General features: G+C 45.7%; 1 protein-coding gene and 1 non-coding gene across 2 annotated transcripts; one reads left to right on the top strand and one right to left on the bottom strand.

The window, feature by feature from the left end:
- Positions 1–20,598: 20,598 nt before the first annotated feature.
- LOC133252991 (aryl hydrocarbon receptor-like) lies at positions 20,599–70,596 on the top strand. Its single transcript, XM_061426093.1, is given in 14 exon segments — positions 20,599–20,799; positions 30,062–30,249; positions 30,375–30,394; positions 31,742–31,749; positions 34,712–34,733; positions 38,818–38,844; positions 40,342–40,383; positions 52,148–52,237; positions 57,200–57,326; positions 61,540–61,679; positions 62,590–62,792; positions 63,636–63,745; positions 63,916–64,057; positions 69,420–70,596. Coding segments are annotated over 14 exon segments (2,355 nt in total). The 5' UTR covers positions 20,599–20,740.
- On the bottom strand, positions 26,669–26,775 carry LOC133255515 (U6 spliceosomal RNA). The gene has a single exon (XR_009738954.1). It is a non-coding gene; the product is annotated as a U6 spliceosomal RNA (small nuclear RNA).
- Positions 70,597–72,089: the final 1,493 nt, after the last annotated feature.

Here is a 72,089-nt window from a genome sequence, read left to right as displayed (position 1 = left end):
CTCAAGTCTCTGGTCCCAACCAGAGCACAGCGGACTGTATAGGCTTAAAAAGGGCTCAACGAACACCCTGCCAGGCTGTCTCAGAAACATAGCAGTCTAGCCTTGAGACCCAAGCCTGCACAGACTCCAGGATGGATCACATCCCAAGTCAGGGAGATCGGAGGGAATAAAGCAGGCATTGCTTTTCTTTTTCTTTGACATATTACCGTGCTATGTTGGAGAAGAGTGGATTTGCAGTATTGTGCTTGTCCTCAGTGTACAGCTGCCTGATTCAGGTATAACATATCCATGGTGTATCTCTTTTGCGTTTTTGAATTTTTTTTACCATAGAAGGTCAAGAAGAGTGCCAAGCATCAGGTCTTTGTGAATTATAGATCTCAGATACACTTTTCTGTGTACATAAATAAGGAAGTTAAGAGAGAATTTTTATGGATTATCTCTTAGAGATACAGATTTCTGTCTTTAGAGATACAGATTGCTGTCTATATACGGAAGGTAGAAAGGAAGGAAGGGGATAATCACTGTAGATTATCTATTATGTTACAGATTTCTTGTGTATGTAGGCAGGGACGTCCTAATTCATACCTGGGCCATCACTTACATTTCTCTGGAACCCTTCATTTGACTTTGAATTCTCAGAGTCTCTCTTTGGGTTGTAAGCTTGTTGCCTTGTATGTCTACTTTTATTTTGCCTGGAAGGTACCTCATATACCATGGCCTTCCTTTCCCTGACAGACTTATTTTAGTGTATGATCCGTCAAGGACCATCCCTGTGGCTACTACTGTCATAATTACCTAACTTCAGGGATGGTGTTTTATGAGTGAGAAATAGTCTACTGTGTATATGTACCACACCTTGTTTCAGCTTTAACCCCTCATTGGAGATTTTGGGGTAGTGTGTCTCGGCTAATGGAAGCAGTGCTGAAGCTTTGTTGGGGTGTCAGTGCCTTTTGAACAATGGTTTCCTCACAATATAGGCTAAGGTGTGGGAATGTCAGATCCTAGCTTTAATCTCTCCCAGAGTTTTTTTTTTTCAGGCATTCAGAAACTGACCATTATACTGACTGTTGCCAATGTATATTCCCAGAGACAGCTTAAGGGGATTCTTTTTCCTCCAGGCTCTCTCCCACGTTTATTGGTTGTAGATTGGTGATGATGTTATGACCAAGCTAGATAGCATATTAAAAAGCAGAGACATCACTTTGCCAACAAAGGTCCGTCTAGTCAAGGCTATGGTTTTTCCATTGGTCATGTGTGGATGTGAGAGTTGAACTATAAAGAAAGCTGAGTGCCAAAGAATTGATGCTTTTGAATTGTGGTGTTGGAGAAGACTCTTGAGAGCCCCTTGGACTGCAAGGAGATCCAACCAGTCATCCTAAAGGAGATCAGTCCTGGGTGTTCACTGGAAGGACTGATGTTGAAGCTGAAACTCCAGTACTTTGGCCACCTGCTGCGAAGAGCTGACTCATTTGAAAAGACCCTGATGCTGGGGAAGACTGAGGGCAGGAGGAGAAGGGGACGACAGAGGATGAGATGGTTGGATGGCATCATCGACTTGATGGACATGGGTTTGGGTGGACTCCAGGAGTTGGTGATGGACAGGGAGGCCTGGTGTGCTGCGGTTCATGGGGTCAAAAAGAGTCGGACGCGACTGAGTGAACTGAACTGACTGGTAATGATGACCACTGTGACCGGTGGCATTTGATTTGCCGTTGTAGTTTTGAATGGCACTCCTCCAGAAATTAGGGATCCTTAACTGTCCTGTTGTGGAGGTTTGATTTTGTTTTGACTTTTTTTTTCCTCCCTAAAAAGTGGTCAGGAGAATTTGCCTCTGACAACTACATTACTGTTTGGAATTTATTTCTCCATTACCCGCCCCAAGACATTTCCTGAGTTGGTGATGTTAATTTCTGTCATTAACAGAAATCCAGCCCTGGTGATCTGAGTTGCCAGTGAACACTGGAGAAAATGTAGTTACAGAAAATGTCCAAAAGGCAGCAGTATTATTCAGCCTACCTTTGGTTCCTGGGGTAACCAAAACCTTAGGGAAAGTTTGCTTCTTGGGCAGTGAAATAGGGAGGAGTGTGCCTGAACTAACCCGAAAGGGCTTGAGTCTCAGTAATCTTTCCCCCTAAAGCTCACACAAACGGCCCACCCTGGCGAATCTTTCCAGGGCCACAGGACACTGCTGAGGATGCTTCGGTGTTAGTGCCAGGAGGCTGCACCCTCAGGAACGAGGCTTGAGCTGGGACCCCCAGCCCAGGAGAGGTCGAGGCTGCACCCTCAGGAATGAGGCTTGAGCTGGGACCCCCAGCCCCAGGAGAGGTCGAGGCTGCACCCTCAGGAACGAGGCTTGAGCTGGGACCCCCAGCCCCAGGAGAGGTCGAGGCTAGCTGAACCCTGCCTTCAAATCCCTCGAGGCCTTGATGCCACGCGGGACTCTGGTCCCAGCCAGAACATAGGAGAAAGGAGACCTTTAAAAGGGTCAACCAAGGGCTCCCTACTAGGCTCTGTCAACCACCCCCAGTGCAGCAGTGAGACCCAAGCCTGTCCAGGCTCCAGGGACATGATAGCGTCCCGAGTCAGGGAGGTCGGAGATAAAAGAGTAGACACTGCTCGTCTCTCCTTTTATCACCATCTTGTTGATGCTGCAGTGCAGTACACTCAATTTGCAATCTTGTGGTTGTTGTCAGAGTTACAGCCTCCTAACTCAGGCATAGTATTTATGGGATGGAGTATCTCTATCTTTTTTTTTTTTTTTTGTCATAGAAGGATAAGAAGAGTGCTGAACATCAGGTCCTTCTGAATTATCTATCTCAGTTATACTTTTCTGTGTATACATAGAAAAAACTTAGGAGATAATTATTGTGGATTATCTCTTAGAGTTACAGATTTCTGTGTATCTGTGCAAGGAAGGAAGGATAGAAGGAAAGAAAAGAATATTCCTTGTGGATTATCTATTACAGATTCACATGGGGGTAAGGACTTCCTAATTCATTCAAGGCCATTCACATATTTTTTTTTCTGGAACCCTTTGTCTGTCTTTGAATTCTCTGAGTCTCTTTTTGGATTGTAAATTTTTTGCCTTGTATGTCTATTTTATTCTGCTGGGAAGGTACATCCTACACCATAGTCCTCCTCTGCCTGACTGACTTCCCTTTGCCTATGATCCTTCAAGGTCTGTCCCTGCAGCTAATTCCTGTCTTAATTCCCTAATTTCAGTAGCCGTTTTTAATGAGTAAGAAATAGCCTTCTGTATACATGTACCACATCTTGTTCCAGCTTTAACCTCTTGTTGGAGATTTTTCTGGCTGTGTGTCTTTGCTGTTGGAAGTATAACCTGGAAGGGTTAATTTTAAATTTACACTGAATCTACTGCTGTGAGTTTAACCCTTTTTGTAACAATAAACACACATAATGGCCTGCGACCTGAGCCGCCTACCTGTGAAAGACCTTAGGAAATGAAACTAACACATTCCCCTCCTGAGGCTTGCCATTCTAGGGGACACTTTCAAGGACTGAATAGTCTTTTTTCTTTATTACCTCATGTCCCCGCCATCTCTGATCCATAAAGGACCTGGCAACCAGGCCCTGACAAGATGGTTATTTTGGGGCACTAGCCTGACTTCTCAGTCAGCTGGCTGCCCAATTAAAGTCTCTTCCGTGGCTCAACACCTCATCTCTCAAGGAATCCATTGGCCTGCCGTGCGATGATCAGAGCGAACTTAGACTCGGTAAAAATTTGGCTTAGCCTGCCAAAAGCCTTGCTGCTCGTGGCTCACTGGCCCCAATCAGGGAATATAGGGACAAGACCCTAGAAGCTGCTGGGGCCATTTGTTGTCCTGAGATTCTTTCCTTCAAGATTCCCTGAAGCAGAGCCAGCTGCCCCCAGGGCTTGGCAGTTGAGACAAGGAATGGACAAACTTCCAGATTCAGACTCGGTTTGTAAGTTAAGTTTTGTATTCCCATCTCTTTCAGAATTTTTCACAGTTTATTGGGATCCACACAGTCTAAGGCTTTGGCATAGTCAATAAAGCATAAATAGATGTTTTTCTGGAACTCTCTTGCTTTTTCGATGATCCAGCAGATGTTGACAATTTGATCTCTGGTTCCTCTGCCTGAAACCAGCTTGAACATCAATTAAGACACTTACTCCTTGGAAAGGAAGTTATGACCAACCTAGACAGCATATTAAAAAGCAGAGACATTACTTTGCCAACAAAGGTGCGTCTGGTCAAGGCTATGGTTTTTCCAGTGGTCATGTATGGATGTGAGAGTTGGACTGTGAAGAAAGCTGAGCACTGAAGAATTGATGCTTTTGAACTGTGGTGTTGGAGAAGACTCTTGAGAGTCCCTTGGACTGCAAGGAGATCCAACCAGTCCATCCTAAAGGAGATCAGTCCTGGGTGTTCATTGGAAGGACTGATGTTGAAGCTGAAACTCCAGTACTTTGGCCACTTGATGCGAAGAGCTGACTCATTGGAAAAGATCTTGATGCTGGGAAAGATTGAGGGCAGGAGGAGAAGGGGATGACAGAGGATGAGATGGTTGGATGGCATCACTGACTCAATGGACATGAGTTTGAGTAAACTCCAGGAGTTGGTGATCGACAGCGAGGCCTGGCATCGTAAAGAGTTGGGCACCACTGAGTAACTGAACTGAACTGAACTTTCACCTCCATCAAGAGGCTCTTTAGTTCCTCCTCACTTTCTGCCATAAGGGTGGTGTCATCTGCATATCTGAGGTTATAGATATTTCTCCCAACAATCTTGATTCCACTTTGTGCTTCATCCAGTCTTGCATTTCACATGATGTACTCTGCATATAAGTTAAATAAGCAGGGTGACAATATACAACTTTGACGTACTCTTTGACGTACTCCTTTCCCAGTTTGGAACCAGTCCATTTTTTCATGTCCAGTTATAACTGTTGCTTCTTGACCTGCATACTGGTTTCTCAGGAGGCAGGTAGTATGGCATTTTGGACTCTTGTTGATTATGAGGGCTACTCCAGTTCTTCTAAGGGATTCTTGCCCAAAGTAGTAGATATAATTTTCTTCTGAATTAAATTCACCCATTCTGGCCATTTTAGTTCACTGATTCCTAAAATGTCTATGTTCACTCTTGCCATCTCCTGTTTGACAACTTCCAGTTGTCGACTAAAAAAGATGTACAGCTTGAGAGTTGCAAGTTAAGTTTTATTTGGGGCAAAATGAGGACTGCAGCCCAGGAAGCAGCATCTCCTATAGCTCTGAGAAACTGCTCCAAAGCAGCAGTGGGGGAAGGTCAATATATGTTTTGGTGAAGGGGGAGTACAATACCATGAAGCATTCATTTTACAAAAGGTTTTTTGTTAGTCGTGAGGATCTGATGTCACCATGAAGGGATTTAGTGCTTCTCTAGTTATGAGGAGATGCAAGGATGGAGATCATAAAATCTGTTCCTAAAAACATCCAACTATCTAAAGACTGTCCCACCAGATTCCCTGGAGCACAGAGTGCCTCACTCCACCCTGAACTCCCTCAGGGGGTGTTGAGGTCAACAGTTGTAGCTGCACAGGGTTCAGTCTCCATAGAGGCAGATGGAAAATGCCTTTGCTGTTCACTCACTGGCAGTGCTCTTGGGAAGTACCTACTTGTAGTTGACAGTTTAACTTGATTCACGGACCTAACATCCCAGGTTCCTACGCAATATTGTTCTTTACAGTTTGGTACTTTACTTCTATGACCAGGCACGTGGAATATCACCAAATGGCCAATACTAAAATCAAATTGATTACATTCTCTGTAGGCAAAGCTGGAGAAGTTATACACAGTCAGGAAAAACAAGACCTGGAGCTGACTGTGACTCAAATCATCAGGTTCTCATAGCAGAATTCAGGCTTAAACTAAAGAAAGTGGGGAAAACCATGAGGCCAGCCAGGTATGACTTAAACTGGATCCCCTATGAACATACAGTTCAGTTCAGTTCAGTTCAGTCACTAAGTCGTGTCTGATTCTTTGCAACCCCATGCATCGCAGCAACCAGGCCTCCCTGTCCATCACCAACTCCCAGAGTCTACTCAAACTCATGTCCATCGAGTCGATGATGCCATCCAGCCATCTCATCCTCTGTCGTCCCCTTCTCATCCTGCCCCCAATCCTTCCCAGTATCAGGGTCTTTTCCAGTGAGTCAACTCTTCACATGAGGTGGCCAAAGTATTGGAGTTTCAGCTTCAACATCAGTCCTTCCAATGAACACCCAGGACTGATCTCCTTTAGGATAGACTGGTTGGATCTCCTTGCACTCCAAGGGACTCTCAAGAGTCTTCTCCAACACCACAGTTCAAAAGCATCAATTCTTTGGCCATCAGCTTTCTTCACAGTCCAACTCTCACATCCATACGTGACCACTGGAAAAAACATAGCCTTGAATAGACGGAACTTTGTGGGCAAAGTAATGCCTCAGCTCTTCAATATGCTATCTAGGTTGGTCATAACTTTCCTTCCAAGGAGTAAGCGTCTTTTAATTTCATGGCTCCAGTCACCAACTGCAGTGATTTTGGAGCCCCCCAAAATAAAGTCTGCCACTGTTTCCACTGTTTCCCCATCTATCTCACATGAAGTGATGGGACCAGATGCCATGATCTTCGTTTTCTGAATGTTGAGCTTTAAGCCAACTTTTTCACTCTCCTCTTTCACTTTCATCAAGAGGCTTTTGAGTTCCTCTTCACTTTCTGCCATAAGGGTGGTGTCATCTGCATATCTGAGGTTATTGATATTTCTCCCGGCAATCTTGATTCCAGCTTGTGCTTCTTCCAGCCCAGCATTTCTCACGATGTACTCCTCAAAGAAGTAAAATAAGCAGGGTGACAATATACAGCCTTGATGTACTCCTTTTCCTATTTGGAACCAGTCTGTTGTTCCATGTCTAGTTCTAACTGTTGCTTCCTGACCTGCATATAGGTTTCTCAAGAGGCACATCAGGTGGTCTGGCATTCCCGTCTCTTTCAGAATTTTTCATAGTTTATTGTGATCCACACAGTCAAAGGCTTTGGAATAGTCAATAAAGCAGAAACAGATGTTTTTCTGGAACTCTCCTGTTTTTTGATGATCCAGCAAATGTTGGCAATTTGATCTCTGGTTCCTCTGCCTTTTATAAAACCAGTTTGAACATCTGGAAGTTTATGGTTCACGTATTGCTGAAGCCTGGCTTGGAGAATTTTGAGCATCACTTTACTAGTGTGTGCTGCTGCTGCTCCTGCTGCGAAGTCGCTTCAGTCATGTCCGGCTCTGTGCGACCCCATAGACGGCAGCCCACCAGGCTCCACCGTCCCTGGGATTCTCCAGGCAAGAACACTGGAGTGGGTTGCCATTTCCTTCTCCAATGCATGAAAGTGAAAAGTGAAAGTGAAGTCACTCAGTTGTGTCCAACTCTTCATGACCCCATGGACTGCAGCCTACCAGGCTCCTCCATCCATGGGATTTTCCAGGCAAGAGTACTGGAGTGGGCTGCCATGGCAACAGTTTAAAAAGAAAGTTAAGAAATGAAAGAATTAGCTCTAGGTAGACATAGACTCTACACATGGACATCACCAGATGGTCAACATCGAAATCAGATTGATTATATTCTTTGCAGCCAAAGATGGAGAAGCTCTATACAGTCAACAAAAACAAGACCAGGAGCTGACTGTGGCTCAGACCATGAACTCCTTATGCCAAATTTAGACTTAAATTGAAGAAAGTAGGGAAAACCACTAGACCATTCAGGTATGACCTAAATCAAATCCCTTATGATTATACAGTGGAAGTGAGAAATAGATTTAAGGGCCTAGATCTGACAGATAGAGTGCCTGATGAACTATGGACGGAGGTTCATGACATTGTACAGGAGACAGGGATCAAGATGATCCCCACTGAAAAGAAATGCAAAAAAGCAAAATGGTTGTCTGAGGAGGCCTTACAAATAGCTGTGAAAAGAAGAGAAGCAAAAAGCAAAGGAGAAAAGGAAAGATATAAGCATCTGAATGCAGAGTTCCAAAGAATAGCAAGAAGAGATAAGAAAGCCTTCCTCAGCAACCAATGCAAAGAAATAGAGGAATACAACAGAATGGGAAAAACTAGAGATCTCTTCAAGAAAATGAGAGATACCAAGGGAACATTTCATGCAAAGAAGGGCTTGATAAAGGACAGAAATGGTATGGACCTAACAGAAGCAGTAGATATTAACAGGAGGTGGCAGGAATACACAGAAGAACTGTACAAAAAGACCTTCATGACCAAGATTCCCGGGGTCCAGCCCCGGTTGGATCCAGGGATTCCCTCGGGAGGACAGCGTTGGCAATTAGAATAGCAATAGCTTCAGATCAGATCAGTCGCTCGGTCGTGTCTGACTCTTTGCGACCCCATGAATCGCAGCACACCAGGCCTCCCTGTCCATCACCAACTCCCGGAGTTCACTCAGATTCATGTCCATTGAGTCAATGATGCCATCCAGCCATCTCATCCTCCGTCGTCCCCTTCTCCTCCTGCCCCCAATCCCTCCCAGCATCAGAATCTTTTCCAATGAGTCAACTCTTCACATGAGGTGGCTAAAGTACTGGAGTTTCAGCTTTAGCATCATTCCTTCCAAGAAATCCCAGGGCTGATCTCCTTTAGAATGGACTGGTTGGATCTCCTTGCACTCCAAGGGACTCTCAAGAGTCTCTCCAACACCACAGTTCAAAAACATCAATTCTTTGGCGTTCAGCCTTCTTCACAGTCCAACTCTCACATCCATACATGACCACTGGAAAAACCATAGCCTTGACTAGATGAATCTTTGTTGGCAAAGTAATGTCTCTGCTTTTCAATATGCTATCTAGGTTGGTCATAACTTTCCTTCCAAGGAGCAAGCGTCTTTTAATTTCATGGCTGCAGTCACCATCTGCAGTGATTTTGGAATCCAAGCAAATAAAGTCTGACACTGTTTCCACTGTTTCCCCATCTATTTCCCATGAAGTGATGGGACCGGATGCCATGATCTTCGTTTTCTGAATGTTGAGCTTTAAGCCAACTTTTTCACTCTCCTCTTTCACTTTCATCAAGAGGCTTTTGAGTTCCTCTTCACTTTCTGCCATAAGGGTGGTGTCATCTGCATATCTGAGGTTATTGATATTTCTCCCAGCAATCTTGATTCCAGCTTGTGCTTCTTCCAGCCCAGCGTTTCTCATGATGTACTCTGCAAAGAAGTTAAATAAGCAGGGTGACAATATACAGCCTTGATGAACTCCTTTTCCTATTTGGAACCAGTCTGTTGTTCTATGTCCAGTTCTAACTGTTGCTTCCTGACCTGCACACAGGTTTCTCAAGTGGAAGGTCAGGTGGTCTGGTATTCCCATCTCTTTCAGAATTTTCCACAGTTTATTGTGATCCACACAGTCAAAGGCTTTGGCATAGTCAATAAAGCAGAAATAGATGTTTTTCTGGAATGCTCTTGCTTTTTTGATGATCCAGTGAATGTTGGCAATTTGATCTCTGGTTCCTCTGCCTTTTATAAAACCAGCTTGAATATCTGGAAGTTCATGGTTCACATATTGCTGAAGCCTGGCTTGGAGAATTTTGAGCATTACTTTACTAGCGTGTGAGATGAGTGCTTAGTTAAGTATTAATTAGAGATATAAAGAGTGGTTAAATAGGATAGCTCAGTGAGAAAATTCAGTGGAGAAAAGAGGCTGAATAACTTGGTTTATGTGGAAAACCAATAAAATTCCAAGACAAGGAATTCGCACCACCTACATAGGCCGCAGGCATCCTTCCGTTCTCCTGAAGGAGAGGAGACACTGAGGCCTCTCCGGTCAGATCTTAGAAGCCCAGGCAAAATTAGTAGGCTTGGTGAGCCTCCACGCTCCAGATGGGAATCCAACCAGAAAGTGAGAGAAAGAACGACATGGGGAGACCAAGCTTCGGTGAGCAAGGCCCGTAGCTTTAGTTTCAACAGGGGCTTTTATACCCTAAGTTGCACATAGAGGCTAATAGGGGGTGTGAAATCATGCAAAGTCAGCAGTCTTTGATCCTTATCAAAACCAGGGTTTCTTTTCTGCAAACTTATTGTATGCAAATGGTTTAGGTGATTTACATCATCTTCTGGCCAGAAGGAGTGTTAACATTTTATGACTCTGACACAGGTTTGTCAAACATAAGACTTATTTTCTCTAAGAGTAATTATTTTAAAGTTTGGCGCCATCCTCCGAAGGTGTTAGATAAAGTTGCATTCCTATAGGGCAAAGGTGCAATGGGTTTACAACAAAGGAAAGAATTTATTACCTTAAGGTCTAAGTTGTTAACACCAAGGCCACTACTTATTCTTTCTACACACCAACTATGTTAATTAATACACTTCCAAGGATACAATACAGGGGATGTGGAAACTTGGCAGCAAGCACTGGCTCAACAATGAAATCTTCTACTAGTTCTATTCTGACAATTTCTAACTCTTCCAGAGGCTCTATACTATTTGAATATCTTAAGCTTCCGGTGCCTCTCTCGGTTGGGAGACTGTAAACAATCGTATGCATAGCTGTAGGAGTCCGGGTAAACCTGTCAGGCAAGTTAGAGAGCCATCTGAGGGGTTTGGATTTAAACACTCCTATTATGCCCACTTTCACTTTCACTTTCACTTTTCACTTTCATGCATTGGAGAAGGAAATGGAAACCCACTCCAGTGTTCTTGCCTGGAGAATCCCAGGGACGGGGAGCCTGGTGGGCTGCCACCTATGGGGTCACACAGAGTCGGACACAATGAAGCGACCTGGCAGTAGTACTAGCAGTATTATGCCCAAGAGGCAAATTAGCCAGAGCTCTAAGTTGATTTCCTTCAGAGAAAAGGTGGTCGGAGATAGCCCCCCATTAATGTCAGAGGAGTTGGTGAAAGTCATGAAGCAGTAAAATAGACAGACTCTGGTTTTGGGGTAGATGTTCAGGCAGGCCCAGACGGGCACCCCTCGAGTTCTGGCTCACTTTGCCCACCAGAACTCTCCCACATAACCTTGTTATGGGTGGGGACTCCCGTGCTAGCTCCCGGCACAAGATAATCACGATGGTGTGATCACTCACCTAGAGCCAGACATCCTGGAATGTGAAGTCAAGTGGGCCTTAGAAAGCATCACTATGAACAAAGCTAGTGGACGTGATGGAATTCCAGTTGAGCTATTTCAAATCCTGAAAGATGATGCTGTGAAACTGCTGCACTCAATATGCCAACAAATTTGGAAAACTCAGCAGTGGCCACAGGACTGGAAAAGGTCAGATTTCATTCCAATCCCAAAGAAAGGCAATGCCAAAGAATCCTCAAACTACCGCACAATTGTGCTCATCTCACACACTAGTAAGGTAATGCTCAAAATTCTCCAAGCCAGGCTTCAGCAATACATGAACTGTGAATTTCCTGATGTTCAAGCTGGTTTTAGAAAAGGCAGAGGAACCAGAGATCAAATTGCCAACATCTGCTGGATCATTGAAAGAGCAAGAAAGTTCCAGAAAAACATCTATTTCTGCTTTATTGACTATGCCAAGCCTTTGACTGTGTGGATCACAATAAACTGTGGAAAATTCTGAAAGAGATGGGAATACCAGACCACCTGACCTTCCTCTTGAGAAACCTGTGTGCAGGTCAGGAAGCAACAGTTAGAACTGGACATGGAACAACAGACTGGTTCCAAATAGGAAAAGGAGTACTTCAAGGCTGTATATTGTCACCCTGCTTGTTTAACTTCTTTGCAGAGTACATCATGAGAAACGCTGGGCTGGAAGAAGCACAAGCTGGAATCAAGATTGCTGGGAGAAATATCAATAACCTCAGATATGCAGATGACACCACCCTTATGGCAGAAAGTGAAGAGGAACTCAAAAGCCTCTTGATGAAAGTGAAAGAGGAGAGTGAAAAAGTTGGCTTAAAGCTCAACATTCAGAAAACGAAGATCATGGCATCCGGTCCCATCACTTCATGGGAAATAGATGGGAAAACAGTGGAAACAGTGTCAGACTTCATTTTGGGGGGCTCCAAAATCACTGAAGATGGTGACTGCAGCCATGAAATTAAAAAATGCTTGCTCCTTGGAAGGAAAGTTATGACCAACCTAGATAGAATATTGAAAAGCAGAGACATTACTTTGCCAACAAAGGTTCGTCTAGTCAAGGCTATGGTTTTTCCTGTGGTCATGTATGGATGTGAGAGTTGGACTGTGAAGAAGGCTGAGCACCAAAGAATTGATGCTTTTGAACTGTGGTGTTGGAGAAGACTCTTGAGAGTCCCTTGGACTGCAAGGAGATCCAACCAGTCCATTCTGAAGGAGATCAGCCCTGGGATTTCTTGGAAGGAATGATGCTAAAGCTGAAACTCCAGTACTTTGGCCACCTCATGCGAAGAGTTGACTCATTGGAAAAGACTCTGATTCTGGGAGGGATTGGGGGCAGGAGGAGAAGGGGATGACAGAGGATGAGATGGCTGGATGGCATCACTGACTCGATGGACGTGAGTCTGAGTGAACTCCGGGAGTTGGTGATGGACAGGGAGGCCTGGTGTGCTTCGATTCATGGGATCGCAAAGAGTCGGACACAACTAAGCGACTGAACTGAACTGAACTCTAAATAGCATAGAAATATCAAGCAACTATAAATACAAAGACAAAAGACGTGAGAGCACTAAGAGAAAAAGTATATGACTCTGTTTGAAATATTAAAGCTCTAAATAAATGTTAAGATCCCTTATATTCAAAGACTCAAAGATCCCTTATATTCAAAGCTATAATATGTTAGTGATGACAAGTTTTCAGAAATAATATACGAATATTACAGAATCCAAACTATTTTTGAAAAATGATTATTCCAACTATAGAATGACATGCACAATGTCAAGAATAGTCAAAGAAATTTTTAAGAAGAAGAATGTTTAAATAGTTGTTCTAGGAGATATCAAGGAGAAGGCAATGGCACCCCATTCCAGTACTCTTGCCTGGAAAATCCCATGGACAGAGGAGCCTGGTAGGCTGCAGTCCATGGGGTCGCGAAGAGCTGGACACGACTGAGCGACTTCACTTTCACTTTTCACTTTCATGCATTGGAGAAGGAAATGGCAACCTGCTCCAGTGTTCTTGCCTGGAAAATCCCAGGGACGGTGGAGCCTGATGGGCTGCCATCTATGGGGTCACACAGAGTCGGACACGACTGAAGCGACTTAGCAGCAGCAGCAACAGCAGGAGATATAAAAATAAATCATTATAAAGCTAAATCATTAAATAAAATGATTGTGGTCCAGGAGGTCCCTATGAAACATATTAGAATTCCTGGAAATCAATCTACACATTCTCCTCATCCTGATATATGATGGAAGAAGTAAAGTGGAAAAAGAGTCTTTCACAAAAACAATGTTCTTTTCTACAAATGATCTTAGATATTTCTGATACAATGCCATTATTTTATCAGAAAATGCACTGAACATCTATTTTATACAAACAAAGTGTTAAATATTTTGGAATTAATATAGAGAATATCTTCAAGAGTTTAGGCCAGATACATTTTTCTCAAATGTTTAAAAAAGAAATACAAATAAAAATATTTTTAAAATTTGACCATGTTACAATTAATATAAAGTGAATGTAGTAACCAGTCCTATGGAGGAGGAAAGCCTGGTGTGCAGCAGTCCATGGGGTCGCAGAGAGTCAGGCATGACTTAGCAACTGAACAACAACAGCTATGGAGGAGGAAGATATCTGCCACAACATAAGTGCAAATCCTGGTATACAGATGTATTAGGATGAGCAAAATTTATTGGATAAAGATAATAGAATTAAGTATAAACCAAAGGACAAAGGAAAGAGAAACAAAAGGACAACAAATACTCTTCTGAAAATAGATGATGGTGGAGAAGATCATGGAAACAGCAGAAATACTATAATTAGTAGCAGAAAGAAAAAAGAGTGATATACATTGCAGAAGTAGATAAAAGGAAGAATGAAGAAAATGACTTGAAATATTAATTGGTAGGAAAACTCATTGGATATATACTTAAAAACTCTAAAACACGAATGCATGAAAGTTGAAGAGAAAATGCCACCAAGAAAAGAGACAAGGAATAAAAATAGAATAGGGGTTAAGACACATTCTTAAAGTGTAAAGGACAAGAAAAAAATAACAAAAGAAAAAGGGCAAAAAGGTTACCCAATCAATACATGATATTTTGATCTATAATCAAGTATACATGATTATCTTAATTACATAGAAGAGGTTTTTTTTTTTTTTTTTGGGGGGAGGGGGAATGAAGAAAAATTAAAGAAGAGAAATTGAAATGACCAAAGAAGCCCAGGAAGAAATTTTAAGAGAAAAGACGAATTCAGTAAAAGGGGAATTACTAATAGAATAGAAAACGAAGATAAACTAAAGAAATTTTTAAAGTTGATGTAGTAAAACCACAATGTAATCATAAGAATTTTTTATAAAACCAATACAAAGAAGAAACTGAAATGGGGGATGTAAGAGATGGGAGCATGAGTTTAGATTTGGAAAGAGGAGAATAGAATGAGTAGGAGAGGTTCTAGAGAAGTCTGAGTATCTCCTTGCAGCCCTGAGACCCCAATCACACCAGCATCCTTACCAAAGCCGATCTCAGTGGCCCGGTGCAGGCAGCTTAACTCGCATGCTCTGCGCTGAAAAGCAATGACAGGCAGCCAGAGTTATGGGGAAGGGGCTGTGTGATTTCATCTCCCACTGGGCACTAACCTATTTGTTATCCAAAGTGGAAATGGCCTCATGTACAGGGACTCAGTTTGGCATGCCCAGGGGAGCCTATATTGCCCTCTCTGATGCCATGTGTCTCCTGTTAGTTATTAGATTCATCATTTTCAAGTGTGCAATTACCTTCTGAGGTAATAGATTCTTCCTGAGTTGGTAATTGTCCCTCAGGGTTCTAGAACAATGCCAGGAAGATAATCATAAGTTTAATTCTCTAAGGCTGACAAAAATTATGTCAATATTCAGTGTTACACTGGTCACATGTGTCATCCTTGAGGCTGGAGTGGTGACTGTTCAGAGCTGAATTTCAGGTTTCTAAAAATTCCATATAAGGTGAATGTATTGCTTTATCTGATTCATTGACCAAACTAATTTTTATTTGAATTTGCAGTATAAAACAGTGATATAATTTATGCAGTTTCAAACACATGAAAAATTTACATTTTAAAATGTAAACCTTTTATTTTTAAACAAATGCATTCACAGGAAGTTGTAGAAATAGTCCAGAGAAGTCCCATTAACCCTTCCCAATGTTGCATCTTTCATAATTATAATATAATATAAAATTTTTATATTGATGTGTATGTATAGTCATATCATTTTGTTGCCTGTGTAGATTCGTGTAACCATCATCTCTATCAAGATGCAAAGCTGGGGGTCTGATGGTGAAGACGGGCTTTCAACGCCATGGACCTGTATTCTCTACCTGCTCAGGAAACTAATATCCCACAAGCTGCAGTGTAGCCAAAAAAGAAAATACGAAATTGTTCCATCCATACAAAGTTTTCCTTCATGCTACCTCTTATTCACTACAATTTAGTTTTTTCAAGAACATTATCTAAATGTAATCATATAATTTTGCCACGTATGATCTTAGGGGATTTGCTTTTATCACATAGCATTATTCTCTGGATCCATCCAAGCTGTTGCATGTCTCAAGAGCTCAATCCTTCTGCTTCCTAGGGTGAAGTTTGCTCTTCTTTTTCTACACCTTTAAGAAGTAAAGTTGTTTATTGGATTGAGAGAGTTCTTAAAAAAAAAAACTCACATTTACCCTTATAAATTTATCTCTGAGCACTGCTTCGCTGTTTTGCAAAGTTTTGGTGTTCTCTTTTTCATTCTTCTTTAAGTATTTTTTTTTTCCTTTTGGTAAAACATACCTTGTACAAAATTTCCCACCTTGCTCACTTTATAGTGTACAGTTCAGTGGTATTGAATATATTCATAATGCTATGCTACTATCACAAGCATCCACCTCTTGATGGATGGAACTCTTTTTTATCTTATGAAAAAAACTATACCCATTACAGGCAATGCTGTTGTTTAGTCACTCAGTTGTGTCCGACTCTTTGCAACCCCATAGACTGCAGCAGGCCAGGCTTCCTTGTCCTTCATCATCTCCCCGAGTTTGTTCAAACTCATGTCCATTGAGTCGCTGATGCCATCCAACCATCTCATCCTCTGTTGTCCCCTTCTCCTCCTGCCTTCCATCTTTCTTAGCATCAGGATCTTTTCCAGTGAGTCAGCACTTCACATCATGTGGCCTAAGTGTTAGAGCTTCAGCTTCAGCTTCAGGCCTTTCAAAGAATATTCAGGGTTGATTCCTTTAGGATTGACCAGTTTTATCTTTCTGTTGAAGGGATTGTTAAGAGTCTTCTCCAACACCACAGTTTGAAAGCATCAGGTCTTTGGTGCTCAGCCTTCTTTATGGTCAAACTCTCACATCCATCCATGACTACTGGAAAAACCATAGCTTTGACTATATAGACCTTTGTTGGCAAAGTGATGTCTCTTTTTAATACATTGTCTAGGTTTGTCATAGCTTTTCTTCGAAGGAGCAAGCGTCTTTGAATTTCATGACTGCAGTCGCCAACCACAGTGATTTTGGAGCCCAAGAAAATAAAGTGTGTCACAGTTTCCATTGTTTCCTCATTATTTGCCATGAAGTGATGGGATTGGATGCCATCATCTTAGTTTTTTGAATGTTGAGTTTTAGGCCAGCTTTTTCACTCTCCTCTTTCACCTTCATCAAGAGGCTCTTTAGTTCCTCTTCACTTTATGTCATAAGGGCAATGTCATCTGCATAACTGAGGTTATTGATATTTCTCCCTCCAATCTTGATTCCAGCTTGTGCTTCATTAAACCTGGCATTTAGCATGACGTACTCTATATAATTTACATAAGCAGGGTGACAATACACAGCCTTGACGTACTCCTTTCCCAGTTTGGAAGCAGTCTGTTGTTCCATGCCCAGTTCTAACTGTTGCATCTTGACCTGCATACAGGTTTCTCAGGAGGCAGGTAACGTGGTCTGGCATTCCCATCTCTTTAAGAATTTTCCAGTTTGTTGTGATCCACATAGTCAGTGGCTTTGGGGTAGTTAATGAAGTAGAAGTAGATGTTTTTCCGGAACTGTCTTGCTTTTCTATGAACCAACAGATGTTGGCAATTTTATCTCTGGTTCCTCTGCCTTTTCTAAATCCAGCTTGTATATCTGGAAGTTCTCAGTTCACGTTCTGTTGAAGCCGGACTTGGAGGCTTTTGACATTACTTTGCTAGCATGTGAAATGAGTGCAACTGTGCAGATGTTCAAGCTGGATTTAGAAAAGGCAGACGAACCAGAGATCAACTGATAACCCTTTCTTTGGGATTGGAATGAAAACTGACCTTTTCCAGTCCTGTGGCCACTGCTGAGTTTTCCAAATTTGCTGGCATATTGAGTGCAGCACTTTAACAGCATCCTCTTTTAGGATTTGAAATAGCTCAACTGGAATTCCATCACCTCCACTAGCTTTGTTTGTAGTGATGCTTCCTAAGACCCACTTGACTTCACATTTCAGGATGTCTGGCTCTAGGTGAGTGATCACACCATCATGGTATGTGGGTCATTAAGACCTTTTTTTGTGTGATCCTTCTGTGTATTCTTGCCACCTCTTCTTACTAGCTTCTATTTCTATAAAGTCCATATAATTTCTGTCCTTTATTGTAACCATCTTTGCATGAAATATTCCCTTAGTATCTCTAATTCTCTTCAAGATATCTCTAGTCTTTCCCATTCTACTATTGTTTTTCTCTATTTCTTTGCATTTTTCTCTTAAGAAGGCGCTCTTATCTCTCCTTCAGTGACATGCCTACTTTAGTCCACTGGCCATTCCCAGTCAGATGCAGAGTTCTGCTACAGGCCCAAACCCTGTACCTACTATTGAGGAAAGTAAAGACTGTAACAGGTCTCCAAGCACTGTCCAAAGGAAGGGTTGTGTTTGTTGTTGGTTTTTTTTGTTTGTTTTTTTTTTTTTGGTAAATGTGCTTCCCAGGTTGCTCAGTGGTAAAGAATCCACCTACCAATGCAGGAGACATAGGAGATGTGGGTTTGACTCCTGGGTCAGAAAGATCCCCTGGAGAAGGAAATGGCAACCCATTCCAGTATTCTTGCCTGGAAAATTCCAAGGACAGAGAAGCCTGGAGGGCTACAGTCCATGGGGCTGCAAGGAGTTGGCCACAACTGAGTGATTTAACAGCGTTCAGAGCAGTTAAGTAAATTACAAAGGTTGTACAACAAGAAAGTGGTTATATGTCATTCTTTTCATGTATGAGTTTGCTAATATTTTGTTGAGATTTTTGTTCCATGTTCATGAAAGATACTGCCTGCAATTTTCTTTTCTTGCTGTGTCCTTGTCTGGTTGGGTATCAGGGTAGTGCTGGGCCCCAAAATGCCTTGGGAAGCATTCCTTCCTTTATTTTCTAAAAATGATCAGCCATGCCAGTGCAACTTTCAGCCCCTGAAATAGTGAGCACTTTGAGGGGGAAGCAGCAGGAATCGAGATTTGGGTTCCCACAATTGGGTCCCACAATTGCAACAAAGAAGCCAGAATGGGTAAATAACGGAGTTCACATGGTTCTGATGGTGCTGGTTGGTGTAGGAGGGAAGTCAGCCATGCATGGACACAGAGTCAAGAAGTTTCCCCAGGCCTCCAGACTGGACACTGTGTCCTTTTTGTATGGAAAGTAGCCAGGTAGTAAAAGTCCTACACATTCTGTCTTTGTCTCCTTCAGATGATCCTCTCTCTACTCTTCAGTTCTGTTACAGGTAGGTTTCTGCCTCCCTCCCACCTGGGTCAGGTTCTCACCAAGATATCCAGACTGGATTGCAGAAATAAAAAACGTTAATTCTTCCAGAGACAGTGAAAAATGGGAACAATCCCAACTCAACATAAGACTGGCATAACATTGATATAAAAATTTACAAAGACATTTATGGAAAGGGAAATAAATATTGAAGGTCAAGACTGTAATTCCTAAACAAAACATTAAAAAATTAAATTTAACCGATAGTACGTGGCAATTAAATGGATTTATTCCCAAAAAGCAAATTGATTCAATGTTCAAAAATCAACTTAAGCAATTAACCATATCAATGGCACAAACAAACAAGTCATAGCATTTCAATGTAAAAATATCACTGTAGGGACTTCCCTGGATGTCCAGTGGTTAAGACTTCACCTTGCAGTGCAGAGAGTGGGGGTTCGATCCCTGGTCATGGCAACTAAGATCCCACGTGCATCCGGGCCAAAACCCAAAACAATATAGAAACAGTGTAGTAACAAATTCAATAAAAACTTTAAAAATGGTCCACATCAAAAAAAAAAAAAAAAAAAAAACTTAAAAAAGAAATATCACTGTAAAAACTACACAGGTATTTATGATTAAAAAAAAAAGATTTGAGAAACTATGAATAGAAGGAAATGTGCTTAATCTGATAGTGCATCTACATCACACTTACACCAACCATCACAGCTGCTTGTGAAATCTTTTAAATTCTTTCTCCTTGAGATCGAGAACAAGATACAAATACCTGGAATTATCTTTTTCCTTTTTTTTTTTTTTCTGTTTACAGAGTAAACAGAAAACGAGACATATTCACTACAGTCTACCCCTGGTTCCAGAGCAGGCATGCATGTGTGCTTTCTCTCGCGCACACACACACACGCCCCACACGCTGGGGTAATCGTATCTCACTCGTCACCGGTGGGTGTGGACGATCACAAGGCATTTCCAGTATTTATACAATACCTCGCTCCGAAAAACACCCAAAGAGCCTCACACACATAGACGCATCCAGCAGAATTAAGTCCAAAGGCTCCTGGGCACAGACTTACGCACCCACCCGGCCTTCGCACCCACCCGGCCTTCGCTTCCCGGAGCTGCGCGTCTGCCTCCTTGGTCAGATCTGGGCTCTCCAGGCGGCTGGACTACTGGTTGCGGGGCGCGTCGGTGGGCAGGGCCGGGGGATCTTGTCAGCGCTTCCCTCCGCCCCGCTCCATCTCCAACACCTCACCGAGTTCCCAGGGCTCCTGTCCCGCGTTTGCGCCTTGGCGACCTGCTGCCCGTAGAGCGCAGTTGCTGGACGCGACGCTGCGGGAAAAGGGAGTCAGTCTGGGGTCTGGATTCTTATTCATCCAAGGACACGCGTGGGGAGGGGCCGCGCGCGGGGACAAGGACTTCTCCCGACTCCTTCCGGGGATGTCTTCGTCCATAGACGCGCGGTTTCCAAATTAGCCTGGTGTCCAAGTGAGTTAGTTGCTACCTGCGACTGTGGCGCACACCTTCGTATGAGAAAGCCTGGACAGAGAGCCCCCGGGGGAGCCCGCCACTTCTGCGCCTGCTTCCTCATCTCTCGCCAGGGACCAACCCTTGCAAGCCCGGCGGACGCCCCTCGGTCTCCCGCACCAAGGAGGGACCCTGGAGAGCCTTCCAGTCGCCCGCAGCAACGCGGTCTCCCGCCCCGGGACTGGCGAGTGCAGATCCTTCCAAGGTGTACGCGGGTTGGGTACTCGTGTCCTGCGCCGTCACAGTCTGAAGGGGCGCGCCCAGACCTCCGCCCTGGCGACCCCCAGGAGTAACCAGCCGGAGCAGACAGGCTCCGGGGGGCCGACTAGCTTCCAGGCGCTGGGCGGCATCCCCGCCCCGCGCCCCTTTGTGAGGCCGCCTGCGGGCCCCATGCTGTCCACCGGGGGCCAGTACACCGTGAAGAAGAGGAAAAAAGCCGTGCCCAAGAGGTATGTGCGTGGCAGAGGTGGGGGGGTGGGAGGGCAGCGAAGACCCGGAAACCTGGTTGGGGTTGCGGAGGGGGTCTTAGTCCTCCCGCCGCTCTCAACCCGGTTCTCTGCGGGTCTCCCGGGGGTTCGATCGCCGACTTTATCGACTCGGGAAGGATAGATTTCGTTTGAGTCCCCTCCTCACCCCTGACACCCCTGCTGGGTTCTTGACAAATTGGAAGCCGAATTCGGCCTGGGGTCGGGCTGGTGACGCTAGTTCCTGGGAATCACCGGGTTTCGGGGTTAGTGACCTGTGCCTCTGGGGTCCGCGCCCGGGACTAAGGCTGGGTTTTCCGAGCGCGCAGACGTGCGGTAGGGGTTCCGGATCACAGTGAGGCTGGAAGGGACAGGTCTGCAGGTATGGGAGACCCTACCCCTTTACAGACTAGATGCCGAGGCCTGCTGGGAGAGGACCCCTACGGGGTGAGGACCCCTGCGGGTGTGTGTCTGGCCCGAACTGACCCGGAGGGGTCCCCTCCAGGCCCTGTGGGGGTGGCGGGAGGATGCTTCTGAGTACAGTGGATCGAAAGTCCAGTGAAGGAGAGGCTCCTTGGGCAGAGCCCCTGGCCAGAACTCCGAGGGTCTTTGGGCGGCCCCTGAGGCTGCAAGGAGCCGCGCGGTCTTCCGAGCGCCTCCCAGGCCCTGGAGACTCGCGCTTCTCAGGGGGCGCAGTGTTCTCAGTGCCACAGGCGCGTCCATGTCTGAGAAATTTCTAGTTACATTTATTTTTTAAATACAAAAAATGCCTTGAGACAAGCAAGATACAAAAGAGAAATTGTTCCATGATTCCATTCATATTGTGTCGATCTACCCAAAGCAGCCGGGAAGCGGGGCCGGAGGAGCGACTGATAGAAGGTTTGAGAGATGAAAAAGTCCTGGAACTAGACAGTGCTACTGGGGACCCAATATCGCGCGTGTACTTAACGCCACCGAATGGCACGCTTTAAAATTACTAATATGGCAGCATTTTTGTTATGTGTATTTTACCACATACACACAAAAAGAGCTACCGCGCAGCTTTTCCGACGGAGCGCCAGTATCCCAGAACGAAGCCTGTCAGACATTCTCTCTCTAGGTCAGCGAACTTGTAATCACTGGTTAATCGGAAAAGGCGCTTAAAATGGCGGGGATGAGAGTCTTTTGAGTAACTTACACAATTTATTTTAAGTGAACACACCAACATACATGAACTTGCCAATCTCGTGACGCTGGTCCATTTTACTGCACAAATCGTTCCCATAATGTACTGTCTGTCTACAGTTTAAAGAGATTGCATCACAATCCAGATATGAAACAGTTTTCTCCCGTGTTTCACAGAAATGCTTAATCCAACAGCAGCTGTTTTCTTCAACCAGGCTTCCTTGACTCTTTCTAAAGTACCCAGCATTGTTTTCTTAGAAACTATACTCTTGTTTCCTTAATAATTATAAACAAGAGCTGACATGAGATGGTCTGAGGACTTTGAACAATGATTCTCCGTTAGCACACAGCTCATTGTCTGCCATGCAAGAGTCATTTACTGGAGTAACGTCCTTCTTGTTTGCAAAACCTTACGCTCTTGCTTTCAGAATTATTTCAAATGTATTACTGCACTGGATCCTCAGGCTGGGTGGTAAGAAGGCTGCACCCTTACCTGCCACCTCACTTGGACCCAGCCTATCTCTGAAGTTTCTTGAAGAGTCTGGGATCCTACCTACAGACCAGGGCAGACCTTGTGGGACAGGTCACCTGGAGAGCAGACTCCACTTTGGGAGGTAGAGGGCTGAGTACTGAATCCCCTCTCCACCCCCTTGGCTGGCTGGTCTTCCCCAGAAACTGGGTCACAGCTGATGGTAGCATCCATGCTGCAGCCGCTCTCTCCGGTGGAGCCGGGATGCAGAGCCTGCACCTGCTTTGTGCGGCTTGCTAACAGCGTTGGTCTGTGTGTTCTCTCACTGTATTGTATGCAAATGCGCATGGTTTAAGTTCACATTGGAAAGAATTAGGACCTTGGACTTAAAGTCAATTTCCTTGTTAAATGAATAAGAGCCCTTGGGAGGTGTGCAGAGCAGAATGCAGCTGCCAACACCTGGTGCAATACTGCGTTCAGGATGCTGGTTCAGTGGGTAAAGAATCCGCCTGCAGTGCGAGGAGCTGCAGGAGACAAGGGTTTGATCCTGGATGGGGAAAATCCCCTGGAGGAGGAAGTGGCAACCCACTCCAGTATTCTTGCCGGGATAATTCCAAGGACGGAGGAGCCTGGAGGGCTGCTGTCCATGGGGTCTCAGAGTCAGACACGACTGAGCGCACATGACTCAGAATGCTCCAGAGACTCTGTGGCACCATTTGTCAGTCTGGAAGTGCTGCTGACAGCGTCGAGAACTCCTCCTCCATCTGCCCTTTAAATCTATGAGATGACCCTGGGTCTGAGCTTGGAGAGCCCCTCCCCCAGAGACACGTGCCCTCCCTTGATTTTAATGCAAGTCATCCATTCAGTTTGGGGACAGGCGTCTCCAGTGATGCAGGGTGTGTGTGTGTGTGTGTGTGTGGTTGAACATAAACCTCGGTTTAAAGCCTTATATCTGTGTGCAGTTGAATCCAGGTGCTCTGCACACACAAACTTCCGTACAAGGATTCACTGCTACAAGAGAACCAGGCTCTCCTGACTGGTTCCCAAGTGGCCTGAGCTGGGGCTTGTGAGTGGCACTGTTGCAGCCATTCACTCATCCACCAGATATTTTCACTAACTGTGCTATTTGCTCTAAGTTTTTTGCAAGTACCCTTTGCAGGCTATGGGGGGGTTCCCCTCAATTCCAACTGTGTTAAAAACTTTTGTGTTACTAAAGGATTTCACACTTTATCAAATACTTTCCTTCATCTCTTGAGATAATTATACTTTAACTTTTTAATGTAATGAACTACCTTAATGATTTTCTGATGTTGAACCAAATTGCATCGAGATAAGCTCAACCTGGTCACAAGGCATTGTTTTTTCATACTTCGGTGCGTTTGGTTTGTTATTTCTTATTCATTCATTTATTTTTGGCTGTGCTGGGCCTTCGTTGCTGCACAAGGGCTTTCTCCAGCTACTGCAAGCAGGGACTGATCTCCAGTTGCCACGTGCGGGCTCCTTACTGCAGTGACTTCTCTTGCTGCAGAGCACAGGCTTCACAGATTTGGTGCACAGGCTTAGTTGCTCTGTGACATGTAGACTCTTCTTGGATCAGGGATCGAAGCCACATCCTCTGCATTGGCAGGCGGATTCTTAACCACTGCACCACTGTGCAAGTCCTGGTTTGTTACTTTTAAACTTATGATTCAACATGTCTGCTTGTGAGTGAGATTTGCCTGTACTTTTTGTTTTTTGAACTATTCTTGTTAAATTTAGAAGTGAAGGTTATGCTAGTCTCATAAAAACCATTTAGGGATAGCTGCCCTTTTCAATTCTCTGTGTTTGTGTAAATTTGGACCTTTATTCCTTAGGTAGTCATGATGACTTAGACAGTAAAGAGTCTGCCTGCAAAGCAGGAGACCTGGGTTTGATCCCTGGGTTGAGAAGATCCCCTGGAGAAGGGAATGGCAACCCATTCCAGTACTCTTGCCTGGAAAATCCCATGGACCAAGGAGCCTGATAGGCTTCAGTCCGTGGGGTGGGAAAGAGTTGGACATGACTACGCAACTAACACACACATGCATTCCTTAAGTAGTTGATAGAAATCACCTTTGAGACATCTAAGCCTAGGAATTCCTTGTGGGAAGAATGTTTTGTGGGTAAACATTTTAAAATGTTTTCCTATTTATCATTTTTATTGATGTGATTTACCTATAGAGAAATGGTCAGATCTGAGTTAACCATTCAGTCAGCTTAATGAAAAGATATCAAAATATAGAACATTTCCTTAACCCCAGAAAGTTCTTCCAGCTCCTCAGAGCAAACTTTGATCTGGCTCTTACCACAAGGGGTTAGGGTTTTCCCAATCTAGAATTGCCTAGAAGTAGAATCATACAGTGTGCACTTTTTTGAGTCTGATTTCTTTTACAATTAAATTTCATCCATGTTACTACAAGTATGAGTGGTTTATTCCTCTCCATGGTCAATTATTTTATTTTATTAATGTCTGAGTTTTAAAATCCTTTTTTTTATAGTTGGACATCTGGACTGACTCCAGCTTGGGGCCGTTATGTACAAACTGCTATGAAGATTCTTGTATAAAGCTTTTAGTGAACATATATTTTTGTTTCATTCAAATAAGTACCCAGGAGTATAATTGTTAGGTAATATTTAACATTTTAAGAAACTGTGAAATAGTTTTCCAGTGAATTAGAATTCCAGTTGATTTAGGGAGTGGCCAAGATGGCAGAGTAAGAAGACCCTAAGCTCACCTTCTCCAACAGGAACACCAAAGTTACAACTGTTTACAAAGCAGCTATTGATGAGAAAGACCTGAAAGCTAGGAGAAAAGATCTTCTACAACTAAAGATATAAAAAAGAAACCACAACAAGATGTGAGGAGGCAGAGTCGGGGATTGGTCAAGTTCAATATCCCAGGTAGGCAACTCACCTATGGGAGGATAATTACAGTTGCAAGAGGTTCTCCCTAAGGAGTGAGGAGTCCTGGGGCTCCTGCACTGGGCAGACAAGCCTCCAGAAGTTTGGCTTTGAAGGCCAGCAGGGTTTACTTTCAGGAGAGCCAGAGGGCTATAGAAAATAGAGACCCCACTCTCAAAGGGTGTACAGAAAGTCTTGTGCATTCCAGGACCCTGGACAGAAGCAGTCATTTGAAAGGACACTGGGTCAGACCCACCTGCTGATCTTAGAGAGTCTCCTGGAGAGACAGGAAGCAACTGCAGCTCACCCTGGGGGCACAGACAGGGGGAGAGCCATTTGTGGGAGTTTGCTCTACCACTGGTACTGACAAGTACCGTTGTACTTGTCTTCAGTTCAGTTCAGTTCACTCGCTCAGTCATGTCCGACTCTTTGTGACCCCATGAATTGCAGCATGCCAGGCCTCCCTGTCCATCACCAACTCCCAGAGTTCACTGAAACTCATGTCCATCAAGTCAGTGATGCCATCCAGCCATCTCATCCTCTGTCGTCCCCTTCTCCTCCTGCCCACAATCCCTCTCAGCATCAGAGTCTTCTCCGATGAGTCAACTCTTTGCATGAGGTGGCCAAAGTACTGGAGTTTCAGCTTTAGCATCAGTCCTTCCAAAGAACACCCAGGACTGATCTCCTTTAGAATGGTCAAGTTGGACCTCCTTGCAGTCCAAGGGACTCTCAAGAGTCTTCTCCAACACCACAGTTCAAAAGCATCAGTTCTTCGGCACTCAGCTTTCTTCACAGTCCAACTCTCACATCCATACATGACCACTGGAAAAACCATAGCCTTGACTAGACGGACCTTTGTTGGCAAAGTAATGTCTCTGATTTTCAATATGCTGTCTAGGTTGGTCATAACTTTCCTTTCAAGGAGAAAGCGTCTTTTAATTTCATGGCTGCAATCACCATCTGCAGTGATTTTGGAGCCCAAAAAAATAAAGTCTGACACTGTTTCCACTGTTTCCCCATTTATTTGCCATGAAGTGATGGGACCAGATGCCATGATCTTAGTTTTCTGAATGTTGAGCTTTTTTTTTTTTTTTTTTAACCATTTTATTTATTTATTTTATTTTTTATTTTTTAAATTTTATTTAATTTTAAACTTTACATAATTGTATTAGTTTTGCCAAATATCAAAATGAATCCACCACAGGTATACATGTGTTCCCCATCCTGAACCCTCCTCCCTCCTCCCTCCCCATACCATCCCTCTGGGTCGTCCCAGTGCACTAGCCCCAAGCATCCAGTATCAAAAATATGGAACGCTTCACGAATTTGGGTGTCATCCTTGTGCAGGGGCCATGCTAATCTTCTCTGTATCATTCCAATTTTAGTATATGTGCTGGCGAAGCAAGCACTGAATGTTGAGCTTTAAGCCAACTTCTTCACTCTCCACTTTCACTTTCATCAAGAGGCTCTTTAGTTCTTCACTTTCTGCCATAAGGGTGGTGTCATCTGCATATCTGAGGTTATTGATATTTCTCCCAGCAATCTTGATTCCAGCTTGTGCTTCTTCCAGCCCAGCGTTTCTCATGATGTACTCTGCATAAAAGTTAAATAAGCAGGCTGTCTTACTGTACTTGTACTCCTTCTAGCTTATTAGTGCTAGGAGCAGTCCCACACACCAGCGTGTTGGAACCAGTCCTGGGAGCCTCAGGATAAGCCTGCTGCATAGGACACAGCCCACCCACCAGCAGACTAACTTCAACGGTGGGGCATCTTGGACCCTCAACCAGCTGCTCTAGGATCTGGACGCACCTACCAGAGTACCAACACCATCTTTGGGATACTCCAGACCCCAGAGCCAGCTGTGTCAGGAACCAGTCCAGCCCACCAGCAGGTGGACACTAGATCCAGGAGTCTCAGAATCTAACTCCACATGCCAGTGGGCCAGCAGCAGCTCCAGGGCCCCCAGAGTCTCTGCAGCCAACAGCCTCATGACCCAGGCCCACCCCCAGGGGCCAGCAGCCTCAACAAAAAGCAGGGCTTGTCAACCAGATGGGGGACCAGCCAAGTCTCCCAGGCCTCCCACATAGCCCATCACAACAGAAGGACCCATGCAGCCCATCTCGGGTATCCCTGGGCCAGAGGGGAGTGCACCACTGGGACACATAGAGCATCTCCCACAAAAAGCCACTTATTCAAGGTCAGCAAATATAACCAACTTATGAAATACACAAAATTGAAAACATGAGGTGACCGAGGAATCTATTCGAAATGAAAGAACTCAGCCTTGTAAGCTTGTCACAGGAGCTAGAAACACAGGTCATCTGTATTTTACTCTGAGCTTTGGACAATGAAAGTTCAGTGGAAGTGAAATGGAGATGAAAAATCTACCTGTTGAAGAGTTCAAGGTATTGATCAAAGATGGTCAAAGAACTGGGGAGAAAAATAAAAGAGAAGTTAAGAGTTTTAACAAAGGATTAGAAAATATAAAGAAGAAAGAGAGATGAAGAATACAGTAACTGAAATAAAAAATACACTAGAAGTAATCAACAGTAGATTATATGATACAGGGGACAGATCAATGAACTGGAAGACAGAGTAGTAGAAATCACTGAAGCTGAACAGAAAAAAAGAAGAAAAGATTAAAAGAAGTGAGGACAATTTAAGAGACTTCTGGAACAACATCAAGGGTACTAACGTTCACATTATAGGGGTCCTGAAAGGAGAAAAGAGAGAGTAAGGGGCAGAGAACACAGGTAAAAGCATAATAGCTGAAAACTTCCCTAACCTGCAAAAAGAGAGAAATATTCAAGTTCAGGAGGCTCAGAGAGTCCCAAACAAGATCAACCCAAACAAGACCATGCCAAGATATCCTGTATTTAAAAAGGCAAAAGTTAAATATAGGGACTATTAAAAGCAGCAGGGAAAAGCAACAAGTAACATACAAGGAACTGTCATGAGGTTATTAGTTGACTTTTTCAGCAGAAACCCTGCAGACCAGAAGGGAGTGGCACAATATAGCTAAAATCATGAAAGGGAAAGACCTATATTCAATACTCTATGTGGCAAGGCTCTCATTCGGATTGGATGGAGAGATCAAAAGTTTACAGACTAGCAGAAACTAAGAGCTCTGCACCATCAAACCAGTTTTGTAAGAAATGTGAAAGGGGCTTCTCCAAGCAGAATAGCAAAGGACGCAACAAGAAATATGAAAGTTACAAAAGGAAAAATCCTTTTGCTAAACGTAAATATACAGTCATGGTAGCAAATCAACCGGATACAAGGCTGGTAGAAAGGTTAAGATTCAATGTGGTAAAGCCATCTCTGTCCGCCATGCTTTGGTAATTGTCCTCTTTCCTTTCTTCCTCCGGAGTTAATACCGTTAGCACTTCATGTCTTTTTGTGCCTTATCAGCTGTACTTTATTTTTCAGCGGTTGCCATAAGGTTGAAATGTAAATCTTATTACTAAATACCTCCATGGGTGTTGTACATACCTCCCTCAGTAACCTGATGTTTCCTGTCCCAGTCTTTGCGCTGTTGTTTTGATACGTTTCACTTCTACCCCACAGGCAACACTACTAATTTTTCTTTGAGCAGTCAAGTATCTTTCAAATGAAATTTGCCTAGTTCTTAACCTCATTTTTATCAGCAACAACATTGTTCATTCTTTCACGTAGATCCACATTTTTGTCTAGTAACATTTTCCTCCAGCTTAAGCTATTCTTTAGTACTTATTATAGCTCAGATATTCTGTAGATACATTCTTTACAGTTTTGTTTGTCTGAGAATGTCTTTACTTTGCTCTCTCTCTTGAAGGACCTTCTCCAGATTGGGATTCTGGGTTGTCTCCTGCTCCCAGGGTGTTGCCTTCTGGAGCACATGCTTTCTGGTGATAAGCCCGCATCCATTCTCTTTATTCATCTGTGTGTAATCTTTTTCCACTGGCTGCTTTTAGAGCTTTCTCTCCATCACTGGTTTTCAGCAATTTGATTATATTTTGATCTGGGGCGTGTGTGTGTGTGTGCAAAGAAAGTCTACAGATTGATAGATACAGATACAGACTATATGGTTGTGCATGTGGCTCAATTATTAATAAGGTATAATTTCCATCTTCTCTGTGTTGATTGCAATATAGAGATTTCCTAACTTAATATGAATGCAAATGTGTCAGGCCATGGGAAATGAGGAGGGACAAATAATCAAAGCATCAGGCCTGGTGCTCTGAGGGCCACCAGGTCTAACCTGCATGTACCATGTGAGACAGCCCCGTCTGTGACCAAGGTCCGCAGCCAGGAGGGCAGTGGGCAGAGCTGCAACAGGGCTTTATAGACCAACAGAAGCTAAAACTAGAGACAGGGCTCCTGCCTCAGAAACTCCAGGGATTTTAGAATTCCAGGAGTCTCGTGAGTAATGCAGAAGTGAAATTGCAAAGGGAAGGGATAAACTGGGAGATATACATACAACTGTACATAAAGAAGATAACTTTATACACAAGAAACTCTACTCAACACTCTAATGACCTAATAGAATCTAAAAAAGAGTGGATATATATACATTTGTAACTGATTCATTTTGCTGTACATTTGAAACTAACACAACATTGTCAATCAACTACACTCCAATAAAAATTGTTTGCTTGTTTTTTAAATAAATTGCAGAGGAGGATGGGACGATGACCACTTTTCTCTTTCTGCAAGTCCTAGGCCACAACCTCCAGAGGGTGCTAAGTCCAACCCTTCTAAACGACACCGGGACCGCCTCAATCAAGAGCTGGGCAAACTCAGCAGCTTGCTGCCCTTCCCCGAAGATGTGCGAGCCCGACTTGACAAGCTCTCCGTCCTCAGGCTGATCGTGGGCTACCTGAAGGTGAAGAGCTACTTCACAGGTAGGTGGCAGCTGTGATTCCAAGACAAGACGTGAGTGGAGGCCATGGACACCAGCGCTTGGGGTTAGCTTTCTGTACAGGCAAAAGCTACGTCATTGCTTTTGAATCTCAGGCAGAGGTGGGAGGTACCATGCCCAACACAGGTGTGATGGGTGAACCAGAACACAGATGTGTCAGTGCCCAACCTGACGTGCGAATCCCAGGCTCCACGTCATCTCTCAAGCTGCCCACAGAAGAGGCACGCAGGGTCCCTGCCTAGCTGTCTTCTGCACAGCAGCCTGAGTGTACACCCGTCTTCTTTCCTTCCTTTGCTTTGTCATTTCTTGTGAGAATCCAAGTGTTCCACCACCTTGCAGAACTTTGGCTCAGAAAGAAGGGCTCATTCTTCTGAAAGCAGGATATTTTTTTTCTTGTCTTCTGGGAAACTTCCTCTTCTAAACTTCTCTATCATGTGGTGGGCACAGTGTCCTGCTCCTGGACCCACTGCCCATTCACTTCTGTGTGCTGTTGCTGAACGACGAGGTGGTCTTAACCCCTTCCTGCAAATGAAACTTGTGTTCCAGGGATTGGGTGACGTGGGTGAGCACAGACGAGTTTGTTGTTCCCGTGTGCTCTGGAGGAGAGAGTGTGCCCTTCCAACTCTGAGAGCCAAGTTCTGGGAGAATGAACAGAAGAGTCTTGGACAGGATGTTGTGTTATAAATTGTTACAACTGCTCAAAAGAGAAATTCAAAAATTGATTAGATCTAGTTGACTCTGATAATTCACTGAGAATTAGGAAACTTTACCCCAAATGCAGTGGTAACTGTTTCTGTATAGTTGCTAAGTTGTGTCTGACTCTTTGCAACCCCATGGACTATAGCCTGCCAGGCTCCCCAGTCCATGGGATTCTCCAGGCAAGAATACTGGAGTGGGTTGCCATTTCCTCCTCCAGGGAGTAAGTGTTTAGTGCTGTACAATAATGCTGTGGAATGTCCACAGCATGGTCACACACCTTTGAGGTGGTGGCCACGGGCTGGGGCAGGGCTGCAGGCGCTCCTAAGGAGGTACCGGGTCTCACTTTGGTGCTGACAGTGTTTGGGAACTAGATAGGGGTGGTGGCTGCACAGTGTTTTCAATGTGCTAAATGCCACTGAACTGCTAGTTTAAGTTGGCTCATTTCATGTCACGTGAATTCCAAAAGGGCTGGAATTCTTTGTAGGGAGGGAGGCAGAGGGCCCAGCCCTCTCAGAACATGAAGGCCCTGAATGTCTTGCCTTCTGCTCACCTCTCTCCATCCCCAGGCTGTAGTGCCAGGGCCTGTCCACCTCCAGACATCCCCAGGGGGCGCCAAGGAGCATGGGAGATTGTCCTCACCCACTCAGCTGTGCTGGCAGGCTGCCAACAGCGGCAGACCCAACCTCTGCCCTGGGTCTGACCTCCCCACGAGTCATCCTGAAGGAAAATGTGCCTGTGTGTCCTTGATCTGCCCTGGAGAGCTGCTTTCTTCACAGGGTCACATGTTTTCACGTGAGACACCGTGGTCCTTACCCCAGACCAAATCTGGTCTGCTCAGAGCTCTGTGTCCAAGTCCTGGCTCTCCCACTAACTGCACATTCTTCCTCTGGGTCCCTCATCCGAATGGTGAGGGGACAGCCATTTCCCATCCAGGCAGGAGTGGAGCATCTGGGAGAGACATGTGTCACCTCAGGAGCCAGCTTGGGAAAACAGTGCTCACTCCTGCTGGACCCTCAAGAGGGCGGGAGGGCTGAGCCCAGGATCCACACCTACCGGGGCTCCTCCGAGGACATGTCGCTGTCCACTGGGTCCTGGCCCATCCCGGCCATGCAGTCCACTTGGCTGCCACTCTAATGGCCTAGCAGCCTCCTGCCATGGTCTGAGACTGGGGGCTAGGACCATCTTTCCCATTCTGGATAATGTAAAAGGCTGCCCTTCAAGGCCTTGCCTGGCCTTTCTCCTGTCCCCCACCTCCAGACCACTCATGGCTGTGACCTCCCATCTTCATCCCCTGCCTTACCCCAGCACCCCCAGAGTCCCTGGCCCTCCTCTCCTCCCCACTGGGTCCCCTCCTTCCTCCTCTTCTCCTCTTCCCCTGCTTCCTGGCCTTTTGTGACATCCTTGATGGCTCTGGCCATCCAGTCAAGAAGATTCTGGGACTGTCCTTGTGTTCCTCCCAAGATGCCTGAAAGGGCAGAGGCTAGTTTGCCTTCATCATTTACTGTCTAGGAAACAAAGAGAGCCTCTTCATGGATCATGGCCTTGTCATAGCGAGAGGGGAAAACAACAGAATGGGAAAGACTAGAGATCTCGTCAAGAAAATTGGAGATATCAAGGGAATATTTCATGTAAGGATGGGCACGATACAGGGCAGTAAAAGTAAGGACCTAACAGGGGCAAAAGAAATTAAGAAGAGGTGGCAGGAGTACACAGAAGAACTATACAAAAAAAAAAAAAAAAAGGTCCTAATGACCAGGGTAACCACAGTGGAGCGGTCACTCACCTAGAGCCAGACATCCTGGAGTGTGAAGTCAAGTGGGCATTAGGAAGCATCACTACAAACAAAGCTAGTGGAGGTGATGGAATTCCAGCTGAGCTGTTTCAAATCCTAAAAGATGATACTATGAAAGTGTTTCACTCAATATATCAGCAAATTTGGAAAACTCAGCAGTGGCCACAGGACTGGAAAAGGTCAGTTTTCATTTCAGTTCCAAGGAAGGGCAGAGTCAAGGAATGTTCAAACTACCATACAATTGCACTCATTTCAGATGCTAGCAAAGTAATGCTCAAAATTCTCCAAGTCAGGCTTCAGCAGTATGTGAACCAAGAACTTCCAGATACACAAGCTGGGTTTAGAAGATGCAGAAGAACCAGGAATCAAATTGCCAATATTCATCAGATTATAGAGAAAGCAAGAGAATTCCAGAAAAATATCTACTTCTGCCTCACTGACTATGCTAAAGCCTTTGACTGTGTGGATCTCAACAAACTGTGGAAAATTCTTTAAAGATAGAAATACCAGACCACCTTACCTGCATCTTGAAAAACTTGTAGGCAGGTCAAGAAGCAATAGTTAGAACCGGACATGGAACAACGGACTGGTTCCAAATTGGGAAAGGAGTTCGTCAAGGCTGTATATTGTCACCCTGTTTATTTAACTTAGATGCAGAGTACATCATGCTAAATGCCAGGCTGGATGAAGCACAAGCTGGAATCAAGATTGCTGGGGAAAATATCAGCAACCTCAGGTATGCAAATGATAGCACTCTAATGGCAGAAAGCAAAGAGGAACTAAAGAGCTTCTTGATGAAGGTGAAAGAGGAGAGTGAAAAAGCTGGCTTAAAACTCAACATTCAAACAACTAAGATCATGGCATCCAGTACCATCACTTCATGGAAAATAGAAGAGGAAAAAGTGGAAACAGTGACAGATTTTGTTTTCCAAAATCACTACGGATGGTGATTGCAACCATGAATTTAAAAGACGCTTACTCCTTGGAAGGAAAACTTTGACAAACCTAGACAGTGTATTAAAAAGCAGAGACATCACTTTGCCGACAAAGGTCTGTCTGGTCAAAGCTATGGTTTTTCCAGTGGTCATGTATGGATGTGAGAGTTAGACTATAAAGAAAGCTGAGCACCAAAGAATAGATGCTTTTGAATTGTGGTGCTGGATAAGACTCTTGAGAGTCCCTTGGACAGCAAGGAGATCAAACCAACAGTCCTAAAGGAAGTCAACTCTGAATATAGATTGGAAGGCCTGATGCTGAAGCTGAAGCTCCAATACTTTGGCCACCTGATGTGAAGAGCTGACTCATTCAAAAAGACCCTGATGCTGGGGAAAAAATTGAGGGCAAGAGGAGAAGAGGGCAGCAGAACACAAGATAGTTGGATGGCATCACTGACTCAATGGATCTGAGTTTGAGCTGACTCTGGGCAATAGTAAAGGACAGGGAGCCTGGTGTGCTGCAGTCTAGGCTGTTGCAAAGAATCAGGCATGACTTAACAGCTGAACAACAATGATCAGCAGGTGCATTTCAGTCAGGACACTCTGGGCTGCCAGTAGCAGAAACCACAACTCCAACCGCTCTGGGCAGATGTCAACTCAGTCCCAGACTGGGACCAGCAATGAGGAGACTTGTTCACTGGGAGCAGAGAGGAGGGGACCCCAAAGGTGGTCCCTCCTGCCAAGACTGTCCACCAGGTGGGCAGTGAGGAGCGTGCAAACCCCCGGAGGTGGGAAGGCAGGCAGCAGAGCAGGGGAGCCGGCCAAGTGCACACGGCGCCCCAGACTGTGACATGCACTTGCCCGTGGGACAGATTGCAGTCACCATGGGAGTGTGGGAGGTTGGCTTTGTACCTGTATCTCAGACAGGCTCTCAGGGCCCAGCCCCAGACCACACCTTGAGCAGTGAGGGTCCATACCCGGCCTTTCACTGGTCACTTGAGAAGTGGCAACAATAAAAGCTAAGATGGGCCTGGACATCTAGTCCTGCAATTAGACAGGCACTCATCCCCCCAGGGACTCTGGAGATGCCAGGAGAGGCTCTGCAGACCAGGACTGCAGAGCAACCATCTGCTTGGACGTGGTTGGGGGATTTCCCTCCACTTACTCCCTACTCCCCTCCCACGACCCTGCCCCAAGGCTCCAGAAGCTGGCAGAGTGCAGAGCTTCCCAGGAGCAAGGGATGTGAGCAGAGTCTCTTTGCGTTCCTGTGGCACCCCTCCCAGCACAAGGAGAGCTCCCCCACTGGCACATTTCTTCTTCCAACCTCTCTAATGCAGTCGCTGACCTAAAGTCTGAAGTTGACCTAATGGGCTTTGACTCAAGATCTGTGTGGCTCTGGGAATATTGTGATTTATTCTGACCATGTTGTGTCAACCGTGATCTTTCTCTCCCACCCTCAGTACCTCCTGCCCTCATGCCATTTCTCTGTCCAGCCACTGGATGGTCAGTAAATGGAGTAGATGTGTCCACCTGCTTCAGGGGGCATTTCCCTGTGTCCCCACCTCCAGAAGGGCCATGTGCCAACAATGTCACTACTAAAGGTTAACCCTTGTTACCTGATACATGCTCACCACTCTGGTTTCTCACTCTTTCTCTGTGACTCAGCATCCGTGAGACAGAAGTGTCATTTCTGAGCATCCTCTCTGAGCCAGGCCTTCTGTGCAGGTATCTGACTGTGGTACCCTGTCACCATATTCCAGTCAGATGAGGAAAGATGACCTCAGAGAGGTCAAGAATACACCAAGGTGGCAGAGCAGCCAGAGACAGAGCTAGGGCCCAGCCAGCTCCGCACTGGGCAGAGCCTCTTCTGCCACAGAAGGAAGTAGTATGACACCGTGAACTTGAGCTGGAGGAGACTGGGTGGGCATCACCTGGGCCTTGGACTCTCTGGGGCTCACTGTCCTGTAGAGAAAGCAGGTGAGGAGGTTCTGCCGGAGAGATGGGAAAAGCACATGGCTGGACAGGAGCCCACTGCTCATGCCTCTGGGGACCTGGGGGATGGCCTGCTGGGGCTGCCCTGCCTGGCGGACAAGCACATTACCCCTCAGCATGGCAGGAGGCTAAGGAGCCTGAGAAGGGGTGTGTGTAGAATCAGAGGGTGTGGGCACTCTGGACCCCTGCCAGCCTGAAGCCTGCCCAGATGTCTCACTTTGAAGAGAAGAAAGTCCTATTTCTCAGGACTCCTTGGTGCAAGGCTGCTGGAGCATGGAATTCCTTCTGCAGAATTCCTCCCTCCCACACCTTTATCCTCCCAGACAACCAGCAACATCTGACCCGGGGATGCTGCAGGGGTCCTGGCCCAGAGCTCACAGGTAGGGATACCCCTGGTCTCCACTGGACTCTGTGATGACAAAGAAGGCTGTTTGTTTGTTATTGAGTTGCTAAATAATAAAATGACACACAGATCTCTTCAAACAAATGACTTTCTTCTAATTTCAAGCCAGACTCAGCTGTTTCTCAAGACTGCTCCATCTCTGATGCTGGTCTGGACAAGCACAGGCAGCTTCAGCAGCCTTTGGATTTCTTTCCAAGAATCAGAGCCGTATCACTTAACAGGTATTTTTGTGGCTGTAAGATGCTTTCCTTGAAGAAGAGCTGTGCCTATGAGATCATTAAACATGTTTATTCATTTTTAATCTTTGGATCTTTTTTCTTATCAAATATTTCTGAAGAGGTGTTCACTACAGACATAGAGATGGTGATCCATTCCTTGAAAGTAGAAAAGAGGCTTGGAGCATCACTGAGGGCTTCTGCTCTGCTAGGGTACTCGTGAGATCGGTGTGTGTTCTGAGAGGCTGGAATCTTGTGTGTTCCTGTGACCCAAGACCCTGGCATCTCCTCCATGGTGTGTCTACTCCGCCTCCGGTTGCCTGTGACATTCTCTCCTCAAGCCCCTCCACGCTTCCATTGTTTCTTGACCAGGACACACTTTCCTTTTTTCTGAACATCCTGAAGCAGAGCGTGTGATATGCAGCTGCTCAGCTGACCCCTCCGGACCGAGTTTCCCGCTCTTTTTCAGTCCCTGCCGTCACTGCTCTCCAGCAGTTCCCTCTTTGAGTGACATGAGCCACCACCCCGAATCCTCAGCCAGAGCACAGGGGTTTGGGGGCTTTGGGTTGGGCTGAGCCACCCCAGTGAAGGATGATTTCTGCACCAGTGTTAACAGCCCGTCACCACCTCTTATTTTATACTGAAAAGAAAATGCTACCAAAACACTGAATCATAAGATCTCTCTGTGGCTTTTGGATTTTCATCTTGCTTTTCCCCATATTTCCTGAAATCTGAAAGGTGCTAAGTGCAGTTCACCAGAGGGACATGTCTTCAAGGCCCCTTCCTACAGTTCGGATTTGTATTCATCTCTCGCTTCCTGCAATGTTTGCAGGCAACAGCCTGGGTCTCCTTGGGAAGGACTGGTGAGACCTTGGGCTGGGGTGGGACTCACCTGGAGACAAAAGCATGGAAATGGGAGCAGCCTTTCACCCGCTTCAGGATGTGTATGGCCTCAGAGACTGGGACAGGAGGAAGGTTCTGGGCTCCGTGACGAGGAACGGGACCCTGAGTGCACGGCGGGGAGGTGCACGCAAGCTGTGCCTTTGGGGACATCCTGGGGTGAGCTCTGGCAGAAAGCACTGGCTGTCGGCATCTTGCCCATCCTTCAAGGGCTGTTCCACGTGCTGTTTCTTCCAGGAAGACATCCTGGAGCTGGGGGTCCCTCCCGCTGGATGGAGCACCTCAGGCCACAGCACTTCAGGTGGTGCTTTCTACCCACCACCTCCGAGCCCAAAAGTGCCTCTCTCACCATTCCCGTGTTCTTCACGCAGCCTTAAACACAGCCCGTCTTTGGTAAACATTTGAGAGGAATGGAAGGAAAACATCTGGGGGCTTGAGTGAAATAGCTGGTCAACGAAAGCCAGACATCTTAATAGTAGTTTGTCTTACCCAACTGCAGGTGCTTTTCCTTCAGGAGGTTTGAGGAAGGAAAAAAATACATTTGTCAAGACATTAAGTTTGTAGATAAAGAGGAATGTGTTGACTCTTTGGCTGGAAGAAGCTTAATGAGAGCAACAGAGGAGAAAGAAGGGTGGGGAGGGGGCTTATCTACGGGGGCCAGGTTTCCCTCCTTCAGGAAGCTCGTGTCCCTGAGGAATAATACTAACGTATGTAACATAATACAGTGATACCTGGACTAGGGGGCATTTTGAGCCTTAAATCCCTTGATTGCAAAAACCGTCTTCAGAGTCTGGGGAACACGGCAGCCATTCGTCCTGCCTCTAATAGGACTTGGGTTCGAGGGTCACAGGCAAGGGAAGGAGCAGCTGCCCTGGACAGACCCCAGAGTTTGGGGTCACCTTTTCTCTGTGCTTGTCCTCTGTTCCACAAATCCAAGGTGAGTACCTTCCAACCATAAATTCCAAACCCCATTTCCCTGTATATGTAAAAACAAAGAGAACACAGCCCCATGAGGCACACAGCTCCATTCTATACAGATCATGGACTGAGTTTGTATCAGTCCGTGTTGCTCTGATGTCCAGAATCTGTTGTGTTGGTGTACTGTGGCCAAGTCCATGTGACAAAAGGAAAGCCCTCTTCCTGAGGACTTTTAACGAGCTTGCTAGTGCGTCTTTGCCACGTTCCCGAAGACTTTAGAAGTTCACACGTGATGCTGTTTTCTGTGTAAACTAAAGGACGACTTGTTTATGAGGCAAGTGCCAACCTGTGTTTCTAATGTCAGACACTGTTCCACTACTTATGCATGTGCTGGTCCGATAGGGTTTTTTAGATAAGGCTTTTTTGTTTTCAGACTTCATCTTTGAGATAAAAAAATACAGTCACCAATATTACTGATGATTCTAAGGGGAGGAGTTTCCAAAGTTTGCACTGAAGAGTCATTCATTGTCAAATAAATTTTGAAATTACCTCCTTATCTGCATTAGTAATAAATCTTGTGTTTACCCAGCTAAATATCTCTGGGACTCATACAGTCAGTCTTACTTAAAGAGAACACCAAGAAATGTGAAATGAAAAAAACCTTGGCTCATTTTTCTGGCTCACTGCTAGAACTCAGGGTGGTTTGTATAGAATGGATATACCTGTGTACCTCGTGGGGCCATGTTCTTTTTGTTTTACAGATACAGGGAAATGGGGTTTGGAATTTATGGTTGGAGGACACTCACCTTAGATTTGTGGAATAGAGGACAAGGACAGAGAAGTGACCCCCAGCCCCTGAGGCCTGTCCAGGGAACCTGCTTCTTCCCTTGCCTGTGATCCCCGAACCCAAGTCCTGTTGCTTTCCTTGTGCACAAACACGACAATGATCTCAGCCCTTGGCAATGCCAGGATAAAGGCCCAGCATGTGACATCTGTCTGCCCACCTCACCCTGCAGAGCACGTGAAGGCACATCACACTCTGGGCTCTTCTGCAGGTGCTGGGGCTCACGGGGAGCAAAGACCTGTCAGCACGGAGGTTAGGAGTGGAGGAAGCAGACTGTGAATCCAGAGACAGATGCACAATAAGACATCAGGTGCAGGTTCAGCGGGGCTGCTGAGGGGGCCAGGGCAGAGTGGCAGGTGCTACTGATCAACACTGTGGAGCGGGAGGCCACTTGAGGACAGCTGAGCCCATACGGCACGTGAAGGAGGAGCCCTCTGGCAGAGGGCAGTACCTGAAGGGCTCCTGGCACAGGGGCATGGACTGTTCTGAAAACAGTGAAAAGGCTGGGGCCCAGAAGGGCAGAGGGCAAGCTCCAAGGAGCCGGTCCCAGGAAACGTCATGGAACACAGCTGTGCACGGTCCTGACTACAACCTCTGAGACTACAGGGAAGCTGTTTCCTTGCTAACTCCAATTACTCAAAATCAAACTGATACATCATGGTCAGGATTATGATTTTGTCTTGTGATGTGAAGCTTTTGGATGCTTCTGAGCAGGGAAGTGGCATCATGTGCTGTGCAAGTGCAAGAGATGCTACATCAGCTGCCGCTCAGAAGCCTGATTGCCTGGGACAAAGGTAGAAGTAGGGAGATCAGTGAGGAGGCTGGTGTCTTGGTCCAGTGAGAGCTGGTGTTTCAGACCAAGATGGGTGGAGGTGATGAAACAAAGGCAGCTTCCTATCACAGGCTGTATGGGTTGCTCTAGCCTGGTCTGATGGGTCAGGCAGAAACAGCACATGACCCCTGTGTACTACTAGGAGACGGAGGAGCAAGTAACTTTCATCAGGAGAAATGGCGAGTCTTCCTCAGAGGAGGCAGCATTTGGAATTGAATGAATGCTTTGCCTGCAGAGAAGCTTTCAGTAAGAACTGTTCAGACAAAGAGGGAAATGATGCCCTATTCCCAGGTGGAGGGGCAGGTTTTAATTACATGGCCACTCTCGCTGGAGCCTTTGGGGAAGAGCGCAAGGTGCCAGGGGACAGAGCCGCATCTGCCATTCTGAGCTGAGAACCAGGGTCACCTGGGTTCTCCTGTCTGCCCCAGGTGGACAGAACATCTTCATAACACCTGTTCTCTTTCTCAGCCACCCTAAAGGACGGCAGTGTGGACTGCTCTGCTGACCCATCCATGAACCCCAGAAGAGAGCACCCTTTTGCACAGGCCCATGGAGAATTGTTTTCTGAAGGAGACTTGCTTCTTCAGGTATTGTATGAATTGACATCTGTACTTTCTATCAGTGGTTATGAATCGTAACAGAATCAAGCTCCAGAGTTTTCCAAAAAACTCTTTGTTTCAGCTCTTGTTGAAGTGTCTTTAATTATTGTGTCAAAATCCTGTTTGAGTGTTCTATATCTAGTTTTCCGTTTTGGACAGTTCTATACTCATACTGCATGTGGGTGGGAGTCACACAGGGGCAGGAAGAGCTGGGAACCATGGATGCCAGGCCCTGGTGGCCACTTGCTAGTCAAGTGTGGGTGCCTCCCCCCAAGAGGGGTTCTCCATCTGAGCTTTTTAGGGCCTGAGCATGGAGAACATGCAGGGCCCTGGGCAACTGGCCACAGAAGCAGCTGGGCCTCTTCTTCAGGGAAGAAAAGATCACTGCATCCTTATTTATATGGTGTTGGCTTATTTATCTGCTGAGGATTCAGTCTCAGCACAGTCCAGGCAAGAGTACTGGAGTGGGTTGCCATTGCCTTCTCCCTCAGCACAGTCACTCTATCTTAAAGTCTTAAAAGTCGGTTATTCTCTCCACTGAAGAGTGAAAGGTTGTTGTTGAATCACGCGAATACACCGGGATTCTTGGCCCCCAGAGAAGAATTCAATCCAGGGCCAGAGACGAGGCTTGATCGCTCAGAGCTTTTGTGTAATAAAGTTTTATTAAAGTATAAAGGAGATAGAGAAAGCTTCTGACATAGGCATCAGAAGGGGGCAGAAAGAGTACCCACTTGCTATTGTTAACAATGAAGTTATATATTCCAAAGACTGTCTGGAGGTTGTAAAGACCTCACCAGACCTACTCCCATAATTTACATTTTAAGATAACAGAATTAGCCAGAAGGTTTAATCCAAAGACTGTCCTTAGGCAGGATACATTATTGTTATATAATCCTAAGGAATGTGGAGAAAGAAAAAAAGTTTGTCCTTTCTTCCTCGTTGAGAATTCCAGAACCCTCTCTCCTTGGGGACCCCTAGACTCCCTATCAACCTGCCTAGGAAATGACTCTTTCATTCCCCACTTTTCTTTTAGGAGAATTATGTTGCCTAGGGAAAAGGGGCGTCATTCTCATTCCATAACTGCTTCCGAGCTGACAAGGGGCGTTGTCCCTAAATTGGTGAGGCAACATATTCTCCTAATCCTCATATTGAGGATATCTGATCCAGGGACCCCAAATAGTAGCTGGAGGAAGTTGCAACAGTAGCAGGAGTTTGAGCAATCATTTGTAATTTAAAAGCTTTCAAGCGGCTAGATACAAATCCAGTTATACAATTACAGTTGCAGGCAACATAGTCACTAAAACAAGTTAAAATTGAAATTAAAAGTCACATTATGTCCATAGTTAAAGTGCAAAGTGTTGCACCAGTCCATTTTAGGGTTGGTAGATGTCATCAGATGAAGAAGAGGCGTCACATGTGATTGTTGTCAAAGGTATTCATAGACTTGGAGAAAGTCTTTTCCTTGAAGTGGGGATGTCCACCACGGGAAGCCTTCCACTGATGAAGAGGGGAGTGCTCCGCAGACCCAGCAGTTAGACCGATTGTGGAATGCAGCATAGGAGTGAGCCCAGGACAGGAAGACATTGTCTTGAGGATCCAACGGCAGACTCAGGATATTTGGAGTCAGCAGAAGTAGACTCACATAGATTATCAGGCCCATCCGCTGCCCCTTTGCTTAACTCTAGAGCTCGGGTCAGAGCCACAAGCTCCACTAACTGAGCACTCGTTCCCTGGGGGAGAGATTTTGCCTCCAAAACCTGTTCAGCAGTCACCATGGCGTAACCTGCTTTACGCTTTCCATCCCGAACAAAAGAACTGCCATCTGTAAATATTTCCATGTCAGGATTGTCTAATGGGGTATCCTTTAGATCCTCCCGAGCTGCATAGTTTAAAGTTAGGAATTGAGAACAATCGTGGTCAGGTGTTTCATTTTCCTTCTCAGGAAGGAAAGTGGCAGGATTTAAATTTCCACAAACTTTAAGCTTAGTTACTGGTCCTTCTAACAACAATGACTGATACTTAAGAAGCCTACTGTCTGTCATCCAAATATTAACCTTAGAATTTAAGATTCCACTCATATCATGAGAAGTCAGTACAGTAAGGTTTCGTCCATTAATTATTTTTAAAGCTTCAGGTGCTAATAAAGCCGCTGCCCCAATTACTCTTAGGCAGTGCGGCCACCCACGTGAAACTACATCTAATTCTCTGCTTAGATAAGCAATAGGTTGCTGGTGAGGCCCTTGGGGTTGTGTCAAAACTCCCAATGCCACACCTTTTCTTTCAGTGACAAACAAATTAAATTCTGACCCTGTGGACAAGCTCAGAGCTGGAGCTTGCAGGAGAGCAGTCTGAAGAACCTTAAAAGCCTTTTGAGTTTCTGTTTGTCGGTTTGGACCTGCTGAGTTTCAGCTATAAGTTTATATATAAAGGCCGGGCAAGTTCCCCATAACCCAGAATCCAAATGCGACAGTAACCTGTAATTCCCAAAAATCCTCTCAATTGTCTTAAAGTCATAGGTAGGGGATGATTTAGTACAGGTTTAATTCTCTCAGGGCCTGTGGCCCTAGTTCCTTCTGATATGATTAGGCCCAGATATCTAACCGACTGTCAACAAAGCTGAGCCTTTTCTCTTGATGCCTTGTAACCACAGCCTGCCAGAAAGTTTAAGAAATCTTCTGAGGCTCGCAAACAAGCTTTCTCTGTCTCAGCACAGAGCAAAATATCATTTACATATTGTAACACCACTGCTTCAGAGCTATTAAAGTTTTGTAGATCCCATGACAAACTTTGTCCGAAAAAGTGAGGACTGTCATGAAATCCCTGGGGCAAAACTGTCCAGGTTAACTGAGAAGCTGGCTGCGTAGGGTCTTCAAAGGCAAACAGAAATTGACTTTTTTCCACCAAAGGCACTGAATAGAAGGCATCCTTTAAATCAATTACTGAGAAATATTTGGCCCATTCAGGAATTTCAGACAATAGAGTATAAGGATTACGCACCAGAGGGTGTAAAGGAACTACAGCCTTATTTATTATTCATAAATCTTGAACTAGTCTCCATTTACCATTCAATTTCTTTATACCCAAAATAGGAATGTTGCAAGGACTGCTACAGGGAATTAATAGTCCCTGCTCCTTTAAATTTTCAATGATGAGTTTTAACCCTTCCTTAACTTCAGGTTTCAGTGGATACTGCTTCTTATGTGGAAATACGTGTGGGTCTTTGAGCTTAACAACTACAGGAATAGCATTTTGTGCTCGATCCACAGATTTTCCATCAGCCCATACTCTAGGATTTACATTTTGTTCAACTAAAGGGAGAAAAAGGGAAGGCTCCATATTCATGAAAACAGAGGCATGGACCTTGCTCAGTATATCCCTCCCCAAAAGGGGTGAGGGAGATTCTGGCACAATCAGAAACTCGTGTGAAAACAGCACAGAATCCCAGTTGCAAGATAAAGAATAACTGAAATAATACCTTTTGGCTCGTCCAAACAGTCCCATTATGGAAGCGGATTGGGAAGAAAGTGGGCCAGGGGCTTCAGTAAGCACAGAATAAGTTGCCCCAGTATCTAAAAGGAAATTGATGGATTGGCCCCCCACAATTATTAATACCCGGGGTTCTTCAGGTGTATTAGGATGGGAGCTTGTGTGGGGACCCCCCGGCACCTTCAGTCCTGATTGTCTTGAGAGTCCGACCCCGGAGACCTATGCCTCTGGGGGCAGTCTCTCTTCCAGTGTGGTCCTTTGCAGACCTGACATGGAGCCGGGGGCGACTTAGATGCCTGAGGGCAATCACGTTTGAGGTGCTCCTCCTTTCCACAGTAATAGCAAGCCCATCCCTTTTCACCTGGGCCCCTCTGGGCATTTTTCTCAGGCTGTTTAAGAACGTTTTTCATAGCCATGGCGAAAGCTTCCGCCTTTTCCTTTGTCTTTTTTTGCCTTTCTTTCTTTTCCTCATATTCCCTACCATAATAGACTGTCTGAGCCAGTTGTAACAGAGTAGCTAAAGACTGATTTGGTCCATACGCCCATTTTAATAGCTTACGGCGGATATCTGGAGCCGACTGAGTGAGAAATCTATCCTTTAAGATCACTTTTCCCTCTTCACTTTGGGATCAATCTCAGTGAATCTGCGAAGGCCTTCTCTCAGTCTATGTAGGAATTTACCAGGAGCTTCCTTCTCCTCTTGTTCTATGTCTGCCAATTTGCCATAGTTTAAAGGCTTAGAACGCACCTGCCTAAGTCCTTCAAGAATATATCTAACAAAATGACTCTGATCCCATCTTCCTTTAGCTGTGTTGTAATCCCAGTCTGGTTCTATAGTTGGGACCGCCTGATTCCCAGTGGGGAGGGCCGCTATCTCATTCTCCCTCTTCCCTACTGATTCATTACCAAGCCATTCATCTCCATAAGCAACCGCTTTTCCCAAAACTCGAGTCTGACTCGGGAGTCAGCGTTTGTCCCAAGATATACATCACATCCTTCCAAGTGAGATCATAAAGCAAAGTAACACCTTTAAAAGCTCTAATATATTTTTCTGGGTCCTCTAAATAGTCTCCCAGATCCTCCTTGATTCTTTGTATTTCTTGATAAGAGAAAGGCTTATTAACTCTCACAGACTGATTATTTCTCCCAGTGGGTGTTTCATAAAGAGGCAACAGCTTGTGTGGCTGTTCCTCAGTCTCTCTGGCTGCTCTGTGCATATGATCCCAGGGATAGATTGGAGAAACCTGTTTTTCCTCTTCTCTTTGTCTCCTGTCCTCCATCTCATCTCTTACTTCGATGGTCTGAGTTTCTACCAAAACCAGAGTAGTCTGAGGTTGTACTGAGACAGCAGTTGTTTGGACCTCCATGTGGGCAGTTTGAATCCCAGTTTGGAGTCCCAGGTATGGGCGCAAAGTAAGAGGACAGGAGGGAGCTGAAGGTTTCACGCCCAAATCTATACCCTTAGGACATAAGTCTGGCATATTTCGCAGAGAGAAAAAGGGCAACACATATGCTACTTCTACCCATTTCCCTTGTTCCTTACAGAACCAGTCTAATTGTAGAACAGTATTATACTTAAGAGACCCTCCAACTGGCCACCGTTCGCCGTCCTCCAACGGATACCGTGGCCATGCAGTATCACATAGGAAGACCAGGTGTGTCTTCTTTAAGCCCTGGGGATCAAATCTATCCCAGTTTTTCAGGATACAGTTCAAAGGAGTGAGGCTGGAATTGTTAGCTCCCATCTGTAAGAGAGAAAAAAAGCGACCATTGAGCGCCATTTTTCTACCTGAGGCGTCCCTCTCTGCTCTAGATGGGGGTGTAGACAGACGTTACACCAAAAGCTTTTCCTTCCTGGTCGGACTTAGTCTGTCCCTTACCGATGCAGGTGCCATACTCGTCCCTCCCGGTTCTACCACCGAGATGGGGTGGGGATGTACCAGGGGTAGACTTGATAGCATCCCTACTTGACGTCCAGCTCTTCACCCTTAACCTTGCTTGCCTCTGATGTCACCCGGGGTGAATTAGAGTAACCTTCTGGAATGCCTCTCAAGCTAAGACCACTGTGGGAAACATTCGTCACCTGAGTGCCTGTGCACGACCCTGAGTATTTCCTGACTACAATAAGACCGACGCGAACATAAAACTGAGAGGTTCTTTCTAAGCATCACCACACCAGTATAATAGCCTCCTCTGATCCACTAAGAGCTGGAGTTACCAAAGGAAAAAAACCCAGCGCAGTCCCAATCTGAGTAACCTTTAACCTCAGAGATGTTCTGGGAGCTAGAGCTCCATCTAGCTTCCGAACTTTCGATTCCTAGCGAGGCTAGGCGCTTTCTTGAATACCAATCCAAGTTTGGGACCTAAGCCACAGTACACAATAGCAGTATAGATCGCAAGTCCCTTGAAAGTCTATGATCCGATAGATTAGGTTAGTATTTCTAATTCCCAAGGAGTTATGAAATGGTCAAAGAGACCGAAAAGTTTGACCGAAAAAGGAGAGTTCGGTCCACATGCTTTGCCCATTTCTGGTCGGTTCCTGAAGGAGACATTGGGTGCCTCTTGGCATTGGCAGGTCAGTATAACGCCCTGACAGGTTTCTGCCATAAGCCCTATGAGATCACCATGGAACCGCAGAGCAGGGCTCCTTACTTGCTTCACGCAGGGCATGCCATTCATTCACACAAGCACACGGTAGAGTTGGTAAAGCACAGCAGAAAACGTGTTCGCTAAGAGAACAAAGAACTAAAGCTCCAAGCATCCTTACCTTGTCCTGAAGGATCCCGGATGGGCCCCCAAGATGAAAGGTTGTTGTTGAATCACGCGAATACACCAGGATTCTTGGCCCCCGGAGGAGAAGAATTCAATCCGGGGCCAGAGACAAGGCTTGATCGCTCAGAGCTTTTGTGTAATAAAGTTTTATTAAAGCATAAAGGAGATAGAGAAAGCTTCTGACATAGGCATCAGAAGGGGGCAAAAAGAGTACCCGCTTGCTAGTGTTAACAATGAAGTTATATACTCCAAAGACTGTCTGGAGGTTGTAAAGACCTCACCAGACCTATTCCCATAATTTACATTTTAAGATAACAGAATTAGCCAGAAGGTTTAATCCAAAGACTGTCCCTAGGCAGGATACATTATTGTTATATAATCCTAAGGAATGTGGAGAAAGAAAAAAAGTTTGTCCTTTCTTCCTCGTTGAGAATTCCAGAACCCTCTCTCCTTGGGGACCCCTAGACTCCCTATCAACCTGCCTAGGAAATGACTCTCTCAAGAGTACTATTTTTTTTTAATACTTCATACTTTAAAAAACTTAAAAAAAGACCTGCTACAAAAACTGTCAAAATGTTACCATAAATGCTGGACATATGATGGTTGATTACAATGATCACTTTACTTTGTAGTGAATTTGAACTTCTTTGTATCTATACCTTTAACATAGGAATTTTAACCAAAAGTCTCTTGAAATAAGATGCCTAAAGAATAGTTTTAAATTAGTTTGTTTAATTGAAAATTACCAAAATTCTATATTAACCACAGTTCCCCAGAGAAACAGAACCAGTAGGATGTGTGTGTGTGTGTGTGTGTGTGTGTGTGTGTGTGTGTGAAGAGAGAGAGAGAGAAAGATTTTAAGAAATTGGTTCATGTGAATGTGGGGTGTAGCAAATCTGAAATTAGCAGGAAGGCTAGAAGCTTATAGACCCAAGCAAAAGTTAATGTTGCAATCTTCAGTCCAAAAGCTGAAGTCCAAAAATTCTGAAAGCAGAATTTTTTCTTAGGGATCTCAAACTTTTTCCTTTAAGTCCCTTAACTAACTGGATGTGACCCACCCACATTATGGAAGGCAATCCGTGTTACTCAGAGTCCATTTATTTAAATGTTATTCACGTCTCAAAGGGGCTTCCCTGATAGCTCAGTTGGTAAAGAATCCACCTGTAATGCAGGAGACCCCAGTTTGATTCCTGGGTCAGGAAGATCCACTGGAGAAGGGATAGGCTACCCACGCCAGTATTCTTGGGCTTCCCTGGCGGCTCAGCTGGTAAAGAATCTGCCTGCAATGCGGGAGACCTGAGTTTGATCCCTGGACTGGGAAGATCCCCTGGAGAAGGGAAAGGCTACCCACTCCAGTATTCTGGCCTGGAAAATTCCATGGACTACAGTCCATGGGATCACAAAGAGTCAGACAGGACTGAGCAACTTTCACTTTCACTCTCACATCTCAAAAATGAATACTTGCACAGCAACATCTAGATTAGTATTTGACCAAACTCTTGGGCACCATACCTAGCCAAGTTGGTACATAAAAATGAACCATCACAGCTTCATATTTAATAACATTTTAAATGACTGCCAGTAAGAATCAGTTTCAGTTGCTGAAGGAAAAAAACTTGTTTCAGTTGCTGAATAAATATTTGGCATTTTTTAGGTGCCCTTTAAGATGTTTGGCATTCAAGAACAAGTCAAATTTAAATAATTCTATTTTTCTAAAAATACACTAGATAAGGAAATGATGAAGTAAGACCAGGCATAAAATATAAAAAATAATAAATGGTAAAAATCTGATGCCATCCAAATAGAATAACTGATGTTTTCTCTTTTTCTTTGGTTGTGTATGGAGAATTGGGACTTCTAGACTGGCAGTGGGAAGAGCTTGGCAGATGGCCCTCTGGCCCCAGTTTAGTGTGCCAGAGGCTCTACTCTGGATGCATGCAGCCAGTAAGATAAGGCTCCTTCTCTCCCCAGTTCCCAATCTATGGTTGTGGTTTCAGCCTAGGAGTGGCAGGCTTCTGTCAGCTCGCATCACCCCAGCTCATTTTGCCAAAGCTCTGTTCCAAGAAAATATGGCCAAAAATCCTGGGCTTCCCTTCCCACATCAAGGCCCCATTTATAGGGTAGAAAGTCTGTCACAGGAATGGCAGACTAAAAATTTCCCCAACTCAGTTCCCTTTTAGTGGGGAGGATCCATACTCAAACGGTCTAGTCAAGATGATCAGAGATTACCATCCTTGCCTAAGACTCATTCATAGAGAAAAGATATAATTCCAGAGAAGTGGCCACCACCCATGGTCCCAGCTCCAGTAAAGGGGCTCTGGAGAGAAATAGGCCATAAGAATAGGGAGTTCTGAAGCTCTCCCTAAAGGGACTAAATTAGTTTGGAACAGAGCTTGGGGAAGTTCAGTATAATGGCACTCTCAAAAATGATGGTAATTTTGATAGTTACCAATTCAGAGGGGTGAAATTGTAGAACAGCTAAAGTTTAACAGAGAAAATCAGGGAAACAGACAGCTTAGAAAAAGCCTGGAGTCAGAATAAGCCTCAAAACAGCAAAATCCTGCTCCTGGAAAGGATTCAACTATAACTGGATCACACTCAAGGTTATGCTCAAAATTCTTCAAGCTAGACTTTAGCAATATGTGAACCAAGAACTTCCAGATGTACAAGCTGGGTTTAGAGAAGGCAGAGGAACCAGGAATCAAATTGCCAACGTTTGTTGGATCATAGAGAAAGCAAGGGAATTCCAGAAAAACATCTACTTTTGCTTCAACGACTGTATTAAAAGCTTTGACTGTGTGGGTCACAACAAACTGGAAAATTCTTAGAAAAGAGATAGGGATATCATGGGACAAGATGCCACGATCTTAGTTTTTTAATGTTGAGTTTTAAGCCAGCTTTTTCACTCTCCTCTTTTATTCTCATCAAGAGGCCTTTAGTTCCTCTTCCTTTCTGCCATTAAAGTGGTATTACTTGCATATCTGAGGTTGCTGATATTTCTCCTGGCAATCTTGATTTCAGCTTGTGATTCATCCAGCCCAGCATTTTGCATGATGTACTCTGTATATAAGTTAAATAAGCAGGGTGACAGTATATAATCTTGACGTACTCCTTTCCCAATTTTGAACCAGTCCATTGTTCCACGTCCAGTTCTAACTATTGCTTCTCGACCTCCATACAGGTTTCTCAGGAGACAAGTAAGGTGGTCTCATATACCTATCTCTTGAAGAATTTTCCACAGTTTGTTGTGATCCACACAGTCAAAGGCTTTAGCATTGTCAATGAAGCATACTACTACTACTAAGTCACTTCAGTTGTGTCCGACTCTGTGCGACCCCATAAATGGCAGCCCACCAGGCTCCCCCGTCCCTGGGGTTCTCCAGGCAAGAACACTGGAGTGCGTTGCTATTTCCTTCTCTGCAATGAAGCATAAGTAGACATTTTTCTGAAATTCTCTTGCTTTCTCTATGATCCAAAGAATGTTGTCAATTTGATTCCTGGTTCCTCTGCCTTTTCTAAATCCAGCTTGTACATCTGGAAGTTCTTGGTTCACATACTGTTGAAGCCTAGCTTGAAAGGCTGTGAGCATTACCTTGCTAGCGTGTGAAATGAGCGCAATTGTATGGTAGTATGAATATTCTTTGGCATTGCCTTTCTTTGGGATTGGAATGAAAACTGACCTTTTCTAGTCCTGTGGCCACAGCTGAGTTTTCCAAATTTGCTGTCATATTGAGTGCAGCACTGTAAAAGTATCATCTTTTAGGATTTGAAATAGCTGGAATTCCATCACTTCCACTAGCTTTGTTCGTAGTAATGCTTCCTAAGGCCCACTTGACTTCATACTCCAGGATTTTCTGTAATAACTGCTTAATTGTTTGAATTTTTGTTCCACCAATCCATGTGACTAGGAATAGTGGTACATTAAGATGTATTTCCACATTGTTTTATTGCCCAAGCAATGGGGGGTGGGATCTAGTGTATCAGTGAGTGGAGGGGCTGGGCTTGGTTTGCAAGCTGAAGAGTTCACCCATTTTAACCAGCAGAAAAGCAAAGCTTATGGAACCAGATAAACATACATTGTGAGACCCCTAGGGGGTGCAGTGGTAAAAAATCCTGCATCCAGGGGATGCAGGTTTGATCCATGGGTTGGGAAGATCTCCTAGAGTAGAAAATGGCAACCCACTCCAGTATTCTTGCCTGGGAAATCCCATGGACAGAGGAGCCTGGCAGGCTACAGTCCATGGGGTTGCAGAGAGTCGGATGCTGAGTGACTGAGCATGCAAACTTAGGTTGCAGGGTGGTGGGACCCTGTAGAAGTCCTCTTCCCACTGCTCTTTATTTTCAGTGCAAAGTAGCAAGGCTGAACGTGATGACAGGGAAGGAGGTGTCAGAGATGTGAGGGGAGAGAGAGGGGTGTGAAACAGTCATCTAAGAGAACAGGAGACTGAATTAGACCAAGGAAAATGTAACAGAATGCTTAAGCAGCATCTGGGACCATCTAAGATTCACAGTCGGGAGTGTAATGTGGAAACATCATGCTCAGCTGTGAGGGTGCAGACATGGAGTGAACAGAAGGCTGAATTTAACCAGGTTTAGAACTCACCCAGTTGAGCTCAATGAATCAAGAGAGGAGCACAGAACTGGGGAGTGTACACGAAGCAACCATTACAATAATTGATATTAGCATACAGTAAAGGTGTGATAAGGAGCAAGCAGAACATGGCATCCTCCAGCAGGATTACCCTTGTTGTTGTTGTCATCACTGTCATTTACTTGGAAATGCTGGGGGCGGTGGGGGATGGCTTCAAGCCATAGGTACGTGTTTCCTCAACATAAGTATAAAAAACTGTTTCCAACTGAAAGCTTAAAATTAAAACTCATCTCAACCACAACCAAAAAAATGTTTTTCCTGAGGCTTGATGCCTCTTAAGACTCCTGGGAAAATGGTTAAAATTTTGTATTCCTGGGGTTTCCAACCGGGTGGCTGCAGGAGGGCTGGGAGGTGATGAGCTCAATTTTTACCCCCCGGCCAGGCGAGCCCAGCCACAGCCTCAGTGGATAGAGAGCACTAGTCTGCTCTGTCTCCTGACGAGGGGCGCTGAACGGATCAGTTGCGTCAAGAAGACAGATGAGAAGAGGAAAACAAAAAAAATGTGTGTGTATTTGTTTGATTAATTGCGGTTCAGTTTGCAGTGTTCTCAACTGACAGAAGTTGGAATTTGACTCTGCTGTCTCAGACATGCATGTGCGCACGTGTGCACACACACACGCCCACACATATGCACAGGCGCGCGCCTTTCCAGCAGAGCCCAAGTGAATGAGGGGTATTTGCACTGAGCAGCCTAGCAGGATAGCTTACAAAGTGACGATTCAGGATGTGCGGGACTCCCACACCAAAAGGAAGCTCAGCAGAAGCCCCTCCCAACCTGGGCCTGGCCTCAGGAGCTCCACCCGCCTGCACACTCTGAACTGAGCCCTCTCTGCCTCTCGCCAGGCCCTCGACGGCTTCCTCGTGGCGGTCACGGAAGACGGCTATGTTTTCTATGTCTCTCCCACGGTCCAGGACTACCTGGGGTTCCATCAGGTGAGTGGTTATCTTTCAGTTGAGTAGTTAGGGGCGAGGTGGGGCCACGTTACGCTAATGTCTGTGGGGTAACTGTAGGAACCTAGGTTTCAATCCCGCACATACATACTGCATGTCCCCACCTGAGCCTTCCCAAAACACTGGCTTCCTCAACCTGGAGGAAGGTGACCACACTCTGGGGAAAGGAGAATGACCAGGCATTTTGAAGTCTGTTGGATAGAAGGTGTGGTCACCTGAGTATCTCCTAAGGACCCTTCCACTTCTCCAGTCAGGGGGCTCCAGACCTTAAAACTGTCTCAGGTTCGGAAACTGAGCAAAGGATGATCACTTCTCATGGAGGTGATGGCCCTCAGCCTCCTGGGCCTCCTTCCTCACTTCCTTTTATACATGTTAAGCAGCATCGCTGTTGGCTGCCCGTCACTTTTCCCTAAGGACATTGTGCTCTGCAACCATCTCCACAGCCCCAAGGCCCAAGGCACCCCTCTGGCCTTGCTGGTCGTCACTGACTAAAGCCCACTGACTTCTGGTCAATAAGTCCTGCCACCTGGCCTCTGGTTCCTCATGGCTCTGTCGTCCCGGTGGATGCTAATGAGCCCAGCCCGGTGCCTTCCTCTCTGCCATCTGTTCTGACCACACAGCACAGTCACCAAGCTTCTCAGGGGTGCTGGGCCCTCCACTAATGCACCTCCGTGGCCTTGGGGAGCACTGGCCCTGGCCTCCCACAGCATGTCACCTCTGGACCTGTTCCCCTCAGCCTTTTTTGTCCCTTCCTCTGCCTTCTGCCTGGAGAAGGAAATAGCAACCCACTCCAGTATTCTCGCCTGGAAAATCCCATGGACAGAGGAGCCTGGTTAGCCACAGTCCATAGGGTCACAAAGAGTCAGACATGACTGAGCATGCACTGCCCTCTGCCACCTCACTGGCTATTGGCTTTTTCCAGCTTCTAAGAGCCCGCCTACCCCCAACAATAAGTTCATCCCATTTCTTGGGGTCCTTGCCAGGGTGTGAAATTCTGTGTTCTGAGAATTCTGATCTGACCACTGGGAGAAAGGCGGTAAGCCTATGGAGCGGCTCCAAGGAAGTGTCTCAAGGCCAAAGGCCAGCCCTGGAGGCCCAGCTGCCCCTTGGAGGAGCCCTGTCTCCCAGGACACATTTGCCTCAGAGCCACTGCCCCATGGACTTCAGTGAACAGGGGCCTGAGGGCCAGTGGGAGCCCTGAGGGTTGTCTCCACAACCCCACTGAAGGAAGACATTCCATTCCTCACAGACCCGTTCTGCAGCCTGAAAACCCACCTGGCTAATGCCTTACTCACCAGGCGCAAGTGAGGGGCTTGATAAATGCCATGGCAACAAACGGTTTTCTGAAAACCAGGCAGCAAAAGGACTCAGGACCCCACTCTTCACCGCAGCACATTCCCACACAGGGCGCAGCCTGCCCACTAGCGGATCTGGGACCACCCACCCCCTACTTGTGATGAAAAGACACGAGAATTTTTAGTCTTTTCACTTTTCCTTTTGAAAAAGTGTCAATCAGTTCCAGTCTGTGGCGGCTGCTTCTCAGCTGAAACTCTGAGGAGTTTTATTCGGCAAAACAGAACTGAGACCCTGAGCTCAGCACACCGACACCATCCACGTGCAACTTCCCGACGCACGTGTCCTCACTGAGGACAAGCATGATTGGGGAAGGTAGAGGAACAGGGACTCTATAAAATAAAGGGCTTCCAAAGGAAAGAAAAAAACCAAACCTGAGTAAAGCCCTTGATCTCAGAGAAACCCCTCGCTTGGTGCAGGGAACGTTGAGGGTGGAGCGGGGCCTTGCTGAGAGGCCTTCCTCCTCAGAGCCTGCAGGAGCAGAGGGCAGATGGCAGGACGAGTGAGAGCCGCAGGTAGGCAGGAGGGCAGTCAGGAGGGGGGGGCGGGGGGGGGAGGAGTGGCCCCTGCCTCTGTGCACAGCCCCCCAACACCAGTGCTGGGTTTTCTAGAGGAAGGAGCACAAGCGTTTGTGGGGGCTGTGCTTTCCTGGGGCCCATTCACTCCTCCAGGCTCTGTTCTGTTCTGCCCTGAAGTCTCTGAAGCCTCCCTTGGTCTCAGCCCCAGGCTGCCATCGGTCAAGATCTCATAAACCTCTGTCTCCATTAACCCCCCTCAGGCCGTCCTTGTAACCTGGGGTCTTCCCCCACCTGAGTTTCCCCTCTGCCAGCCTGGAGGCCGTTTGGCCAGGCCCTTCCTTGTCTCTGTCCTTTCAGAGATTAGACTAGATCTTTGTAATATTTGTCACCATAACCACATACTGGGTGGAGATGCTCCTGCAAAGCTGTTTTCACAGAGTTTCGTGGCAGACAGCAGTTACATACAAGCAGCTGCTGGCAATCATGCTGTGTAGGCAGTGGGAGTGCAGGAGGAGAAGGAAAAAGTGTGTAATTTATTTCAGATAGAAGTTGGCGGTGGCAAAGAGACAGACACAACTTAGCAACTGAACGGCAACAACAAAGGGTACAGAGACGCACTAAATTTTAATCAAACCTATTTTATTTTCAAGGACTACATAAGACTTCCCAAGGCAAACTGGCTTGGAGACGAACATTCTCTTTATGTGTAAAATACTTCCAAAATCTGTATGGAGACAGGATACTTTAATTCTGTTTCATGTTCAAGTCACCATACCAGTTCAGTTCAGTCACTCAGTCATATCTGACTCTTTGCAACCCCATGGACTGCAGCAAGCCAGGCTTTCCTGTCCATCACCAACAGCCAGAGCTTGTTCAAACTCGTGTCCATCGAGTAGGTGATGCCATCCAACCATTTCATCCTCTGTCATCCCCTTCTCTTCCTGCCTTCAATCTTGCCTAGCATCAGGGTCTTTTCCAATGAGTCAGTTCTTCACATCAGGTGGCCAAAGTATTGGAGTTTCAGCTTCAGCATCAGTCCTTCCAATCAATATTCAGGACTGATTTCCTTTAGGATTGACTGGTTGGATCTCCTTGCAGTCCAAGGGACTCTCAAGAGTCTTCTCCAACACCACAGATCAAAAACATCAATTCTTCTGCGCTCAGCTTTCTTTATAGTCCAACTCTCACATCCATACATGACTACTGGAAAAACCATAGCCTTGACTAGATGGACCTTTGTTGGTAAAGTAATGTCTCTGCTTCTTAATATGCTGTCTAGGTTGGTCATAACTTTTCTTCTACAGAGTAAGCGTCTTTTAATTTCATGGCTGCAGTCACCATCTGCAGTGATTTTGGAGCCCCCCAAAATAAAGTCTTTCACTGTTTTCATTATTTCCCCATCTATTTGCCATGAAGTGATGGGACTGGATGCCATGATCTTAGTTTTTTAATGTTGAGCGAACTTTTTCACTCTCTTCTTTCACTTTCATCAAGAGGCTCTTCAGTTCTTTTTCACTTTCTGCCATAAGGTGGTGTCATCTACATATCTGAGGTTATTAATATTTCTCCTGGCAATTTTGATTTCAGCTTGTACTTCATCCAGTCCAGCATTTTTCATGAGGTACTCTGCATATAAATTAAATAAGCAGGGTGACAATATATAGTCTTGATGTACTCCTTTCCTGATTTGGAACCAGTCTGTTGTTCCATGTCTGGTTCTAACTGTTGCTTCTTGACCATTTTGAGATTAGATTGGCATTTATATCCTCTCATCTCCTCTTGATGAAAATGGAAGTGGAGAGTGAAAAAGTTGGCTTAAAGCTCAACATTCAGAAAACGAAGATCACGGCATCCGGTCCCATCACTTCATGGGAAACAGATGGGGAAACAGTGGAAACAGTGTCAGACTTTATTTTTTTGGGCTGCAAAATCACTGCAGATGGTGACTGCAGCCATGAAATTAAAAGACTCTTACTCCTTGGAAGGAAAGTTATGACCAACCTAGATAGCATATTCAAAAGCAGAGACATTACTTTGCCAACAAAGGTTCGTCTAGTCAAGGCTATGGTTTTTCCTGTGGTCATGTATGGATGTGAGAGTTGGACCGTGAAGAAGGCTGAGCGCCGAAGAATTGATGCTTTTGAACTGTGGTGTTGGAGAAGACTCTTGAGAGTCCCTTGGACTGCAAGGAGATCCAACCAGTCCATTCTGAAGGAGATCAGCCCTGGGATTTCTCTGGAGGGAATGATGCTAAAGCTGAAACTCCAGTACTTTGGCCACCTCACGCGAAGAGTTGACTCATTGGAAAAGACTCTGATGCTGGGAGGGATTTGGGGCAAGAGGAGAAGGGGACGACAGAGAATGAGATGGCTGGATGGCATCACTGACTCGATGGATGTGAGTCTGAGTGAACTCCAGGAGTTGGTGATGGACAGGGAGGCCTGGCGTGCTGTGATTCATGGGGTCGCAAAGAGTCAGACACGACTGAGCGACTGATCTGATCTGATCTGATCTCCTTTAATAAGTGATGGAACAAACTTGGATCTCCCTGGAAATGAAATTTTTGTTCAAATTCAGTTGGATTTGGTCATCCAGAAGAGCTGGCTTCCAGGAAAGCTCAGCGTTCTACTTCAGCAGAGCTTCAGGCCAGCTCTCAGTGCTGTTTCAGTGGCTTCTGCAGGTGCTCCACCTCAGGCATCCCCCTGCTGCTGGTTTGTGACTCATCTCCTTGCCAATCACTCCTTCCCACTGACCCCAGGAAGTGCCACCCTTCCAAGACACAATACAAGGTTGTCCTCCAACACCATGGGTGATGTTTTCTGGATCTGGGGACAGCAGCAGTCTAGGAAGATTCTGATCTTCAAGATCAGAAGAGGGACGAGGGTTAGGGTGAGGGAGCACATGGCCAGCCACCAGCTCAAGAAGGGGCATGGGCAGGTGAGGCAAGGAGGCCTAGGAGGATGTCAGAGGGGCTGGCATGGCTCAGGGACATGGAAAGCGAATAGGTCACTCCTAGTCTCAGGAAGGCAGGAAGCAGCCCCAGGAGGGTGACGGGGATTCTTGGTCTTTGCAGTCAGACGTCATCTATCAGAGCGTGTTTGAGCTGATCCACAAGGAAGACAGAGCCACGTTCCAGAGCCAGTTCCTCTGGCCTCCAGACACCACTCCCATCAGCAGAGCAGAGCAGCAGGACACCCACTGTAAGTTACCACAGCTCAGGAGAAGGGCTAAAACCTGAAACCAACCCTGTCTGTGTTTTAGTAGTCCCTGATGAAGAAATAGGACCAGGAGTTTAGACTTTCTCAGCTTACAGTACTGATCACGTACCCACTAAGCCTCAGGTACATGAGGGATGGAGTGGGGGATAGGGCCAGGATCTTCATGGGAATCAGGTAGAGTGCTGGCACAGGACTCGGCATCCTCTACACCTTCTCACACCTGTGGCCTCATCTAATCCTCCGAGTGACTAGAAAACATGCACGGGGCATGACCTTCTGTTGTCTTTACACCAGAAGGATGCAGGAAGGGATATCCTGCTGTTTGGTTCCCCTGTGTATCCCCAAGGCCTAGAACAGTGCCTGAGACAGTAGCACTCAGTAAGGGTTAGTCCCTTAAACAAATGAATGTATGGATGAGACTGAGGTCTGCCCAGATGGATCCGACTGTGAGTGCCAAGACTCATGCTGAAGTGAACATTCTGCTGCCCAGGGAGGTGCATCCCTGAACAATGATTGAGCTGGTGGGGGGGCTCATATCTGTGCCTGGCCACATGTCATACTGCTGACTGACGGGATACCACAGGGAAAAGGCAACACTGTTGTTCACAAGTCAATGCCATTTTGTAAATCCAGATACAGGTCCACTCTCCAAGGATTTAGAGCACATTTAATGCATTCACCCAGCACTCAAGACTCTTCTGTTTTGTTGTGAAGTGTGGCCAGAAAAGAATGAAATATTCAAAAGACAGATGTTTCACTCGGGAAAAGAATGAAGTCATGCGCCAGTGTTTGCACAGTAATAATGATTTCCTTTTTGCAGTAGACAGCCTAAAATACTAAAGAGGAATGAACTTACAAGTATGGTTGTACAACCTTGCGACATGCAGCTTTGTTTCAGTTCGGCTTTGGCTGCTCTGATCCCAGTCCTGCTCTTGTTGAAGCCGCCTCCACCGAAGACAGTCCACACAGACTCCATCTCCAGAACAGAAAGTCAGCTTAAGTCAAGGGACTAAAGTCACTTGATGAAATACATCTTTTTTTTTTTTTTTCTCTCCCATCAGATTATCAGCTCCTTGAAGGGAGGAATCTTGTCGTCAGCACTGAGCTTCATGCCTCTGTGTGGGCTCCTTCTGTGCCTCTACTTCTGTCCATTCTGACTGGCAAGGGTCGCAAGGACAAGGAGCAAAGATCTGAAGTGCAGACTTGTATATAGTTCCTGATACCGCCAAGCTTAAACTATGCCCTCAACAATGAGTACTCTGAAAGTTTGCATATAACTTCAGACTTTAAATTTTCTTTTAATCCTTTACATACTTGCAGCAGAAACTGCTACTTACATACTTGTAGCAGAAACCATACAGTGGTCTCAGTTCAGTCGCTCAGTCATGTCTGACTCTGTAACCCCATGGACTGCAGCATGCCAGGCTTCCCTGTCCAGCATTCTACCCATGTCTATAAATATATGCGTGGCAATATTCTTCAAAATAAAGATACAGGACTTCGCTGGTGGTCCAGTGATTAAGAATCTGACTGGCAGTGCGGGGGACACAAATTCGATCCCTGGTCTGAAAGATCCCATATGCCCAGAGGCAACTGAGCCCATGCACCCTAGAGCCTGTGCCCCCCAACAAGGGAGGAGCCCCTGCTCACCACAACTAGAGAAAGCCCATGTGCAGCAAGAGATCCAAGTCATCCAAAATTAAATTTAAAAACAAAATACGATAGTACTTTAATAAACTGAAACTGAAAGTCGCTCAGTTGTGTCTGACTCTGTGACCCCATGGACTATACAGTCTATGGAATTCTCCAGGCCAGAATACTGGAGTGGGTAGCTGTTCCCTTCTCCAGGGGATCTTCCTAACCCAGGGATCGAACCTAGGTCTCCTGCAGTGCAGGCAGATTTTTTGTCAGCTGAGCCACCAGGGAAGCCCTTAGTTTAATAACAGTATTATATATATGCCAGATAAATGCCTAAAGACCGCACTCCTAAACCAAATTCAAGTGGATGTATGCTTTATACATGTGTGTATATTAGGGGCATACCATGTACTAGGGCTTCCCAGGTGGCTCAGTGGTAAACAATCCACCTGCCAATGCAGGAGACGTGGGTTCGATCCCTGGGTCAGGAAGATCTTCTGGAGATAAAAGTAGCAACCCACTCCAGTATTCTTGCCTGGGAAATCCCATGGACAGAGGAGCCTGGTGGGCTACAGTCGCAAAAAGAGTTGGACACGCCTTAGCGACTAAAACACCACCATGTGCTAGGCACTGGACTAGGGGCTTTATCAAATGAGATTAAGAAAGAACAGTAGTAAAATTTATCAGATCACACTCTGATTAAGCCTTTCCTTTCATTCTTCCCATTGAACGTTTAAGTTGCTAGAATATTGCTAAACTATTCTTACTCTTCTGCAGAATTTAAGTCTAGATAAATCAATTTTCATGTGACATAGGGAAAACTAGTATTACCAGTGTAAATATAATCTGACTTGTCAGGTTAAGAATTACAGAAAAATAGAACAGACTTGGAGTTTTCATCTTTGACTTCCTAATGAAGCATAGATGGTTCTTAGATGGATTTTTAACCCCAAGAGTATCCTCTTATTACCCTTTGAGAAGACTTGCTTGAAAACTCCTGGGATAGGAAAGAGATGAGGCTGAACTAGCCCCCACCAAAAAAGTTGAAAAGCAGAAAGTGCTTTTTCCTAGTAGATTACACGATCATGTCACTTTTCTGTGCACAGCATTTTCTTCTCCTTACAAGTGGCAGTAACTGACATTCACTGCAGAAAATAAGAATGAGAAAAATGTTCATTTCTACTCCATTTGGTTCATCCTTTCATTCAACTAATGTGTTCTGAGTGCCCATTATGTGCCAGGCTATGTTCCAGGTATTAGGCATAAAGCAGTGAGCAAAAGAGACAAAGTTCCTCTTCCAGTGGAGCCTAAATTTAATGAATAGCTATGTACCATTTCTGGTGGGATATAGTATCAAGAAGAAACTAAAATTAAGTAAGGAGAGACCAAAGTTATCAGGTGGGCATGCTGCCATTTAAAGAGGCATGGATAAATGGGAGTGAGCAGTGGAGGTGAAACAGCAGCGGAGGTGCAATGGCCCTGAGGCAGAAGTGCACTCAGCATAGCTGAGCAATGGCAAGGAGGCCACAGAGAGAGCGAAGGGGAGAACAGGAGATGGAGGAGCAGACAGACCATGCAGGCCACTCTAGACCTTGAGGTAAGAAGTCAGCGCAGAGTTCTGAGCAGAGAAGTGACGTGATCTGACCTATTGTGCTGAGTAGAGGACAGACCATAGTGGGCAAGAGTGGAAGCAGGGACACCAGTTAGAAGGCTGAGGCAAAGTTAAAACAGGGAAAAAATGATGAGCATAGCAGCCAGCTTACGTAGAGGTTACAACATGCCAGGCATTATTCCAAGTGCTTTATATACATAAATGTGTTTAATTCTCATTACAACCTTGTTAAGTCAGATAAGAAAACTAAGGCCCACAGAGAGGTTAAATAACTCTCCCAGGGTCACACAACAGGTGAAGCTTCAGTCTTCATGCTCTTGACCACCAAGGTTTTTCCCCAGCTGATAAGGGGGAGATGTATCCCCAGACGATGACTGCCCGGCACAGTAAAAGTGGAAGTGGTGAGAAATAGTTGTTTCCAAGGTATATTTCAACAGTAGAGCCAATAAGGTTGCTGGATATATATGTTATGTGCTTCCTTGGAGGTTCAGACGGTAAAGAATCTGCCTGCAATGCAGGAGCCCCCGGTTTGATCCCTAGGTCGGGAAGATCCCGTGGAGAAGGAAATGACAACCCACTCCAGTATTCTTGCCTGGAGAATTCTATGAGCAGAGGAGCCTGGCGGGCTACAGTCCATGGGATTACAAAGAGTCGGGCACAACTGAGTGACTAATACTTAGGTGCATCATCCCATTTTTATCTTGATTCTCGTGACAACGTAAGGCAGGTAAGCCTGCAGGAGCGCGAGGATCATCTGATGAGAGAAAGCCAGCCTGAGTGGCTGATCAAGGTCAGTCTACTGGGGAAGAGGAAGCTTCACTTGGCCACAGGGCTTGTGACTCCCCATTGTCTCCACCCACCAGCTTCTTCCAAGACTACAGATGTCTCAGCTCTGTGATAGTGACTTTTCTGATGAAGACTCTTCATTTGTCTCTGTCTTCCCAGCTCTACCTAGGAAAAAGTTTTGTCCACTCGGTGGCACCTCCAGTGACAGCCTGCAGCATCTGTCCTTGGAGGAACCCTCTTACCTTGAGAGAAACTTTGTCTGTCGGTTCCGCTGCCTGCTGGACAATTCTGGGTTTCTGGTAATCACACTGTACTTAAAGTGTCAGGAACTTCTTAAACGGATGCATGGCTCTGTTTGGATGGAAGGGTTGGGCCAGGCTTCCTCACCATCCCAGGAAGGCCTTCTGGCCTTCAGCTCACTATGATTTCAGAGGGTCAGACTGTTTAAGATATAGTTGTCTTTTGAAACTTCCTCTGCCTAGTTAAGACTTGGGATATATTTGCTTGAGATTTACACTTGTTACCTCTGGTAGGGCTTCCCAGGTGGCACTAGTGGTAAAGAACCCACCTGCCAATGCAAGAGACGGAGGTTTGATCCCTGGGTCGGGAAGATCCCCTGGAGGAGGGAACAGCAATCCACTCCAGCATTCTTGCCTGGAGAATCCCACAGACAGAGGAGTCTAGCAGGCTACAGTCCATAGGGTCGCAGAGTTGGGCACGACTGAAGTGACTTAGCACACACGCACGTTACCTCTAATACAGCCCAAAGTGGGGAATCCCAGGTAAACTCAGGATATTAACATCCACCTTCTTCACCATCACCAAAATATGCTATAAGCTAACAACGCCTACCAACTCCTGGAACTGAATATCCTCTCACAGCTCAATTAACTATATACTCTGCAGCTCTGTTCTTTTTTTTTTAAAGAGACTGCATGAGTCAGGGCACTGAGGGAGGACAGAGAAGCCATGAAAAATGATCAGGGCCTGATAAGCAGAACAGAAGAATGAGGAGGCTCCAAAACTGAGCATGCCTGTGCTCTGTGGAAAGGGGAGGAAGGAGGAAGCGATCCTGCCTGTTCAACCCCAAGGATACTGGACACTCTGAGTTCCAGAGGGGGAATTTATGTCCACTGTTTTAGCTACTTAACATTCTCTTCTCCCTGCTCATTCATTATGTTTGGGGGGGTGGGGGTCTTCTTTTTCTAGGAGTTGAATTTCCATGGCCGTCTTAAATTCCTCCCTGGGAAGAACAATAGCTCAGAAGATGGCATCCCCATATCTCCTCAACTCACCCTGTTTGCTGTGGCAACACCTCGCCAGCCATTCACCATCCTGGAGCTCCAAAACAAAGATGTATTTTTCCAAACAAAACACAAATTGGACTTCACACCTATAGCCTGTGATTCCAGGTACATCCCTGTGACCAGAAATCGTGACTCATAGAGACCTGAGAGTGCTTCGACTAGCTATGGCCAAAATCCTAGGTCTAGAACCAAAGAAAAGGCAAGAACAATTGTCCAGTCCTGTCCAAATGGGTTCTGCAAAGTGAGTCGGTAGGAAATATGGTGTTTGTAGGGGCAATGCAGCAGATTTTCCACACAGGAATATGGCGTTTGCGTCAGAGTGATGCACACAGCAAATCCTGGGCAATCCCTCAGAGACTTCCAGAAACAGATCATAGTGAAACTCCTAGAGGTCCCACCATGAAATCTAATTAACTAGGTTTGACGCAAATGTTCCCAGATTTATTTGACTGTTGATCTTTCTTGGGTAAACATCAGTCAACAGGCTTCAGTACCAATGCCTCTTAGAACAAGTTCTAGAAAGCACTGGTTTAAGAACAGGTGACCCAATATATCCTTGGTACCATGACTTGCAAATTTTAGGGGAGTCACAGAGCCCTCGGATGAAAGTTGTGGAACTTGACAAAAAGTCCGCTGATTCTCCTATATGAATAATTTTAGATCCAGCGAGGTAAACAAACATAGGCTTAAAACAGTTTTGGAATACCTGTGTGGCACAAGGCTCTAAGAGGGCACCACAACCTTTTCAGTGTGGAAGCTGCTTATAGGTCCTGCCCCATCCCTGCTGTGGGAGAGCTGCCCCGTCTGAACCCAGAGTGTCCTTGGCATTGAGTCCAGGGTGAGATCCTCTGGGCGAACACAGGTCTTGCTTCAGAGGACCGGGTAGGGCAGTGAATGTTCCTTTCCACTTCGAGACCGGGAGGTCAGGCTGTGGCGTCTCTTCTGCAGAGGCAAGGTGGTCCTGGGCTACACCGACAGCGAACTCTGCAGACAGGGATCCGGCTACCAGTTCATCCACGCGGCCGACGCCATGTACTGCGCCGAGAATCACGCACGCAGTGAGTTTTGGAGGCACCCCCAGTCCACCCCGGGCCGGGCAAGCTGGAGGTTCCACACGTCTCCGGAGCTCCCGGCCGCCCACTGTCCCTCGCGCGGGGTGGGTTCCCAGGGTCCCGGGGTGGGCAGGGTGTGGCCCGGCTCCACAGCGAGCGTGCCTCTCTCTCTGCAGTGATGCGAACAGGTGAGAGCGGGCTCACGGTGTTCCGGCTGCTCACCAAGCGGGCCGGCTGGCTGTGGGTGCAGTCCAATGCCCACTTGGTGTTCCGCGGCGGCCAACCCGATTGCATCGTCGCGCGACAGCGGGCCCTGACGTAAGTGAGAGGCCCGTAGTAAACGAGGCCCAGATATTAGAGAAAGCAGGACACGAGAGTAAGTTAAGACCTAGATGTAGCGGAGGACTCTGTAGTAAGGAGAGCCGAAAGTGAGGACCCTGCTGGAATTGAGGGCCGTGCGCCCTGTGAGCTGGGCTCTTTCTCCTGCAGTGAGTCCAGCCACCTCTGAGGTGCTCCACATCCTGCAGCTTTTCTCCAGCTGTTGGACTTTGGACAAGAGGCTAGCATGGCCCTCAGTTTCTCCAAGTCTAGAGTAGATAGAGTACTCCACTGGGGGTGGTCGTGGGGGTGAATGCATAGGAACCAGCGGGGGTTGGGATGCAGGCTGGTGGAGTCTGGGAAGCAGAGTCTGGCACGACAACTCGTGCATGGCTTTGGGCGCCTCTCCATTGAGCAGTAAATCCAAGCATGTACACGGACACTTTTCCCCTGAAGGAGCCCCACAGAGGGCCTTCTCTGCGTCTGCTCCCCCAGGTGGGCTTTCTCCACATCTTCCTTGATCACCACTTCTCACCCTCATGTCTCTTCAGGCCAGTACCAAAATGGCTGCTCACACTGAGACCCTGAATACTAGTTCCAAAGAATTCTTGGAATCTATTTGCCCAGAATTCAGTTTCATATAGAATCTGCCATCAACGATACTGAAAGGATGTTACTGTGCTCCATTGCACTGTGCAGAAAGCTACTTGCCTGTCCTCAGAGATGCTGTTCCTTCAACCTGCTTTCTCCACTCCCTGTTTCCCTGCTCCTGTGAATCTGTGATGCGTGGCTTTGCGGGGAGGAGGGGAGTCAAAGGCTCTTCAGTGGGGCAGGCTGAGCACAAGACCAGGACACTTCCTGAGTAACACAGCATCTGCCCCCTCACTTCCAGAAGACCAGGGTTTCACGTTTAATCCTCCATGCCCACCTCTTTGTTGATCCACGACATACTTTGTAATGTGCATACAAATAAGAGTCTAGTTTCATTTTTGTTTTTATGTTGCTAGCATGTCAGGCAATAGAAAGTTCTCTTCCAACTTGTGAATCTACATGGCCGGATCCCATTTGGGTCTGTGACATATTTGTATAAAATGGATGGTCGAGATGCGAAATGTAGGGAATGATGAAAGAGCCCAAATAAGTTATCTGGCCCAGGTCTCATTAGCACTGTATTCTGGATCCGAGATCCAGTAATGCCAAAATATGCCACATATAACAAACTTTTCGGCCCCTGAACATGCAGCCTCACTGAGTAATATTTAGATCATTGGGAAATTCAAGATGTGTCCAACAACTTGGATTCTGAGCCTGATTCCACCCTGGCCTCAGAAAAGCACTTAGTAAATGTGCCTCAATTTGCTGCCTTGCAAAAATAAGAGGGTCTTAGTGCGCATTTTCTATGACTCGTATCAGCTATGTTGTTCTTTGGATTCACTAAGCAAGAAGTTCAGGAACCAGCAGTTCATTTAGTAATGTTTGTTTCACTAAGTGTGTAAGGCTTGTTCTTTGTAGAAAGTGAAAACCATTGCAAAGTGATATAAAAATCAGCTGTCATCCTACTAAGGGAAAATTGTCAGTATGTTGGTACATTTCCTTCTGGTATATTTGGCACATATTTAAATTTCATACTTGAAATTATATCCTATATATAGTTTTATGTCCTGATTTTTCCACATAATAATAAGTTAAAAGCAATTTCTCATATCAGAAGTATCCATAATTATCTTGATAACTACATAATATATGAATACATTATGGCCCTTCATTAAATATTAAAATTTGGAAGAGTTTTTCATTATTATGGAGATACTGTGGTGAAATATCTGTATATAAATATCTGGTTGCTAGTCTGACTTCCTTAGAAGGAGTCTCAGGAGTAGAATTTTTAGGTCAAAGTGTTTAAACATTTCAAAGGCTCTTGATAATATTGTCAAATTGCTTTTCAAAAAGGTTGTACCAAATTATTCTCTGGCCAGGCTTAATGCTACACCAGTTTTAGCAAAGAGTTGTCCTAGAATCAGGTAGACAGAGCAATGAAGAGGCAGGGTGGCAAGAAACAGATCTGGATGGACATATGGAAAATGAAGTACCATTCGGGCTTCCCAGGTGGCACTATTGGTAAAGAACCTGCCTGGGAATGCAGGAGACTTAAGAGACTGCGGGTTCGATCCCTGGGTCAGGAAGATCCCCAGGAGAAGGGCACAGCCACCTACTCCAGTATTTTTGCCTGGAGAATTCTATAGACAGAGGAACATGGTGGGCTACAGTCCATGGGGTCACAAAGAGTTGGACACAAAGTATAGTTAAAGAGGCATTTTAAATCCACAAGGACAGAACAAAGTAGTGAGTTTGTAGGAACAGATTAGCCTTTTGGAGGATGGGGAAAATGAAATCTCTACCTCATACTGTTTACAGTGAGAATTTACTCAGTTTTGATTCTGTTTTTGTTTAAATTTCCTGAAACAGTTTTGCTGCTGGTAATGGTAAAGTTGCTCTTTTTGCATCAACCTTCCCATAAGTAAAACTACAGCAACATCTATAACTGAAACTTCTGGACAAAATGTTAAAAACAATAATAACCATTAACCATAGTCATGGAGAATCAGTGATTGAAAGAAGGGAATGACAGAGTGAGTTTCCTGGGTTACACTGCTTTCAGTCTAGAGAAGACTGCACTTGGGCTGGACAGCTAAAAACTCGAATAGGAAACTTATGGTCTTAATGACACTAAAACCAGACAGCAAAGACAATAGTAATTGTAGCAGTATCAAATGAAGAAATAAAAACTTTCTATTTTTAAAAATTTCTTTCCATTAGAAAGAGAACCAGAAAGGAGGAGCCCTCAAATTCTGTGGATAAACTCAGTTCAAATCTCTGCTGACCCCTGAACCATGCATGTGTAGGTTAGAATTCAAGCTGCCAACTTTAAGGCCAAAAGAACTGAAGAAAGATCTCAGCTGTCAGCCATGACACAGGAAACAGAGTTCGCGTTTTCAGTGTAGCCAAGTTAAGTAAAACAAAAATATCCCTGATCTTTGGAAGAACATAAAATAATCCATATCTACAATATGTTTTCACAATGTCCATATAAAACCCAAAGTTGCTTATCGTTTGGTTAAGAATGAAGTCCAAAATTACTCGATATATGAAGAAACAGGAAAGAAAGTCTCAAAAGTAATAGAGATCAACCCTAAGATGACTCAGATGTTAGATAAGAATTTCATAACAACTTTATGCTTGTGGACACAAAGGAAAACATGCTTATGATGAGTGAAAAAATAAGAATTCTCAGCAGAAGACTAGAAACTGTAAAAAACAGAAAAATTTGAATAGTGTCTATAGTAAAAGTTCAGATGACAGGAGAATTTGTGAACTTGAAGCTAGATTGATAGAATTATCCAATCTGAGTAACAAAAAGAAAAAAATGATTGAAAAAATATATAATCAGTCTCAGAGATCTGTGCAACAATGCCAAATGGTCTAACATATGGTTAAATCAAATCTCTGAAAAGTAACAGAGAGAATGGGCAGAAAAAAATATATATGTATATATAATTTTCATTTGAGTATTTATAATGTGCATATATACATATACTAGAAGAAATAATAATCAGAAACCTCCCCAATTTTGTGAAAGCTTTAACTTTACAGATTCAAGAACTTCAGTGAATTCCAAGCAGTATAAATACAAAGAAAACCACAATAAGGCATATTCTGGTGAGACTGTTGCACACTAAAGATCAAGGGAAAACTTTGAAAGCAACCTAAGATAAGGGGCACATTAAATATGGGGAACAGTGATTTAAATTACTGTGGACTTCTCACCAGAAACAATGGTAATCAGAAGATATTAGAACAATATCTTTAAAGTTGACATTTTTTAAAATGTCAACTCTGAATGTTATGACCAGTAAATATACCCTTTAAGAATGGTAGCTAGTAAAGGTATTTTCCTTTAAAAAAAAAAAAAAAGCTAAGAATTTATTACCAGAAATGCTGAAGGAAAGGTGTCAGACTGAAGGGAAATGGCACCTACCAAAGCCTTGAAGCTGAAAAAGGAATAGAGAGAACAGGAGATAGTAAACATGTGAATAAACATAAAATTATTTCTCTCTTTTTTTCAAAATACATGTGACTGCTTAAAGTCAAAAACATAGCATGAAATTTTTTACATGTGGATATAATATAGATGACAACTTAGCATAAAAGAGGCGTGTTGAGAGCGCATGAACTACATAGTTGCAGGGTGCATATATTTTATGTAAAGTGGCACAAGATTAATTATAAGTAGACATCAACATGTTAAGGGTGTATATTGTAATTCCTAGAGCAACCATGAAACGTATAAGGCAAAAGATACAGCAAAAAATCCAGTGTACTCCAAAAAAATTCATGTGCCTATGCAGAAAAGCCATGAACAAAGAAACAACTTCCCCCCAAAAAAGAGGGTACAAACAGAAAGCAAACAGCAATATAGAAGACCCAAATTAGGCCTGTCAGTAAATCTATTAAATGTTAATGGATAAAACACTGCAATTAAAAGACAAAGATTGTCAGAATGGGCAAAACAGCAGCACTGAACTGTATGTCTTCTACAAGACACACATTTTAAAATAATGACATGAATACATTAGAAATAATCAGATGTAAAAAAAAAGATATGTAATGCAAACAATAAGCACCAGAAAGTCAGAGTGACTGTAATAATATCTGACAAAGTAGAGTTAAAGACAAAGGGCATGAGCAGAGATCTTTAGATAAGTACTAACTTCTCTAAAGATCCCTCCAGCCTGTGCCCACGCCATGCTGGTCAGCTTCTGTGAAAGACACTCTATTTTAGCTGGATCAGTTTTCTTTTGTGGGACTCCAAACCAAATGTGAGATTCCAGGTGGAGTCAGGCTACTGAAGGAAGGCTCTCCTTGCTGAGCGTAGTGTTCCATGACAGTTGGGGCAGCCTTCGAGCAGACATGAACCATGAATCTCTTGGAAAGGGAGAAAAAGGGAAATTTTTCCCTGGTGAGAAAAGTTGTATGTATGCATTTGTGTAATGCTTTATTCTTTTCAAAGTAAACTTGACGTTTAGGGAATTCTACATGGATTTCTAGAATATTCATTCCAGAAATGAGCAGTTTCCTCTGAGACCACATGTATTTCAGAATCCAAAACTATACTCCAAAAAATACAAGAAAGAAGCAAATTCAGTGTTAGGGCTGCTTCCTTGGGTGTAAAAACTGGAACAGAGGATACCCTGCCTCTTGTTCATCTGCTTGGTTTCTTAGCCACTGCTGCCTTCTGGCCAGGGCCCCCTTTCTCATTCGTACACTGATTCCCCAATTTGGTCTTGTGTTTTCTTAACCACAGGGATGTAGAGGGGGAGGATCACCTGCGTAAGCGAGCCCTGCAGGGGCCGTTCACCTTCACCACGGGGGAGGCCATCCTGTATGAGAGTAGCCTCCCCGGCCCCCTGACTGCCCTCCCAGCCAGGAAGAGGACCAGGGCAACGAAGGGCCCCCCCACTGACCAGGGCCCTGTGTGCACAGGCTCTCTCCTTGGAGCTACGAGGCAGCAAGATGAATCTGAGTACTTGTCCTGCCTGGCCCCAACCTCTCAAGGCTCAGCTTTGGAGAGGTGGGGGTCTCATGACAAATGTGAGGACAACCAGGAGAAAGAGGAGGAGAAGGGAGACCGCTCCCTGCTGACCCTCATCGAGCGCCTGCTGGAGAAGGACGTGGAAGAACAGCTCGACCTCTGCTCCACCCTACAGCATCTGGGTGTCACGGACCTTGACCAGAGTCTGTGGGGAAAGAACCTTCTGAGGGCAGACGCAGACACTGCAGGGTCTCAGACCTGCTGCCTGCTGCCTCCCAGCCAGGAAAGGGGCCCCCACAGCCAGGAGGAGGCACTTTCTCATGGCAATGTGGGCTCGCCCCTACCAGCCAGCACAACTGCTCCACAGACCCCAAAGCCCCGGTCTTCTCTGGACGCAGGCCAGCCAGCCATGGCGGTAACTCCACCTCAGAACAGAGGCGCAGCGCCTAGCTACATTCACGCGCACACCCAGCATTGTCTCACCTCCAGCTCCACACTCCAGAGCCCTCCATGGTGGCAGCCTTGGCACAGCCAGGTGGCCCCTCTCGGTCTGGGAATGTTCGAGAAACCAACACCATTTGACCTTGTCTCACTGCCTGAGGCCTCCAGCCCGAGCCAGTCAGCCCAGCTGTTCCAGTCAAACTGCGCACTTTCACTCCCTTTAGGACAAAATGTCCCTGGACACCTGGCTCAACCAGGCCTTGGGAGTCTGGATTTTTGCAAAGAATCCTTTCCCTGGACACCGTCACAGAGTAGTCAGTGCCAGGGGCCCCTGAATGCCTCAGACTCCACATCTTTTGCCAATCCATGTGGCACCCATTCCTTGGACAGCATTTGGGATTCTCGTGTCCAGGGCCAGCCAGTAGTGGTCCCTGTGGAAGTGGGGGCAGAGCAGGGAGCAGGAGAGGCCCAGCCTGACCCCTCAGCTCCTGTGGTCTACCACAGCTGACCCTTGCCTTCAGTGGCGAAGGCCAGCCGGTGGCATTCCTCCCAGATTGTGCACGCGTCAGCCCCTAGTGGCACATGGGCACTTGGTCCACCACAGGATACACCTGGGAGTCAGGAGCAGCCACCCCATTTCCTGGCAGGGAGCCAGCTCTCAGGGCGCCCTGCCTATCCTCCCCAGGCACTTCTGCACAGACCCTTGGCTCCCCAGGGCTCTTACAGGGCAGACCTAGGCCCAGGCACCAGGCAGCATCAGTGGGTGCAAATGGGGCTGCAGACCCAGGAACACTGTGGGCAAGTGAGAGAAGGAGCACCAGGTGCCCAGCAGCACCTGAAAGATGCCCGTCCCCAGGCCCTGCAGCTAAGCCCCTTCCTGTCCTTGGAGAGCAGCCCCCCAGGCACAGGAAGAAGCCAAGGCAACAGCCCGGCTGAGCCCACAAGGCAGAGCAAGGACAGACTGGCCATCCCAGCACCGAGTGCTGCGGGCCGACACCAGATGCAGTCCAGTCCAGCCCCGCCTCCCTGCCCTCCTGATCCAGCCTGCCCACCCCCTCCATGCAGAGCAGCCACAGCCTCCAGTCCCAGGTAGGTATTGCATTCGGAGCCCCAGGGACCTGCGGGCAAATCTGGACAGCAGGGGAGGCGATTGGGCTGGCCAAGTGGGGCCTGGGCACGCGGCTGCTGTGAGGCTCCAGTGCAGGGACACGTGAAGGGACATTGCAAACATAAGCGATCACCGTCCGTGTTGGTCAGTGAGGCATGTGGTGGCAGGAACAGCTGGACCCCCGGAGAACCCTGATGATAAGCCTGAGCCCTCCAGTTGCCTTCCCTTCCCTCCGTGGTGTCTCCTGAACCATCAGTGAGCCCAGCTTTGGACACCCAGAGCTTGAGTTGATCGTGAGTATTTTGAATTCAGTGCCCACTTTTGCTCTGCTCTCACCTCCTGGCACCACTTCTTGTGCCCACAAGAGGTTACCACAGGAGCACTGCTCACTTACCTAATGCTCCACACACTCTGATCGTCACATAACTGTCACTTAACACCCTTAAACGCAGCTTTGGGTGCAAGTCACACTGTGTGACCTTTCTGCCTCCCACAGGGGAGCGAGTACTCAGGTTTTCCGTGATACGATGATGCCCTCGGGGCTAAGGTTGCCCTGTGGAGCTGCACTTGGTGCTCCCTCACCCCACTACCCCCCACTCTCTTCTGGGTTTTCTGCCCCTTTTTCACGTCACACAGCCAGCCCTCACTTCTGCAGCTCTCAGGCTCCTGTGTCTCAGGGGCCCTGTGCTCACACCCCTTTCCCTCTGTCATAGGTTAGAAAGTCAGAAGACCAAATTTGTTAGACTTACATCGAAACCAAAGCAGATTCCTAATTAAAGCCTCAAATTTGCATCTTTTATAAGCAAGTGTCAATTTTAGTTACTTGGACTAACCCTCATCTTATGTAATTTTGTTCTAACTTAATAGTCCCCATTTTCCTAACAGCCGTGTCA

Source organism: Bos javanicus, chromosome 1, assembly GCF_032452875.1.
Source record: "Bos javanicus breed banteng chromosome 1, ARS-OSU_banteng_1.0, whole genome shotgun sequence".
Lineage (NCBI taxonomy): Eukaryota > Metazoa > Chordata > Mammalia > Artiodactyla > Bovidae > Bos > Bos javanicus.
The sequence above is the reverse complement of the archived record's forward strand: the minus strand, read 5'-3'. Positions and strand labels throughout refer to the sequence as shown.